This window comes from Centruroides vittatus, unplaced genomic scaffold (genome assembly GCF_030686945.1).
Source record: "Centruroides vittatus isolate TY-2023 unplaced genomic scaffold, ASM3068694v2 contig_152, whole genome shotgun sequence".
Lineage (NCBI taxonomy): Eukaryota > Metazoa > Arthropoda > Arachnida > Scorpiones > Buthidae > Centruroides > Centruroides vittatus.
This window is the reverse complement of record NW_027120940.1, coordinates 17601-89531: the sequence shown is the minus strand read 5'-3', so window position 1 is coordinate 89531 and position 71931 is coordinate 17601. Positions and strand designations below refer to the sequence as shown.

At 41.5% G+C, this 71931-nt stretch overlaps 3 protein-coding genes across 3 annotated transcripts; all 3 read right to left on the bottom strand.

Annotated features, from left to right (window-relative positions):
* Window positions 1-13925: 13925 nt before the first annotated feature.
* Window positions 13926-15929, bottom strand: LOC136968738 (uncharacterized). The gene has a single exon (XM_067262768.1). It carries the CDS (start codon window positions 15927-15929, stop codon window positions 13926-13928), a length of 2004 nt encoding a protein of 667 aa, XP_067118869.1.
* A 25766-nt stretch (window positions 15930-41695) lies between these two features.
* On the bottom strand, window positions 41696-43411 carry LOC136968737 (uncharacterized). The gene has a single exon (XM_067262766.1). The coding sequence runs from the start codon at window positions 43409-43411 to the stop codon at window positions 41696-41698; it is 1716 nt and encodes a 571-aa protein (XP_067118867.1).
* Window positions 43412-65001: 21590 nt separating this feature from the next.
* On the bottom strand, window positions 65002-67329 carry LOC136968736 (uncharacterized). Its single transcript, XM_067262765.1, has one exon. It carries the CDS (start codon window positions 67327-67329, stop codon window positions 65002-65004), a length of 2328 nt encoding a protein of 775 aa, XP_067118866.1.
* Window positions 67330-71931: the final 4602 nt, after the last annotated feature.

The following is a 71931-nucleotide window of genomic DNA, read 5'->3' as shown; positions in this document are numbered from 1 at the left end:
TTTTCTTTCCTCAGTTCTTAGATTTGTAGAGTATTTTTCTGGTAGGAGGTCCAAGATTTTCATGTAGTGTTGATTCGCTTCGTTGAGAATTGATTGATCAAGTGGGTTAATAACCACACAAGAAACAGGTATTACAGCTTCCGTAGAATTAGCAAGAGTATTCTCAGTCGACATTGTGTAGTAGTAAAAGAAGAGAACTAATGTGTGTAAAAGATGCCTTATGGCTAAAAACTCTAAGTAGACAAAGTCTAACTCAGACAGAGGGGAAAGCAAATAAGATAGGCAAAAGTAAAATGTACTCACCACTGATGGCCAGCAAGACAAATAAACATACCAGAATACACCAGAACTGAAAAAGCTTAGAAAACACGTAAAAACGCCGACCGGTTACACAAACGCCGATCGGCTAAAGAACAAAGAAACACGGTTTCTTTGTTTAACAGCAAAACTAAAACCGAAATAACTCCGTAAGTAACACAGATATTAACATGAAACTTTCGTCGGTGATAGATAGCCTTAATGGCCACAAAAAACCGTCAACAAAATAGCCCGATGACGAACCCGCGGGCCGAGGGAGCCCGAACAAGAACGAAAACTTTGTAAGCCCGTAACTTTTTAACAAATGGGCCGATTTTAAAAATTTTAACAATAAACGAAAGCTTACGGTTAGCGGAGTCGAATGGTGTACCACAGTCCTTGGATTGAAGGAAAATAACGCCGATGCGACGATCGAAAAACGGAGCCGATGTAGCCACAGCCTAACAGGATCGCGACTCGTCGCCCTCTCCATTCCTATAGACATGAGGAGCTAGGTACGGGCCGCACTCTTAGGTATAGCCCAAGATCGTGAAGAGGAAAGAAGAATTCAGTAGGGGTGAGAAGAGTTTAGAGGAAGGTGAAAAGAAGTATGATAGGAGAGAATAGGAGTGAAGGTGAGTTGTGGGGCCTCATGGGCGACTGCATCGCATTTATTTAAAAAAGTGAATACAATTATATACATGGACGAGTACAAAATTACAAAATAAGCAAACAATATAATAAACACGGCGCGATACATAGAATGAAATATAAGGTAAGGATACAATAAGTAAAAACAAAACATTTGTAGTTACATAAAAGAGGCAATGAACAGTTGATTTACAAAATATGAGATACTCGACAGAGTATAGGCAGTATAAATTAAAGGAACAGTAGTAACTAGAAGAGCTAGTCCAGAATGCTTATGCTTTTTGCAAAGTCCATAAAAGCATTGTAAATCCTTTTTTGGCTAGTGAAAGTTTGTAGGCTACAAGGCCAGAGTTCGTTTGCGCTGTTGGAGTTGATCAGCTTCTTTCTCTGTTCCCTGTATAGTGGGCAGTGGAAAATCACGTGTTCCGGGTCTTCGATGTCTGTGTTGTTGCACGTGCAGTAACCATCATCTTTGTGGAGGAACCTAAGTAGGTAGCTCCTAAAGTTCCCATGTCCAGTGATAAGTTGAGTTGTCTGAAACGATGGGTTGATAAACTTCTTGGTGTTGCGGAGCTGTACGTCTGGGATGTAATGGAAGGTCAGCCTCCCAGTGGAGCTATTTGTCCACCTATTTTGCCAGATGTGCCAGGTGTGATTCCTAATCTGCTGCTTAAGCCAGGAAATAGGAGCGTGCTTGAAGGAGTAGGATGTCGTCCGAGCAGGTGCTGTGCGTGCAAGCTGGTCAGCCTTATCATTCCCCTGGACGTTGGAGTGCCCCTTGATCCAGTGAAATTTGAGGAGAAGGCTGTTTCGATGGGTTTGAACCAGATTGATAGTGTCTTGAATTATTTTCAGCTTAGTGTTTTGATTTTTCAGCTGGAGAAGGGCAACCCTGCTGTCACTGTAAATGCTGATCCTTGATATGTTATATTCTTCTTTGTTATTAATGGTCCACTCTATAGCCTTGTAAATTGCGAATGACTCCGCCTGGTTCGCTGTACAGTGCTCAGCCAGCCTGAATTGAGCCTGGTAAATAGTTCTGTTATTATAAAGGACCACAAAAGCACAGCCAACACCCAAGTCTGACTTCGAGCCATCAGTGAAAACACATATGCCAGGAGAAATATCTGTTTCTTCAAGAGTAAATAGCTCGTCGATTGAAAAGCTGGGATGGAGATCATACTGCCGTGGGTAGTAGTCAAGGCTATGGGACATTAAGTGCTCTCTGATGGGGGTGGCAGTTGAATGAATCCCTAGATGCCTGGTGATTTGGTCGAATTTGGTAGTCGTGGTTCCTCCGATAGCCAGCTTCCGCTGATTATAGTACCATACTTGCTCTTTGACGATCAGGTCAATAGGGAGTAAGTTAGCTATGGTCAGAATGGCGTCGGTGGGCGCAGTCTTATATGCCCTGGTAATGGAAATAGCAGACAGCCTTTGGGCAGATAAGAGTTTCCTGCTGATGTGGACCTTCGTAACCGAAGATCCCCAGATCTCAGAGGCGTAGGTTAGCATCGGGCAGATTACCATAGTATAGAGTAGTTTTCTGGCCTTGCATTCGTACCCCCAATGGTTTCTGGCAAGGGAGCTCAGGGAGTGGAGCGTGGTGATGGCTTTTTCGTACACATAATGCACGTGATTTCTCCATGTCAACCTTTCATCCAGAATGACGCCTAAGTATTTGGTTTCTTTGCAGTTTTTAATTCTGTGCCCATCGAGCCTGACTGTTGGACCTTTGTGGAGCGGCGTTAGTTTAGGGAATACAATACATTTGCACTTGTCGTAGTTTATCACAAGTTTCATCTTTTTACTCCATTCGGAGATAGATTGGAGAATCCCGTTCATCCTGGCCTGAAGGATCTCTTGGTTCTGATGGGTGATGGCCACGATGGTGTCGTCAGCGTAGCCCTGTAAGATGCAGTTGAATTTCTTCGGGATGGTGGAATTTATTTCCAGTAGGCTGTTATAAACGATGTTCCAGAGCAGGGGTCCAGACCTCGAGCCCTGCGGGCAGCCCCTGTTGATGCGCTTTTTAAGATAGGTGTTATTATTACTGGTAATAATGATTTCCCTGTTATCAAGATAGCCCTTCACCAGGTTGTAGATATTGATGGGACAGTTGGTGTGCTTGATCGCCGTAAGGATTGCCGGCCACCATGCATGGTCGAAGGCACCCCTGAAATCAATTGTGACCAGCATGGTGTGGTGTCCCCTACTCTTCGCCTCGTGAATGTGGGATACGATGTTGTCCAGAGCAGTGATAGTGCTTCTGCCTCTCCTAAAGCCGAGTTGGTTCCTGTCTAGGTAGTTGTTATTCTCGCAGTAAAACTGGAGCCTATTGGCCATAAGGCCATCCAAGATTTTGCCTAATACTGGCAGAAGAGAGATGGGTCGATAATCCCTTGAGTTGGACGGGTTAGAGCATTTTGGGATTAGTTTAATGGAAGCGAGTTTCCAAACTGCCGGGAAGTAGCCAAGCTTGAAACACATGTTAAAAATGGTGGAGAAAGTGCAAGGGATGGCCTCATAAGCTAACTTAGCCATCTTTGGGCTGATGTTGTCTGGCCCCGGTGCCTTTTTTAAATTCATCTTTGTGAATTCCCTGTGGATTTCCTGACTAGAGAAGGGGGTATCCTCAGTGGTAGAAGGGCCGGTGAGATACTCAACTCTTGTAGAAGTGTGGCTGCGGTTATCAGTAGCTGGGTCATCCCATGGAAACAGGTCAGCCACAATATGGCTGTAAGTGTCTTGAATAGTAGTAGAATTCCTGGCGATATTCTGGATGGTGTTGGGGATGCGGGTGTTCTTGATTTTTCCAGTCACGATGTAGTAAGGGGTGGCCCAGGGGCCCTTGTTGCTGCCAATGTCTGAACAGAACTTTTTCCATGAATCTGTTTGGGCCTTGTTGATGTTAGTCTTATACGCTCTGAATGCTATTAGGTAGTTCTGTCGCATATTTTCCTTTCTAACGGGGTCTTGCTCCTTACGGAATTTCCTCCTGTCTCTTCTAAGAGAAGACCTTTGTGAGGAAAGTGCAGCCGTCCACCAGGGGGCGGATTGCTTGACTGTTCTGACATGCGTAGCAGAGTAGTAGGCATTGTGCATGATATCTTGTAGACGACTTATTACATGGTCAAGATTGGTGGTGTTTTCTAAGTCAGTGATAGGCGGGCAGTTCCAGTTCGTTTTAATTATGTTCTGATAGAGAACCCAGTCCGTGCATTGCCTGATGTGAAGTTTTTTAATTTCGCCAGGAGTGTGAATGACCGTCTTGATATAATTATGGTCACTGGCGGAGTGCTCGTCCAGAGTGTTACAGGAGATTGGTTGCTTGAGAAGGTGACTGTTAGCCATACATATGTCAACCCAACTTTCCCCTGTAGAGGAGGAGTAAGTTGGGAGAGGACTGGTGTTGAGAGACTGTAGGCCCAAACAATTGATGAGTTCGACAACCTTGTATCCTCTGGGGTCTTCTGTGGGGCTGAACCAGATGTGCGACTTAGCATTAAAATTGCCAGCAATTATAATTGGGAGGCTGTTCAGATGATGGATGGTGTCTTTGAGGTCCTCTAGAGGTTGCGTTATGTCCTCGGATGGTGAACAATAAAAGGAGATCATGATGAACTTTGTTTGATGTGTGTTGACAAGGATGGTGGTAAAGAAGTGGTTAGTGTGTTCATTCAGGAGCTGGACATCGATGTGCTTGTTTACAATAACAAAGCCAGAATGAGGAGTGTCCTGTTGATTTCTGTAGCTGAGAGTGTTAAGGCTTCCAAAGAGAGCAATTTTCCCATTTAGACAGTACGGTTCTTGAATTGCAAGGATGTCAGCCTCGTGAGTGTTGGCAACCTGCATAGCTTCGGTAGTAGCTGCCTTGGAACGTTGCAGGTTTATTTGTATCAGTATTAGGTTTTCTTTAGTAATGCTATTATCCATAATTTGTTTGTTTAATTAATTGTTCCTTGATTTTTAAAGTCTGGTGGCAATGTGGATCGTAAGCGTTGTGTTTTGTTGTAAATATCCTGTCAGGTGGGAGGTCCTTGTTAGCCATCTTGCAATTAACACAGCATGGCTGCTGTTCTAGTCTATTGCACTCAGTGTACCCATGATTTTTAGAGCAGTGGCTGCATTTTTGTTTAGCGTCACAGTCTTTAGCTATATGGTTATAACCGCAGCATCTATAACACCTGGTGATGTGTATGTAGTCATCCAACTGAATGTGTGCCCAGGAAATCGATACGTGTTTTTCTTTGATTAAGTGAGATCTTATGTTAGGAGTAGTAGAGAGAACTACGTGCCTGCAGTTCTCCCTGATGTTCCCTTTGGTAATGATGGTGCTAATTTTAGTCTGAGAGATGAAATCTTCTTTATTGATGTTGCTGAGCGTTCCATTTTGTTCGTAGATAGTTTTTATTATATGGTCATCTTTGACAGAAAGGGGGACGTTGCGGAGAATTAATCTGGGCCGCCTGCCTTCAGAAATCTTTGTTTTTACTTTCTCCCGCATCTCCGGAAGTTCGTTTACCGCTTGTTCGAGAATTTTGGCGTCATTACTATTAGCTGTTCTGAAGCAGATGCCATTTCCTTTTACAGGTTTGATTGCTGTAACCTTGATCTTGAGTCTGTCCGGTTTTATTTTTGTGGTTATGTCCTTATAAACTTTATCCATATTTATTTCCGTGTCCTCTTCAGTTTTTGGATAAACTATCAGCGCATAGCTACTGATGTTTCCTTCTTGCTTGATTTTATTATTCAGAGATCTTGTGATTGCTTTTGTAGTGGTGCTTTGGGTTATGCTGGATTTTACTATGGCCGAGTAAGTCACAGGCTTTGAGGTCTCCGATTGGCTCTGCTGTATAGGATCAGTAGTCGCTGCCTTGGCTGTACGAAGTTCAGTTAGTATACCAAACATTTGATTGATGGCGGCAAACATACGAGCTGCCCTGTCTTTAATTTCATTCCTTTCCTTCACGGTAGCTCCCGTCCTGGCGTTAGCAGGCAGAAGTTCTAGTATTCTTTTAAGGTGGCGGTTGGATTCTTGAAGTAAGGCACTCTCTGAAGTGCCCGTTGATGGACCAGCCGTGACACAATCTTGCGACGTTCCTGGAGACTGTGGAGTAGGAGGAGTAGGAGAATCTTCTAGTGGTTGAATTACAACCCGTGGACTTGCCATGGTGATCACAAAACCAATTTGATAAGTCTGTATTCCAACCAGGTGAGAATGGAGTGTTTTGTAAAGAGGAAAGGGGCCTATAGGCCAGCAACTCTGTTCCAGAAGACAAAGTCTAACTAGAACAGAGGGGAAAGAAACCTGGTTGGATTGGAACAGTAAACAATACTCACTACAGGGAAACTGTCCCTCGATGTAGGTATCTACTAATCCTTGGAGTTCGATGCACTTGTGTTCAGTCAATACCTTGAAGCACGCACCGGGATGCCGGAACAGTTGATGGGAGACTTCAAGGTGGGTGACTGGAGACTGCACTAGTCTGGTACCCAAGCCACACCAGAAGATCGAAGTTACGCTGCCTATAAGGGTCGGCTGGACTAGGATGACGGCCAAGCTAGCTTGGCCGGTGGAAACACTGGCTGGCTAGACTTGACTGTCTTCAGTCAAGCCAGACAGAACACTGTCTGGTCTGGATCGGGTGCAAAGTGTTGGTCGTGGCACCAACCAACACAGGCAGCCTTTCCAGACATGGGAGGACCGGACTGCTAGTTAGCGGGTCACCCCACCTAACCAAAAACAGACAAGGGTGCTTGTAAGCAACACACAGACACAACACTTGCTGAAGACACGTAATCCACTAGACGGTGACACACACATTGCACAACACGGTGACACACACATTGCACAACACGTAATCCAACTGGAGGTAACACTGAAGGTAAACACAGACGGTGACCCAAACAAAACACTGAAGACCACGTATCCAAGATGGCCGATGCTGCTGTCTTCTCACAAGGTCCTGGCTGGGGAAGCCAAGATGGCACACACAGAATCCAAAACTTTACCAAATAAATTTGGTGAAAAAGTTAGGCTTAGCAAAGCTAAGACTAACTGGACTCCTAACCCTAACTTAACCCTAAAACTCTATCTACTAACACAGCACACAGCTAGCTAGGCCTAAATTTAGGCTTAGGACACAAACTGACTAAAAATCACTGTCAGGAGCAAACTAACACAGGTCTTACCTCTGTGAAATCCAAACTCAGACTCCATTCCTATAGACATAGGTGATGAAAGGAAGGCTGAAGCAGAATGCGCATAGCCTGCCGGAAGGAGGGAGAGAGTAGGAGAAGGGGATGGGATAAGAAAGAGAAAGGGATCTATGAGGTCCTGCACAGGTTCCATTTATTAAAAGATAGAAAAGTTACAGAATATGGGTAACATACCAAAATACAATATGAATCCCGACAATTATCAGTTCTTTAAAAACAGTACATTAGGGTTAACATAGAACAGAAGGCCACTGGGACCAACAGTGGAGTAACAAACATGCAGTAAACAAAAGGTCCTAAAAAGTTTATACAGTGGGTGAGTAGAAGTCCAATGATGACAGCCAGTAAAATGTCCACAGGAAGGTTGAAACGGTATGAGGGACGCCTGCAGGGTGTCGACACAAACAGAATGGCGGGTTAGTGGACGAGACAGGTAGATGGTGGGTTGAACAATTCCTGGAGGAAGCGTTGCCCAACAGGTGGTAGGGAGGTAGCAACGAGGTTTAGCTGAGGATCTTGATTTTCTTGCTGAAGGTGACCAGCGCATTGAATAGGTTCTTGCAGCTAACAATCACTTCCGGTTTGCACGGCCATGCTATGTTCTCGTACAGGGCCGCAGTGATTAGTCCCCTCCTTGCGTCGTTGAAGTGGGGGCAGTGGAATAGAATATGCTCACTGTCCATCCAATCCGCGGATTGACAGGTGCAAAGGCCATCGCCCTTCTTAAGGAAACGGGTCAAGTAACTACCCAGGTTACCATGACCAGTCATGAGTTGAGTGAGTTCATAATGCGGGACGAAGTGATGATTCTTTCCCCTATCAATGATGGATGGAAAGAAGCTGTACACTGACCGACCGGTCTCGCTATTAGTCCACACTGATTGCCAGTGATCAATAGTGCAATTCTGAATATTCTTTTTGATCCAACAAATTGGGATCTTGGTGTAGGATAACCTATCCAGGTTGGTAACTGCTTTCTTTGCGAGCAAGTCGGCTTGGACGTTGCCCCTGATGCCTTTTTTTTTTTTTTAAACTCTTTCCGCCCTGTGGGCACTAAGAGGGCCTCTTTTAGAAGGCCCATTATGGGTTCGGCCAGGCCCACAATGGGGCGACCGGGTGGTGAGGGACGGGGCCCGACATATCCGAACGGACCACCCCCCGAAAAATTCCTGGGGATTATTCGACCCGTTCGGATTCGATCCCGGGTCCCCCAGAGCGGTAGGCTGCCACCTTGACCGCTCGGCCATCCGGCCGTCAACCCCTGATGCCTTAGTGTCCCCTGATCCAGTTGAAGACAATGGTGGAGTAGGGAGTATTATCCAATGCGACAACAATGTCATTAATAATTGGTAGCTTTGTACCAAATTGACAAAAGGATCACCATGTTACTCTGCTGTCGGTATTAATAATTATCCTCTGGTCCTTGAGATCTTCAAACTTGGCATTGATGTATTCCACCACTTTTAAGATGGCCAAGGACTCAGCTTGGTTATTGGAGCAATAATTAGCCAGCCTGAAGTAACACTGATGGATAGTCCTTTTTGTCGGTGAGTGAACAATGAAGGCGCCGTCTGTATAGATATTTATGCTGTTCTTATTGATATGAGCAGGGTGAGAGAAAGTGGGTTTAGTGCAGTCAATTCCCTTATCGCTCAGGATATTAGTTAGATTATTTAGTAGTCTAGCTTTCTTGAAAGGTGCAAGATTATGATCATAGAGTTTTTTATTAATTTCTTTAGCATCCAGCTTTTTCATGTTATGGGGAATGTAGCGCTCAGCTATAAATAGGTCAATTGGCTTGAGGTTGGCAATTACCAGGAGCCCATCAGTGGGAGCAGTCCTGTAGGCCCTGGTAATGTAAATGGCCGCCAACCTCTGGAAAGGAGTTTCCTCTTAGTATGCTTGATATCCACCCTCCATCCCCAGACTTTGCACCCATAAGCCACAATCTGCTGGGTGACAGCAATATAAGTAATCCTCCTTGCTTTGTAATTCAGACCCCATTTATTCCTGGCTATGGTAGCCAGGGCATAGGAGGTCTCCATCGCCTTGTCGTATGTGTTGTAGATGTGATCTTTCCACGTTAGTTTATGGTCTATTGTCAAGCCTAGGTATTTGATGGAGGTAGAATAGCGGATTCTCTGTCCCATGATATTAACGGCGGGTGGCTTAGTCAGGGGGTTACCTTTGGGGAATAGAGTACATTCACATTTTGTGATGTTGATTACGAGTTTGACCTTATTACTCCAATTGTAGACATCAGTCAGCAGGTCCTGCATTTCATGTTGTAGTTTCTCCTGATTGGGGTGAGACATCACAATGATCGTATCATCCGCGTAACCCTGGATCATTGTGTGCAGTGGCCTATTATTCTGAAGACTGAGGAGCTCATTGTACAGCAGGTTCCAAAGTAGCGGTCCCGACTTTGACCCTTGCGGACAGCCCCTGTTGACGTGCCTGGTGTATACTAACTTATCCCTGTGGTAGTAGTTCACTTTTCTGTCGCTGAGATAACTACTAACCATCCTATAAAGGTTGTCGGGACAGTTGGCCTTCCCAAGCTGGTTGAGGATCTCCGGCCACCATGCGTGGTCGAAGGCTCCCTTAAAATCCACGGCCACCAGGAGAGTATGACGGCCGTTCTTTTTAGCATTGTAAATGTAGTCCAGTAAATTATCCAGCGCACTAACAGTGTTTTTCCCCCTCCTAAAACCAAACTGGAGAGGGTGCATAAAGTTGGAACTGTCAAGGTGGTAGCTAATCCTGTTAGTTATAAGAGCATCTAAAACTTTACCAAAAAAGGAGAGGAGGGAAATGGGACGGAAGCCAGAGGGAGTCAGGTTACTATTTTGCTGATGTTTGGGTAATAACTTCACTGAGGCCTGTTTCCAGGGAGTGGGAAAGTGTCCCAGCTCAAGGCATTTATTGTAGATCACAAGGAAGGTAGTAGGTAACGCATTTATCGCCTCCTTGGCCGTTCTCCAGGTAATGAAATCAGGACCTGGGGCCTTATTCCTTTTGATGTTTTTAGTCTCCCTCCAGAGCTCAGCTGTTGTGAAAGGCCTATCGTTGTAGTTGCACTTATAATTTGAGACACGTTCTCTAACACTCTGGTGGTGTGTCGTGTCTTCCAGTGGGTCATCCTGAGGGAAAAGCACATTAAAAATATGGTGACAGGTGTCCTCCAAAGAAGTTGTAAAAGACCCATTACCATCCTCAATGGTGGGGGGGACACCACAGGCTCTGCCCTTCCTTCTCGCAATGTAGTAAGGGACAGACCAGGGGTTGCTACCACAGCTATTGGTACAGAATTCCCTCCACGAGTGTGTCCTGGAGGCATTTATTTGCATTTTATACCTTTTGTAGTGTTCCATGTATACCTTCATTTTATGTGCTTTCAAATCAGGGTCCTCCTCTCTCCTAAACTGCCTCTTATACTTCCTTACCTCCCTTCTCAACTTTTCCAGGTTGTTATCCCACCATGGGGCATTCACTCTCTTCACTTTTATAGTGGTGGAGCGGTAAGTAGCCATGTGGATAATCCTCGTGAGGTCGTTGATGGTATTATCTAGATCCTCCTTATCGTTGATTAGAGTAAGCGGGGGTGGGTTCCAGAGATTGGTAAGGTGTTCATGGAACAGATCCCAGTTGGTAATGTTGGTTATCCTGTAGTTCTTGGTTTCTTTGTTATCACTAATAATAGTCTGAATGTAGTTGTGGTCGCTAGCGGAGGTAATAACCACAGTACTACACTCAATACTGTACCTGAGGAGAATTGGGTTCCCAAGACAGATGTCCACCCAGCTCTTCCCATTGGTGGAGGAGAAGGTGGGAATAGGGCTGTCATTAAGAGAAGTTAAGTCATGCATAGCCATGAGTTCACAGACCAGGAAGCCCCTTGGGTCCTCCACTGGGCTATGCCATAGATGTGCTTTGGCGTTGAAATCGCCCAGTATAATGATAGGGTTGCCTTTGAGGCTACTGATGATCTCACTCAACAATTCGAGTGGGCGGCACAGGTCCTCTTCCGGGGAGCAGTAGAAAGAGATGATATACATTGGGCCGTTTGGGGTGTCAACATTGATCGTAGTGTAGTAATCATTGGTAAATTGCGTCATCAGTTGGGCCATGATAGTGGGATTATAGATGACCACCCCAGCCTTGATCACCTGGTCGTCGCTGGTGTGGGACAGAACCCGCCCAGGACCCAACAAAGCAACCCTACCGTTCACAACGTAGGGTTCCTGAATTGCCAGAATATCAATCCGACGATCCAATGCCATATGTAAGGCCTCTGACGACGCAGCCTTCGACCTTTGTAAGTTAATCTGAAGAATGTTGAGGCTGTCCAACAAAATGTGATTAGTATAGTCACCCATAGCTGGAGGATGTGCAGAAAGAGACTGTACAGGTGGTCTGTTACTCATATTGAGTAGATTTAATTAGGTTGACTTTATAACGTTGCAGTATGGGGCAATCCTTATCAAAGGCGTTGTGGTCTGTCGGCATAGCTTTATCTTCAGGGACGTTTCTGTTGTACTTTTTACAGTTAAAACATACTGGGTCTTTCTCTAGGTTGTTACATTCTCTGAACTTGTGTTTTTTAGTACAGTGTGTACATCTCTGCTTTTCTGTACATCTTTTGGAAGTATGGCCGAAGCCCGCACAATTATAACACCTGATTATGTCGATGTAATCATCTATGAAGACGGAGCTCCATCCTATGTAAAGTCTCCTGTGTTGCATTATAATGTTTCTTATGTCCGGCCTGACGCTAATAATGATGTGCCTCTGATCCTTGTTGTTCTTTGAGTTGAATCTGTGTGAGATTTTAGTGGTACAGATAAATTGCTCCTCGTTGATAGCTGTTTGTAAGAATGTGTTTTGGTCATATAAGTCCTTGATCAGTTCAGCTTCTACTATGTCATCTGGGACATTAAATAGTATTAATTTCGGAAAACGTTTCTTCTTTTCCTCGACCTTAATTTTGTCCACTAGGGCTTCTTCTGCCTGAACTGCCCTCTTTAGGGTACTTAGATCCTGCTCATCTTGTACCAGTATCTTGAGATCTCCCTCTGGTAATGGTCTTATTGCCTTGATTTTTATTCCTAGTCTTTTAGGGTTCACATGGCATTGTAACAGGTCAAGGGTTTCTTCAGGGATGGGTACTGGTTGATCTGGGTGTTTGATAGCCGAAACTATCAATTCATGGTTATTAGCACTTGTGTTTTTATTTCCCTCTAGAACCACTGACTTCTTAGCAATAAGTTTGGTAGTGCTGCTTACGTAACCTTGGTTACGCTTCACAGCCGTAGCGTAAGTAGCCATTCCCATTTGAACATTGGGGTTAGCCAGCGCTTTAACCCTTTCTCTTAGTTCTAAAACAACGCCAAAGATTTGATTGGCTGCTGCGTGCATTCTGACGGCAGCCTCTTTGATTGCTGCCCTTTCCTTTGATTTTACAGAAATGTTAGAATTGGCTGGTATGTTATTAAAAATAACTTCTAGTTGTGCATTTATAGTACTGATTAAATCCTCCTCAGCGAAACTTTCGTTCGGCTCAATACTTTCGTTATTAATTTCCGCCATTATAAAATATTGATAATACGATGATGTAGTAGGAACCAGGGAATTTTTGTGAGTTGAATGGTATATCAACCGCCAGCCTACTCCGCACGAAGCCCGAGAAACAAGCCGAAACAGTCACCGTATTAGGGTCCGATAGGATGAAGCCACGTGGTGAGGTCAACGACCTTTCACTCCTTTGTCTTGACAGAAAATAAGATCGGCCGTAGCGAGAAAACTATTACACAAACGACCACCAAATTTACACCGTAGAAAGCACTAGAGACACTAATTGATGTGCCCTAAAATCAAACCAATCGGAAGCCCGATCGGCCCGCACGACCACCCAAAAGTGAAAAACTTTCGGTCGCGGTAAAAGACGAACTAAGAGTCGTATCGAAAAACGGTAAACGGCGGAAAATAGCTCTCGATGGGCCGAAGAGAATGATGTAACACAATTACCGTTAGCCCCGAAGGCCGCCCAGAAAAAGTAGCCGGAAAAGCGGAAACTTCCGAAGCTCGTAATTTCCGAACCGCTATTCCGATTTAAATAAAACTGGCATTAAACGACAGCTTACCATTAGCTGATTCCAATGATATATATAAATCCACCGATTGAACAATATCTTCGCCGATGCGCCGATCGAAAAACGGAGCCGATGTACACACAGCTAACCACAGTCGCGACTCGACGCCCCTCCATTCCTATAGACAGCGTTAAGGAAGATATTGGCCGAACTCATAGGTATAGCCAAGTAGACACGAAATAGAAATTAAGGAAAAGTACTGAGGAAGGGTATGTGATTGAAGGGGAAGGAAAGCGATATAGGATAGAGGGAAATGTAGGGAACCATGGGCGTCAGCATCGCATTTATTAAAATAAAAACAGTTACAAAGTTAATACAAAATATAAAAAGTACATCTAGAATAAAGGTGGAATAATACGCGATATTTACATTACATGATGTTAATAGCCAGGTGAAATAACGCAGATTACATTAAGAAAACAGAGTGACTGTACAAAAAGCCAAGTTTGGCTTAAATCCCGGATAACAATAATAAAACATAATTCGCGAGATGGGGAGCACAACAATAAAGAGGCACAGAGATGGCCAGAGAAACAGCAGAAAACAGTCCGGTTGGCTGGAGGAGGCCACAATGTGAGGAGGTTGACAGCCACTTGAGGCAAATCAGTTTAGTTTTTTAATTGCAGTAGCAAAGTCACTAAGTGCACTAAAAATGTCCTTGTTACTTGTGAGAGTTCCAAGAGAGCAGGGCCACTGATGTCCAGAGGTACATACGGCACTGATGAGAGACCTTCGCTGAGATGTATATAGCGGGCAGAGGAAGATGTGGTAGGAATCCTCTTCTTCCTGCAAATTGCAGGAGCAAAGTCCGTTGGTCTTGTCTAGGAAGCGCTTTAAGTAGGTGTTAAGGTTTCCATGCCCTGTAAAAAGCTGTGTGAGCTGGAACGTGGTCCAGTTAGTAACATGGTCCGTGGGCGTAGGAAAGAAACTGTGCGTCAGTCTACCTGTAGTGCAGGAATCCCATCTGACTTTCCACATTTTAAGAACGATGTCGTGAACCAGCCTATTGAGATGGGTGGTACTGATTTTATCGTAGTAGGAAGTAGAGGTGTTGTTGGATGCTTTCTTGGCAAGAAGATCAGCCCTTTCGTTTCCCAAGTTCCCAGAGTGCCCCTTGACCCAATTGAAAGTGATGTTGATGTTGTTGCCGATGAGATCATGGAGCAAGATAATGCTCTCCCGAACGATAGGGAGGGTGGAGTTGGTCTTTATAATTTGCTGGATAGCAGTGCGGCTGTCACTAATAATATGGTAGTCATGGTTAGTCCAAAGTCTGTAATTTTCTTTAATCCATTTAATGGCGTTGAGAATAGCCAGCGACTCGGCCTGGTTATTAGTACAGTGTGGAGCTAATGCTCTGTTTATTTGATGGAGGCTTTGTCGGTCCTTATAGACGACGGTGGCACAGCCTACCCCAGTGCTTGTTTTAGAGCAATCCGTAAAGATAAGTATCTTGTGGCAGTCGTTTGTGTCTTGTTCGGTGTCATAAGTAATGGCAAAACTTGGATGTACTGGGTAGTAGGTGAGGTTTTTGTCAATACCATTCTTGTGAGCAAAGGTGGCAAGAGACTTCAGGTCCTCAAAGCAGTCAGTCTTGGCAAAAGTGGTGCAGAATTGGTCCATATTAATTTGATTGTTTACTAATTTGGTGAGGTTGTATCTGATATAAATCTGTTTAATTTTAAGGTCAATAGGTAGAATGTGATCAATCACCAGGAGAGCCTCTGTGGGAGCAGTCCTGTAAGCTTTTGCTATACTAATTGCTAGTATGCGTTGAATTGACAGTAATTTCCTTTTAATATGGATTCTTGACACCGAGGAGCCCCAGACCTCAGCTCCGTAAGTGATGAGAGGTTCAAGAGCAGCAGAGTAAAGTGTCCTAGTAGTAGAGGGCCCGTAGCCCCAACGGTTTCTGCTAATAGTTTTAAGGGCTTGAGCAGTTTTGACCGCCTTTTCATAGATGTGGTGAACATGCTCAGTCCAGTTGAGTTTCTGGTCTAGGACGATGCCAAGATATTTGACTGAAGTAGCGTTTTTAATCTTTGTGTTGTTTATCCTGATACTTGGACCCTTCTTAAGGGGATTCGCCTTAGGGAAGACCACCACCCTACATTTATTATAGTTTATGTTCAGTTTAACATTCTGACACCATTCCGATATCTTGAGGAGAACGTTATTCGCTCTATCTTGTAGAGTTTCTTGGTTAACGTGGCTAAGGAGGAGGACTGTATCGTCCGCATAGCCTTGTATGTGTACTTCATAGTCAGTAGAGAGATTATCTGTAAGCCTTAGAAGATTATTATACAGTATATTCCAGAGGTAGGGGCCAGATTTTGAGCCCTGTGGGCAGCCCCTATTTATCCCCTTTTGAATATAAGTGTTGTTTCCTGTCTCAACCAGGATAGAACGGTCCTTGAGATAGCTAGCTGTGAGTCTGTAGATATTAGTTGGGCACTTGTTATTCTTCAAGTCAGTAAGAATAGCTGGCCACCACGCATGGTCAAACGCCCCCTTGAAATCAATGGTGACCATGAGGCTGTGTTTATTTTCAGCACGGGCTTGGAGAATTCTAGATTTAATGTTGTCTATAGCCTTGATAGTGTTCATGTTCCTACGGAAACCATACTGCCTATCACTTATAATATTATTCTTCTCATAATGATGAATGATGCGATTCACAAGGAGAGCATCGAGGACCTTCCCGATGGTGGAGAGTAAGGAGATTGGCCTAAAATCAGACGCAACCAAAGGAGTACTGTCATTGTCCTTAGGAATGAGTTTAATCGAGGCCTTTTTTTAGACTTTTGGAAAGTAACTGATGTCTAGGCATTTATTCATTAGGATATGAAAGGTCGTGGGAATGGCTTGAAACGCAATTCTCGCCATCTTGGAAGTGATCTTGTCTGGCCCTGGGGCCTTCTTAAGCTTCAGCTTTTGGAATTCTCTGTTGATCTCTAAGAAGGTAAAGGAGGAGTCATCACTAGTGTTATAGCTTTCATCTAAGTTGGCTCTGATTAAGCTATGGAATTGGCTGTCAGTAGTAGTGGGGTCATCAGGAAAAAGTTCATTAATGATGTGCTGATATGTCTCAGTGATTGAAGTGGTATATTCAGTGCTGTTAATTTGGATGGAGGGTGGGATTACAAGCTTCTTCTTTTTCTTGGTGACCAGATAGAAGGGTGTAGACCAAGGGCTGTCCTTACCAACCATTGAACAGTAGTCTCTCCAGGCCTGTGATCTAGCTTTGTTAATTGAAGTTTTATAGCTATTGAAGAGAGAAATGTACCTTGTCCTGATTTCTAGCTTTTTGGTGGGATCAGCTTCCTTCCTGAGTTCCTTTTTAGTCCTTCTTAGGGTCTTCCTTTGGTTGTTTAGCTCAGAGTTCCACCATGGAGAGGAGTATTTTACTGTTTTTGTGGAAGTAGCCTGTAAATAGGCAGCATGCAGAACATCGTTAAGGCTTTCCAATGTATTGTCAATTTCAGTTGAATTAGTGATGCTAAGAATATCACCAGGGTTCCAATTGAGCTGAATCTGTTGATAGTATAAGTCCCAATTGGTCTTCTGTGAGATGCGAAAATTAGGAGTGAGAGTGCCAAGATCAATACCAGTGACTATATAGTTATGGTCACTGGCAGAATGGATGTCCAAGGTGTTACAGGATGTAATCTTATTGATGAAGTTGCTTGAACAAAGACAGATGTCGACCCAGCTGTCGCCGTTTGTAGAGGAGAAGGTGGGCAGTGTGCTAGTGTTCAGAGAGGTAAGATGATGTTCAGTCATGAATTCCTCCACTAAGTACCCGCGTGGATCCTCCACTGGGCTATGCCAAGTGTGGGATTTAGCATTAAAATCCCCTGTGATTAAGATTGGGTAATCCTGTAGCTGGTTGATGGTAGAAGCAAGAAGTTCCAGAGGCTGAGCAAGTTCGTCCGATGGGGGACAGTAAAATGACACAAAGATGTACATTTTACCATGCAAGTTAAGGCTCACTGTCGTGAAGTAGTTGTTACTATGATGGGAAAGGAGTTGGATGTCTAGTTTATCATTAATTATAACAAAGCCAGTTTTTGGATAATTGTTATGGTCCTGGATTTGAATAGTACGGTGATTGCCAAACATGGCAATGTTGTTTTGGAAGCAGTAAGGTTCTTGGATAAACATTACATCAACAAGCCATTAATAGTAATATTGAAGTGCCTCAGTAGTAGCCGCTTTACATTTCTGGAGGTTGATTTGGATAAGCCTCAGATTCTTAGTTTTTTGTCTAAATTCCATAATTGGTTTGTCTAATTGTTTGTGCCTTCATTTGTATTGTGAGTGGACAGTTTGGATTAAAGGCATTGTGTTCCGTGTCGTGTTTCTCATAATCCGGTAGGTCTTTATTGACCATTTTACAGTTATAACAGCAGGGTGCATTGTCCAGTTTGCGGCATTCACTAAATCTATGTGCCTTCCCGCAGTGACTGCAGGTTTGTCTGTTTGGGCAGTTTGTGGATAAGTGATTATATCCACAGCACTGGTAACACCTTACCAGTGGTATGAAATCATTAGTGAGTATCTTGGCCCATTGTATAGCTAAGTATTTAGTTCTCACCAGGACATCTCTTATTCTAGGTGAAGTAGAGATTACTATGTGCCTACAGTTCTCCTTGGCATTGTTACGGAATAGTATGGTGCTGATCCTTGTTGAGGCAGTGAATTCTTCTTTGGTCATGTTATGTAGGATTTCATTTTGTTCGTAAATAATGGGTATGACATCATTTTCGTCAACAGATATTGGCACATTTGTTAGTATTACACGGGGCCTTCTACCCTCTGAGATTCTGCTCTGTACTTTGTTTGAAATATCTGGAAGCTGCTTAATGGCATCAGATAGAGTCTCGGCCTCTTTCTGGCTGTCCATTCTAAAGCAAATGCCATCACCTTTGACCTGCCTCACCGATTTTACTTTCACTTTTAACTGATGCGGTTGGATGTTTCTTTTAATTTCATTCCCTATTTGTCTCATGTCTGTGGTGAATCCTTCCTCATTTGTTTTTGGATACAGAAGTAGAGCAACACTGCCACCCGTCCCTTCACTATTTATTTTCTTTTTTATTGACCTGTTGATTGCCATAGTTGTAGCACTGGGTTTACTGTTGATCTTTGTAACTTCGGCATATGTAGGAGCCTGAGAATTAGAGGTTATAAGGGATGAATCAGCAACTGGGAAACGATTGGACCTAACTTCTTTGAGGATTCCTTGAAATTGTCCAAGGCAGGAGTACAGACGAGTAACACAGTCTCTTACTTTTTTTCGTTCTTCTATTTTTATGTTGGTAGTGTACTTTTCTGGTAGAAGGTCAAGAATTTTTAGTAAATGTTGGTTGGCTTCATTCAATATTTTATCCTCTAGAGAGCTTACCACCACCCTGACATTGGACGAAGTGGCTTCCAGAAGCTGTTGCTGATTAGATTCAGTCGACATGGCAATGATAAGTGTAAAAATTCCAACCAGAGAAGTGTAGTGTAACCTGACAGAAAAGTTGCCGATTGGCTAGCAGACTCTGTCCCAGTAGACTTAGTCTAGCAAGAACAGAGGGGAAAACTGGTTGGAAAGTAATATGAAACAGTACTTACCCCTGTAGAAAACCAGGGAGCTAAGAGACTTGAGATAGGCCGTGCAGTTTGGAAAGTGCCGATGGGCTGGAGAACACAAACCTGGAGAGCGCACCGGGATGGTTGAACAGTTGATACGTAACTTTAAGGTGGGAGACTGGACACCGCACTAGTCTGGTGCCCAAGTCACACCAGAAGAGCTAAGAACCACTGCCTATAATGGTCGGCAGAACATAGTGGCTGGTGCTGGCTGGCTGGCTGGAGACCGGTCTGCTCTGATAGCGGGTCTCCCCTTAACCAAAAGCAGACGAGATCACTTACCACACAAATAACAAAGTCCAAGAAGGGGAACAAGATGGCGGCGTTGCTGTCTTCTTGATACTCCTTGGCTGGGGAAGCCAATATGGTGGAAGCAGTTCCAACAAACTTTGCCAATTAAAGTTGGCAAAAAACTTAGGCTTAGAAAAGCTAAGCCTAACCAACTAGCTAACCCTAACTTAGGACTAACTAGGTATACCTAAGCACTACACTGGGCTAGCTAAGCCTAAAATTAGTCCTAACACTTAAAACTTAGAAAAATCCTGGTCAGGAGCAAGAGAGCACACAACTTACCTCTTCGAAAGCTGGAACCAGAATCCATTCCTATAGACATCTCTAAAAAGTAAAGTAGAAAGCTGTCCGTCTTCTTAGCGACGGACTTAGCTTTTGGAAGTAGGAAAGAAGAGAAAGCATGAGGTTTGAAGTGTGAAAAGAAAGGGAGATAGGAAAGTGTGAAATAAGGCATGGGACTCAGAGGGCGCCTCGCATCGGCATTTATTAAAGCAAAAATTGTTATACAAATTGTCGGACATAGCCGACTAATGGAATTACAATAAATAGATTAGTCCCGACAATAAAACCAATTTTACGAAACATTTGCAATATTACAGAACCTTTATTCACATAACAATTGCATTGTGGTCAACACCTTGTTGTCCACAATGACGCAGCAGAATCCAATAAGTGCAAAGAGAATTGACTGAACTTCCTGTCAGTCGTTTATAAATCAATTCAGTCAATCGCTGAAGCTGTTATTACTTGAATTTGTCGAGTCATTTTCTGATGATTCACTTTCTTCTTCGGTTTCACTTCCAATTTTACTATCTTGTTTTTTGAAATCAAATAGTGTTTTGGTTTCGTTAACAAAATTGCTCAGTGCCTTGAAGAGTGCTTTTTCTTTCACCAGTTGATTATCTTTTGGGGGCCAATTGTATCCCGCTTTTAAACAATCATATAAGAACTTTTCTCTTTGTGTTTTATTTTTGGTGCAGTCATAAAGGAAGTGATGTACATTATCTTCCTGGTTGTGGTCTATATCACAATATTTGTTGTCAGTTTTATGAAACCTATATAAATAGGCCTGAAAGTTTCCATGTGCCGTAAGACACTGTGTTATCCCAAATGAAGTTTTGAAGTGCTTATAATTTTTTCTATCCTTTATGGATGGTAAGAAACTGTAGCAGTGTCTTCCTGTCGGTGATAAATTCCAATCTTCCTGCCATAATTCATTAGTAATATTTCTTATCTTGTTCCTCAACTCATTTTTGGGAATCCTGTTATACATCAGTGGCATGTCATATTTTGTGGCTCGTTTAGCAAGCATATCTGCTTTTTCATTATTTTCATAACCTTTATGACTGGGAATCCAATGGAATCTCAATTTGTTTTCCTTGTTCGTTTTTTCAGCTATGTTTATTAGTTCATTCGTTATCTTGTCTTTTCTAATTTTATTTTTAAGAATACTTAAAGTAGCTCTACTATCCGTGTAAAGTTGGATATTCTCTCTTTGTTGTTGATTATTTTCATTAATAATTTTCAGGGCCTTATAAATTGCAAACATCTCTGACTGCATTATTGTGCAGTGGTTTGCAATGCGGATCGAAGCTTGATATTTTGTTTTGCCATTTTTGTTCAGAATTACTATACCACAGCCAACACCATCGCCTGTACGAGATCCGTCGGTGTATATTTTAATTCCGTTATTTCCCTTATTCTTTCCATCATATTCCATTTCAACACTGTATGTGTCGATTTCCGCAGGATCGACTAAGATTGTTGACTTATCAATCTCCTCTGTTTCAGTGTCTTTAATCAATTTTATAAGTGTTATGTTATTGGGAAGGTTGCCCATCTTTATTTCATGCTCTATTTCTTTTTTCGTTTTATTTTTAACGTTATCATGTTTAAGATTATTCTCCCAAATTATATCCTTCGCTACCCAATTAATAGGCTTTAAGTTTGCTAGCACTAAAAGTGCGTCGGTGGGGGCTGTTCTGTAAGCTTTACATATTCGGATTGCCGCTCCCCTTTGTATTGATAGTAATCTCTTTTTATTATGTATTTTATCAGCTGCCTCGCCCCATATTTGAATGCCATATAGTATCGCCGGTTCTATGGCCCCTTTATAAATTAATTTGGTATTTCTTTCATTCATTCCCCAGGTTTTACGACTTATGTGGTGTAACAAATTTACTCTTTCCATAACTTTTCTGTGTGCTTCGATAATATGCGTTTTCCAATTAAGCCTTCTATCGAAGATTATACCTAGATACTTTAGATGTTGAACATTCTTTATGTTTTTGCCGTTTATTTTGATACCTATTGCCTTTTTTAATTGATCCCTTTTATTTTTCCTTGTACATACTATTGTTTCGCATTTTTCCTGGTTTATGGGCTGATAGTTGTTGATGCTCCATTCATTGATTTTGTCCAGCACCTTGTTCGTTTCATCTCTCAAGCGGTCACAGTTTTTGTTGGCTACCATTAATAAAGCGTCATCTGCGAATGCCTGTAGTCTGATTTGCTCCGTTTCCGGAATTTCATTTAATAAGTTGTCAAAAGCTAAGTTCCATAAACCAGGCCCACTACGTGAGCCTTGTGGGCATCCTCTATTAATTTTTTTAACAACATGTAATGTTTTCGAATGGTAGCCAACTTTTCTTTCTTCTAGATAGTGTTGGATTATTTTCTTAAGGTTTTTTGGGCATTCTATGTCATTGAGCCTGTTTAATATTCCTGGCCACCATAAATTATCAAATGCTTTTTGAAAGTCTATTTTGACTATAATTGCATGTTGATCCTTTTTCCACGCAGAATGTATAAATTCCTTAACTTTCATGGCTGCATCCATTGTCGATCTTCCCTTCCTAAATCCATACTGCCTGTTGTTCATATGATTGTTTTTATATTGGTGCCAGTTTATTCTATTTATCAATAAGCCATCCAACACTTTGCCTAATACCGGCAATAGGCTAATGGGCCTGTAATGCTTTGGTAAAGTTGGATTCTCTGTTTTAGGTATGAATTTTATGTTTGCATGTTTCCATGCCGTAGGAAAATATTCTTTTTTAAGGCATTCATTGTATAAATGAACCAATGCAATTGGAATATAATTGTAAATATTTTTGACCGTTTCCGCAGTAATTTGATCCAGCCCTGGTGCCTTATTGTTTGCCAGAGTCTGAACAGCCTTTTGTATCTCCTTAAATGTAAAGAGCTTGTCAATCTTGTTAGATGATTGCTGAAGTGCCTGATCCCTTATCTTTTTATGATTTTCTTTGTCCTTTGTTATATCATCCTCTGGAAAATGAAAACTTAATATTTCCTGTATATTCTTTTTAATATCATCTATATTATTATCTAGCATGTCCGGAATATGCGTTTTTTGTTTTCTTTTGAATACCACATTGTAAGGTATAGACCATGGGTCCTTTTTGTTTATCTGTCCGCAAAATTTTCTCCATGCAGAGTTTCTCTGTTTATTAATTTGTTTTTTATAGTTTTTTATAGCTCTGGTATATTCCTTTTTGTCTTGATCATTATTATTTGTATTATTATTTTTTATTAGCTTTCTTCTTAATCTTCTTACCTCCTTTTTGAGCATTGTTAATTCTTGGGTCCACCATTTTGTTTCATTATATTTGGTGGTTCTGTTGTATGTAGCCATTGAAGTTGCTCTATTGATCGCATTGGTGAAAAATTCCACGTACTCATCTAAATCTTTACCATTTTTGATTTGGGTAAAGTCATAAGTTCTCCAAATCTCAGCAAACTTTTCATTGAACCAATCCCAGTTAATACATTTTTTAGTGTACCACTTTTCTATCTGCTTTTCCTGTTTCGTTTGAATGTCCGCTAAAATATAACGATGATCACTACCCGATGTTTTTTGCAGTGTTTCACAATTAAGGATTTTGTGAGAGATATTGCTAGTATTGATGAAGATGTCTGTCCATCCCTCTGCAAATTCCGTAAAGAAGGTCGGCAAAGTGCTCATGTTTGAGGATACCATATCCATCTCATCCATCAAACTTTCAATCATCCTACCTCTTTCATCTTCTTTTGGATGAAACCATATTGCCGACTTGGCATTGGTGTCTCCTGTAAGGATTATGTTTTTACCTTTAAGTTGTTTTAACACTTTATCCAGTTCATTAACACATTCCCTGTCTTCTTTGTACGGTGATAAATAAGCGCTTACAATGAAAATTGGTTGATTTTGATTTATAATAGCTGTAGTCACAATTTCGTTACTAAGTCGTGGTATTAATGCTATATCAATATTTCCCTTACGAACAATTATTCCGCTTTTCGGTTTCTTGTTATTACTATTAGTTATAATTCTCCAATTGTTATAGCGAACAATTTTATTGTTTATGGTATGGGGTTCCTGTATAGTAATAATGTCTATGTCTAAGTCATTCGCGGTCTTTATTAGTAAGGAGCTAGCAGCTTTACTCCTTTGCACGTTAATCTGCAATAATCTAATACTGTTGTTCTCTGTGTTCTCACCCATAATTGTTGTCAGTTTATAATCCTTTGTACGCTTATAATCCGTAATCTGTTCTTTTAATTGTTGCTTCTTTAATTCTTTTATTAATTGGGCAATTTTGGCTAAAAGCTCCATGATTTGTCGGTTGTTTTTTGGAGTTTGGTAACTCTCTGTTGTTTGCGTGACAATTGACGCAACACGGAGGTTCGTGTCTTCTGTCACAATCCGCAAACTTATGATTCTTCCCACAATGACTACACTGTTGTACCCCCGTACAGTTTTTCGCCATGTGCCCTGTACCACAGCATCGGAAGCATTTAAGTATTGACACATAGTCATCCACTCTAATTGTAGACCAATCTAATGAGATATATTTCTCCTTAATTAATATGTTGCGTATTATTGGTGTTACTGACATTATCACATGTCTGCAATTTTCCACCATTCTTCCTTTTGTAATGACTGAACTTATCTTACATTCTTCTGTAAATGTGTTCATATCTATGTTGTTCCAAACTTCATTTTGTTCATATATAAATTTCAATATTTTTTCTTCTGGAATGTAACGTGGCACATTTAATAGTATTACTTTCGGTTTCCACCCTTCCGAACGTCTGCATTTAACTTTGTTCTGCAACTCCGGTAATTCCTTAATGGCAGTTTCCAGTGTCTGACATTGTTCACGGTTTCCTACCCGTATACATATCCCTTTCTCTCTTATCTCTCTTACTCCTTTAATTTTGACTTTTAGTCTGTTCGGTTCAATTTTTTGTTTTATTTCTTCACTAACTTTTTTCATGTCCACATTGGAGCCATCTTCCTGCTCTTTGGGGTAGATCAAAACTGCGTGAGATCCCCCCAAGCCTTCTGTGTTTAATTTTTGGTGTAACGACTTTTCTATATCTTTTGTAGTCGCACTTGGTTTAAGATTCCTCTGTGTGACTTGGCTGTAAGTTGGTTGGCTGAAATTTGGTTGTTGAATATCCTGATGTATTGGTCTATTTTTCCTTGTCTCTTTCACAATAGCATGCATTTCATGTATATAACCAAACATCTTCGTCACATTCTCTCTTATTTTGATCCTTTCTTTTTGTTTTATATTAGTATTAGTATGTTCTGGGCATAACTCTAAGATTATGCCCAGCATTCTATTCGCTTCCTTTAACAAGGTATTTTCGATATTGTCATCCTTTTCCTTGTCATTTGTCATCATTATTGTTTGATCGGCTTCAGAATTATTGTCTTCTAATTCCTCTATTTGTGTGAGCGTAATCCTAGGTTCTTTGTTTTGCACTTCCATCATTTAATTAGATAAACACACACAATAACAACCAAAGAAAAGAGTTCCCAAGTGTATTTGTTGTGTACCTAAGCCAACCCCAAACTGAAGATCTGTATAAAGGTGAACCTTGTTCCAGCAACTTTGGACCACCAAGCAAAACTTAATTGCCCAAAGTGAAAAGATAGCTTAATCTACTTAAAACAACCTATAAACTACTTAATCCTAATTACATACAATGACCTGAGTTTACAAATTTGTTTGTGCTGCATTGTGAATTGTAATCATCACTATTTTAGACACCAATTGCAGTAAAATTGTGTCAATAAACGATGACGTCAGTTTGTTTATTTAACGGCGACCGTTAAATTCCGTTAGAATTTCCGTTGAAGTCGGTTAAGATTATCTTTGCAGTAGAAGGTCATTGACCTTTACCATAGAAACGAGTGCTTCTGTTCAGTGAAGAAATCCGATAATTTTTCAACTCGCCGTAACTTATTAAATATTTGAACTATGACCTCCAAACTTCGAGGAAACCTTGCTGAGAGCCTTCTGTCTCCAATAATGTAAAACTTTCCACAGATTGATGAGCCCACAGCCCGATGCGGGCCGATGAAACTTTATCGAAAAGTGGGTATAACTTAAAAACTAAAGGTCACAGGACCCCCAAAATTTGTACAAGTACTCACTGTGGGTCGGCAAAAATGATCCCGTCGACAATTCCGCAAAACCGATCTCCCTGTCCGGAAAATCGGACCCCGAAAAAACGAAGTTTTCGGCCGGTCCTAACTCCCGAAATTTTCGTCGCAGATCAAAAATTCCGACACCTTCGTGGTCCACTCACCAAGACGAATCCGACGATATGAAATTTATTCCTGTGCGCACAAAATTAACTGAAAAAACACAACTTTTCCAAGAGCTGATTTTGACACAACTTAACCAGGAAGCTACTCGACGCCCTCTCCATTCCTATAGACAGCGTTAAGAAAGAAATGGCTGGACTCATAGGTATAGCCATCTAGACTAGAAACGGAAGAAGAGGTAAGTAGCGAAGAGGATGTAGAGTGAAGTGTAGAGATAGTGATATAGGAAAGGGTGAGGGAAGCAACCATGGGAGTCCCATGAGGTCGAGCATCGCATTTATTGAAATAAACCATAAGCATACATAATGAGAGTAAAAAACAGGATAATACATAGGTTACATATTAGGAACGCGACAATGTTGAAAGATATGTACATAATTTGAGAACAATATTTTAAAATAGGCGGGTACAATTGTTACAATAAAACAAAAAGAGACGTGAAACTATTTACATTAAAGGCACCTGCCTGAAACACATGATACAGAACGTACCAGAAGACGATATAACAAAATTTGGTGAAATTTACAAACTAGTTAAATTTATTAATATCAGTAGCAAAATTTTTTAAGGCCTGGAAAATGTCTTTTTCACTGCAGAAGATGTGCAGGTCACAGGGCCAATGGTGACCCTTGTTGTAGACAGTGTCCCTGAGTTTCTTCCGTGGGATGAGATGAAGAGGACATCTGAAGATTATATGGTCTACGTCTTCTTCCTCCTGTAGGCTGCACTTGCACAAGCCATCCGACTTGTTGAGAAACCTGAGCAGGTAAGTGTTTAGATTGCCGTGGCCTGTCAGAAGTTGAGTCAGTTGAAAATTGGTGTTTATTTTTCCATGAGTCCGGTCGGAGGGAAGAGGAAGGAAACGATGTGTGAGTCTGCCAGTGTCGATGCTATCCCACCTGTGCTTCCAAGTGTTGAGGATGATGGTGTGGAGCCTTTTATTAAGGTGAGTACTACTGATCTTGTTGTAGGAGATATTAGAAGTCAGTGTAGGGGCCTTGGAGGCAAGGAGGTCAGCTCTCTCGTTACCCTCAATACCTGAGTGCCCCTTAACCCAGTTTAAAGCAATGCTGATGTTGTTGTGACTGAGATAGAGAAGGCGGTCTATGCTGTCCCTGACGATGGGAAGAGTGGTGTTGTACTTGAAGATTTGAAGCATAGCAGTCCGGCTGTCAGTGAAGATGTTGTAATTGTGATGCTTGAACCGGTGGGTGTTGTCGGAAATCCAGGTTAAGGCGTTAAGTATCGCCAGGGACTCAGCCTGGTTATTCGTACAATGGTCGGCAAGTTTCCTTGCCTGCTGCTGTAAACACTGGGGGCCTTTGTTAACAACGTAAGCACACCCGACACCAAGCTCTGATTTCGAGCCATCAGTGAAGATGTTAATACAGTTATTATCTGTTGGTTCGAAGGTAGAGTCTTTAATGACAGAGAGACAGGGATGGATATAGTGGTAATCCTGAGTTTTGTCGAGGCCATTGTTGATTACCAACATTGCGAGCTGATTTAACTCGTTGCTATATTTTTCTTTGTTCGATAATGCGCAAAAGGTATCATAGTTAATATCCTGATTAGCAAGTTTATTAAGGTGGTACCTATAGAACACTTCCCTGACCTTTAGGTCGATAGGAATAGTATTATTGATGACCAATAAAGCCTCGGTGGGGGCCGTCTTGTAGGCCTTAGCAGTAGTAATGGCGGACAGCCTCTGAATAGAAAGGAGCTTCCTTTTAACATGGACCCTTGAGACTGCTGATCCCCATATCTCTGCACCGTACATAATGATTGGCTCCACCGCTGCAGTGTATAAGGTCCTGCTGGCCGAGGGTCCGTACCCCCAATTGTTCCTAGAGATAGATTTTAGAGCTTGCGCCACCTTTGTGGCCTTCTCATAAATATAATGTATGTGATCAGTCCAATTCAACTTTTGATCTAGGATGATGCCGAGATATTTGATGGCCGTAGTATTTTTAATCTTCTGATTGTTAATCTTAACACTGGGCCCTTTTTTGAGAGGGTTCCCTTTCGGGAAGACAATGGCACTGCATTTGGAAAGGTTGATGTTAAGTTTGACTTCTTTACTCCAACTGTAAATTTTTGCCAGGATTTGGTTGGTCCTCTCTTGGAGAATCTCCAGGTTAGCGTGGGTAAGAAGAAGGGCAGTGTCATCTGCATACCCTTGCAGATGTGCGTTGTAGTCCTTAGGAAAGTAATTTTGTAAGTCTAGAAGCCCATTATACAAAATGTTCCAAAGAAAGGGTTCCGATTTGGAGCCCTGGGGACACCCCCTATGAATGCTTTTACACAGAACTGTAGAGTTTCCAGTATCCACGACAATCTGTCGATCTTGGAGATAACTCCTAACTAAGTGGTAAATATTCCTGGGGCAGTTGTTGATCCTCAAGTTGTTAAGGATGACCGGCCACCAAGCGTGGTCAAATGCACCCCGAAAATCGATCGTGACCATAAGAGTGTGCATACCATTTTGCTGGGCATTCTTGATGTGAGTTTTGATAGTGTCGATGGCGTCAATAGTTTGCTTGCCCTTCCTAAAGCCGAATTGCTTGATGTCTAAGAGCGAGTGCTTCTCAAAATGATAAGTGATTCGGTTAACCATAAGAGCGTCCAAAACCTTTCCTATGATAGGGAGGAGCGAGATTGGCCTGAAGCTTGAGGGTTTAAGGGCTGTGCCGTCGTTCGATTTCGGAATGAGTTTTATGGATGCAGATTTCCAGGCGGTGGGAAAGTGACCCAGCTCCAGACACTTATTCATAATGAGGCTGAACGTCGTCGGGATCATCTTAGAGGCAAGTTTTGCCAAGCTTGCTGTGATATGGTCAGGACCTGGGGCTTTCTTAGGCTTTAACTTGTCAAACTCATTGGCTATCTCCAGAAAAGTAAAAGGGGTATCATCCTGAGAGTGGTAGGTCCCTAGAATACGAGATCTGATGTTGGTATGGCAAGGTTGGTCAGTAGAAAAGTCATCAGCCGGAAAGAGTTCGTTGATGATGTAAGAATAGGTATCTGAAATGGAGTTTGTAAATTCGTTGTCGTTGATTTGTATCGAAGGGGGAATCAAAAGTTTCTTCTTCTTTTTGACTGCAATGTAGAAGGGAGCGGACCATGGGTTTGTTTCTCCAGCTTTGGTGCAGAAGGCCCTCCAGGATTGAGACCTTGCTGTGTTGATGTCTGTCTTATATATATGAAAGAGGTCGATGTAATGTTTTTTCAGCTCCTCCTTCCGGGCAGGATCAGTTTCTCTCCTCAACCTTTTCTTTTCTCTCCTGAGGATAGTTCTTTGGTTTTTTAAGTCTGCATTCCACCAGGGCGCAGAGATTTTGACTGTCTTAACAGAGGTAGCCTGGAAGTATGCCTTATGTATGATTTCCTGAAGGCGATGAACAGTAATGTCTAGGTCCTTAGCGTTGTTAATAGTGGAGATGTTTCCAGGAATCCAATAGTGTTGAATGAGAAGAGAATAATAGTCCCAGTTAGTCCTTTGGGAGAGGCAGTACCGTGGGAGAGGAGTGGACTGATCAATGAGAGTCTCTATAAAATTATGGTCACTGACAGCATGATAGTCAAGGGTGCTACAGGTGATGTTGTGCTGCTGAAGAGTTGTAGAGCCCAAACAAATATCAATCCAGCTTTCTCCGTTTGTGGAGGAGAAAGTGGGGAGAGGGCTGGAGTTGAGAGAAGTGAGTTGTAGTTGATTCATCAATTCCTCAACTTGGTAGCCCCTAGGGTCTTCCACCGGACTATGCCATGAGTGGGATTTGGCATTGAAGTCCCCTAGGATGAGAATAGGCTGATCATTAAGCTGCTGTACAGTAGAGGATAGCGTATCTAAAGGATGATTGAGGTCTTCGGAGGGAGGACAATAAAAAGAGATAAGAATGAAGTTTTTGTTGTCCAGACAGAGGTTGATGGTAGTAAAATAACTATTGGAGTGCTGCGAGATAAGCTGTACGTCTAGATTGTCGTTGAAAATAATGAAACCGGATTTCGGAGGAGTATTGCTGCTGTCCATTCCTATAGACATGGATTAAAGCTTAGAGGGCTGTCTTTCGACTTAGCTCATTTATAAGAAAGGAAAGAAGGAGGGGTAAAGAGGATGGGAGGAAAGATCTAGAAAAGTGTGAAGGAAGAAAGGTTGGGGGGGATCTCATGAGTGGCTTGCATCGCATTTATTTAGAGAATAACTGGTTACAATATATACATTGATGAATGGTCGTTTTGGACCTGTACAATTTGTTCAATATAAAGGAATATACAGTGTTTACAGAGTACAAATAAAAGTTATACAATAAATGGTATATAGTACAAGATTAAAGGGGGGAGCTGTTTGCTCTTTACAAAATTCGTAGCTTATTCGAAAATATACATTGATTACAAACATGTAGTATATACATAGTACAAAATATGTAGAGGTAATTGATAACATACAATAAGCCAATATATATTGAGTAATGTAATAATAAGTAACACAAAGAAGACAAAATGAATGCTTATAAAAGTAGTAATGGTAGATAACAATACAGTAAAATTAAAGTTCTAAAAGTTAGGAATTAACTAAAAGGGTACAAAGTAAAGAAAATATTTACACTTATTTACATGGTGCACATAGGCGATGGTCATTACTAGATGTTAGTCTTCTGTGTCATCTGTGTCTTCGTGTCTGCTGTGGGACGTGAAGTCATTATGGAAAGCACTGCAAGAGTTCACAAAGTTCGTGAAGTGGCTGTAGCTTTCCTTATTCTCACAGAAAAAGTCCAGGCTGGGCGGCCACGAATGGCCATGTGACACACAGAAGGTTCTTAGATCGAGTCTGTTCGCACTATAGGTCGGACAGTCCAATAGGATGTGAAAGACATCGCCTTCAGAGGAGTTGTCGCAGAAGCAATTCGGAGTGTCTCTTTTTCCAATCCTGTGAAGGTAGGACGGGATGTTCCCGTGTCCTGTTAGGCATTGAGTAAGGAAGAAGGTTGGAGTGATGTAGTTGTAGCGTTGACGCTTCTGAATCGACGGCAAAAATGTAAAAGTCGTTCTGCCGGTCGTGCTGTTGTTCCAAGTAGTTTCCCATAGCACTAAGCTTTTATTGTGGACATGCTTGTGAACGTAGGTGAGCGGGATAAGGCTGAAGGATGTGTTCATAAGAAGTTCAGCGGCCCGTTTGGCTAATCTGTCGGCATGCTCGTTTCCTGGTATGTTGTGGTGGCCGGGAACCCAGTTGAAGGAAATGTTCCTGTGTTTATTAAGGTTTATAGCGAGGTAGTTCACTTTAATTCCGGTGGCAGTCATCTTGTGCGTGCCTTTGAGTACACTTAGCACGTACCTACTGTCTGTATAGAATTTTATCTCACCTTTGAACCTGCGGAGCTGTTTGGTGATTGTGGTAAGAGCTTTGAACATGGCCCACAGCTCCGCTTGATTGTTGGAGCAGTGGGTGCAGAGCTTGTAGTATTCTTCGTTGATGATTCTGCCAGTTGAAGCTTCGTAGATTACAAACGCTGAACCAGTGCCCAAGTCATTTTTTGCGCCGTCGGTATAGACTTGCCATACCGCCGAACTATCGGCAGGGTCATAGTCTGTGTTGACGAGGTTGATGGTGGAGATGGCAGGATGGAAAAGTGTAGTAAAATCGGTGTAGTACTTGTCGATGTTGTAGAAGTTGATTTTGTTTGCAATTTCAACAGAAGGTATGTGGCCACTTGCAACAAGATGTTGAACTTCGTCAGTGGGGAGGTCTTGGTAGTTGTTCTGCAGTAGGCTCCATTTCCAAACTTTGGTCTTGATTTTAATGTTGATTGGAGTAAGGTTGGCTATTGTTAGGAGGGCGTTGGTCGGTGCAGTTCGATATGCCTTACATATGCGAATGGCAAATCCTCTTTGTATGGAAAGTAATTTTCTTTTATTATGAACTATTTCGGCCCGTCTACCCCAAATTTCAGCTGCGTAGAGAAGCGCGGGCTCGATTGCTCCACTGTAGATGAGGCTGGTGTGTTTGGGAGAAAGGCCCCAGGTATTTCTAGCCAAATGGTGAATCAGATTTGCTTTCTGCTTGATTTTGTGGCAGATAGTATCGATGTGTTGGTTCCAACTTAAAGTTGGGTCGAGGTAAACACCCAGGTATTTCATGTACGGTTTTATTTTAATCTTTTTCTTGTTTATGTAGATACAGAGGGGCCGTTGCAGCTGTTTACGGCGCGATCTCTTTGTACAAACCAGTCCTTCGCATTTCTCATAATTCAGTGGGAGTTTATTGTTAACACTCCATTCATAGATAGTTGTAAGAATGTCATTCGCTTTCTGTTGAAGGGTGTCGCAGTTTTGGTGGCGTATCATTAGGATGGTATCATCAGCAAATCCTTGAATTTGGGTGTCCTCAGTGTTGCTGATTGTCTTGAGAAGTTCGTCATAAACAATGGTCCAGAGTCCTGGTCCGCATCGAGAACCCTGGGGGCAACCGCGGTTTACTTTCTTAGTAATGTTCATGCTGCCAGAAAAGAAACCAACTTTCCTGTCTGTGAGATAGTTGACCAGAAGGTGAAAAATATTGTCAGGACACTGTGTGTCCCTTAGCTTTTTCAAGATGGCGGGCCACCATAAGTGATCAAAGGCTTTCTTGAAGTCTACACTCACCAGTAGTGCATGATTGTTTTGACTCCAAGCTTTTTCGATGAATTGTACAACGTTGTTAATTGCAGTAATAGTAGAATAACCGGGTCTAAAGCCATACTGGTTGTCGCTTAGGACTTTTTTGCTAGCGAGGTGCCAGTTGATGCGGCCAATGATTAGGCCGTCGAGAACTTTGCCTAATGAAGAGAGGAGGCTGATGGGGCGGTAGTCACTTTCAGAAGTAGGAGTGCTGACCTTGGGAATGAAGATAATCTTTGCAATTTTCCAATCGCGAGGGAAGTAATTATTTGTGAGGCAGGCGTTAAACAGGAGTACAAAAGCTATGGGGATTTCTTGGAAGGCGTGTTTAACGGATTCGGCTGTTATGTTATCTATCCCAGGGGCCTTCTTGTTGGCCATGGTGTTGATAGCTTTCCAGACTTCATGAAAGGTGAACAAGCAGTCCTTGTAACTTGTGTAGGTTTCCTTGGTAGTGTTCCTTACTTGATGGTGATATTCTGAGTCGTCACTGGTATTGTCTTAAGGAAAGTGGTAATGTAATAGATTTTTAATGTTGTCTTCAATGTTGTAAGTGCCGTCCGGATCATTGTTGCTAAGAATATGTGGAATGGTCGCTCTATTTGAGCTTTTGAATACGACTTTGTAGCATTTACCCCAGGGATCTTTGTTGTCCTCGCTGCAGAATTTTCGCCAAGCAGTTGTTCTATCCTTGTTAATATTATTTTTATAAGTCTTTAAGCAGTCAAAGTACTCTTTGCGTAGGCTTTCTCTTGCGTCATGGTCTTGTGTTTTCAGCCAACGTTTCCTCAGTTTGCGGACTTTCCGCTTTTCGTTCTCAAGGTCTTGATTCCACCAATGGGTACGGTTTGTTTTGGCATTTTTAATTGTGGAGGAGAGATGTGCAGCCACATTTATGGAGGTAGTTAGATGTGCAACATACTTATCTATTTCGTTGGTGGTTACCAATGGTTGGAAAGAATGCATCCTCCAGTTTGCAGCAAATAGGTTTTTGAATTGGTCCCAGTTCGTTTTACAGTGTTGGTAAGTCAAGTCAGAGTTTGTGCTTTGCCCGGTGCTGTCAAGGATGGTAAATATATATTTATGGTCACTAGCCGAGATGGTAGTAAGGGTTTCGCATTTGACAATTTTGTTGCCTAGGGAGGTAGGAGCAAGACAAACGTCTGTCCAGCCCTTGGCCCTACATGTTTCAAAGGTAGGGATATCAGAGGAGTTTAACGAAATGCCATCGATTTCATTTAACAAATCATGCACCAGTCGACCACGATTATCTTCTTCTTCGTTATACCAAAGTGCCGACTTGGCATTAATGTCACCAGCAATTATATAATTTTTATTACCAAGTTTGCGGAGAATGTCGTGTAATTCACCAATGCACTCATTGTCATCGTCGTCTGGTGAAAAATAGACGTTTACTATGAAGTCTGTTGGTTCGTTGTGGACAGCGGCAGTGGTAATTCTGTAGGAGCTTAATTCAGGAATTAGCGTGATGTTAATGTTCTTGTTCCTCACAATAATGCCGCATTTCGGCCTTTCGTCATCATTATTTCTGTTTAGGATTTGCCAGCTGCCATATCTAACAATTTTATTATGTATTGTATACGGCTCCTGGACCAATAGGAGATCAGCATCCAGATCATTGGCAGTTTTGAGAGCAAGAGAACTAGCGGCCTTGCTGCGCTGAGTGTTTATTTGGAGAATTTTTAGAGTCGATAAATAGTAGCTATTATTATTGGTAGTTGTCTGGTTAGAGGTACTGTTTGAGTTAAGGGCCATAATTGGTTTGCCTGATAATTTGCTGTCTTATTGATTGAGCTGCAGGGCATTGGGGGCTGTAGGCGTTATGGTCGGTTCTGAGTTTTCGGCCTGTTGGTAAGTTGTTGTTTTCATTTGTGCAATTGACACATTTGGGTTTGCTGGTCTTAGCACAGTCTTGGTATTTGTGTTCGTCTCCGCAGTGACTGCAAGATTGTTTTTTGTTGCAATCCTTAGCCAAATGCTGAAATCCACAGCATTTGTAGCAGCGGATCAAGAGGTAGAAAGTCATCGACCTTAATTTGGGCCCATGATATGGCCACATACTTTAGATTTAGTAATTCTTTTCTTATTTCAGGAGATACGTTGATTACCAAGTGTCGGCAGTTTTCTTTAATTTTTCCTCTGACATTTATCTGGGTTAATTTACAGTTGGATTTAAATTCGTTTTTGTTAAACTTTTCAAGAGCGGGGTTTTGGTCATACAAAATGTTTAAAACACTGTCAGATTCAACAGAGTTGGGGACGTTTACCAATATAATTTTAGGGTTTCTTCCTTCAGAAACTTTACAACGGACATTCGGTTCAATATCCTTAATTTCTTTTATAGCTTTCTCAAGCTTTTCCCCTTCCTGCTTGCTCCCCACACGAAAGCAGACTCCATCCCCTTTAACATGGCGGATTGCCTTGACATTTACCTTCAGCTTATGTGGTTCTACTTTTTCTATAATTTGTTTTGTGACAGTTTTCATATTGACTCTTTCGCCTTCCATAGGGTTCGGGTAAATGATAAGGGCATGACTACCTCCGGTCCCTTCCCTATTAGCAAGTGATTTGTTAATTGTTTTCGTAGTTTGGCTAGAATTGCGAGCAAGTCTAGCTATGTCAGCATATGTAGGCTGTGTAGGTGCCATGATACTTTGGCACTGCTGCTGTTGGTTAGCAGTGTTGACAACCCTGTTTGATCTCAACTCCTTAATCATGCCGTAGATCTGGTGCACAGCCCCGTAAAGCTGTGTGACCCGGTCTTTAATTTCTTTGTGTTCGTCAGCTCGGATGTTCGACTTGTAAGAGTCAGGAAGTAGATCCAAAATTCGTTTGAGTTGAACGCTAGCATTTTGAATAATGTCATTTTCATTAGAGTTGGCTGCAGTCTCGTTACTCCTTTCTTCCATAGGAAGAACAAGGGAGCCAACCTGAGAGGGATCCTCCTGGGGTGACTCGCACGTAACACAAGAGTCATCCATTATAAATAATCAATGTTAAAGACTAAAACTAACAATCTAATTAACACTAAGAAACAGTTAAATAAAAGCAAGTGAAAATACACTAATAAATGATTACAAGCTAGTAATATTGTGAAAATAAAATAAAAAGCAGAAAAAACCGACTGGAAATACTAATTTAATTAAATTCTAATAATATTACTCAAAAAACATTAAAATTATCATTAAAGTAAAGAAAAAACCGTTATAACAATGAATTAACAACAATGGGATTACAACAATGGAAAGAAAATTTTTTTTTTTTTTTTTTTTTTAAAAAAATTAATTGAACACCTGCAGCTGTCAATCAAAAAGAACGACGGTTAGAAAAGACCGTTAGAACCGTTAAAGACCGTTGGAAAGGCGGGAAAAACCGTTACAAAAATTGTTATAATTTAAATTTCTCCATTGAAATAACATACAAAATTTAACCCGCTGTAATTTAATAAATACTTTACCCAGAGTTACCAAAATTACACCCTATACTAACTTAGATACCCTTAATAAAACCCCAAATTCCTGCCCCCCTAACCTGCTTTCCCCACCCGCTAGAACGATCCGAAATCCCAACCTATTAAGCCCCTCTAACTCCCCCCCTAATTAAGTGAGATAAGAAAAATTGGTATCAAACGAACCGTCTCGACGAGTCCTTTCCAACGGTGTATTGTAATCCAAGCTGATGTAAAAACTTCCGCACAAAAATCCAGATATATCCAGAGAAAAACTTTGTACAACCTTACTCTATGAGCGAAGAAGAAAAGCTGGCTGCCTTCCGATATAAACAAGTTCTGAAATTATTTATCTGAACCATCATATCGCTGCTCCTATTACCTTTTTTGGCTGAACCTGCCTGCTGTGCCTGTGGTTGCTCTCATAGTCGTGGATCTGCATGAGTTTTGTCTTGTTTTGTGGGCTTGGTATTCTGTCTATTGCTGTTTGTTCTCTGCATGTTTGTTTTGTGTCATTCTGTGTTCTTGCTTGTTTGGCCCCTTGTGCACCTGCACCTCTCCCTCTTGCTTGGTGTTATTTCTGCTTGTTCGCTCTGTTTGTTCTTGCTGTTCTGGTCTGCTTTGTTTGCTTGATCTGTTTCACTGTTCCCTGTCTTGTTTTGTTTCACTCCAATCTGGTTTCTGTTTTGTATAATCCCTCATCCTACTTTGTTTTAATTTGTCTTGCTTTGTTTTGTTTTGTTTTGTTTTATTTCCTCTTGATTAATTTGTTTTATTTATTTTATTTGTTTTATTTATTTACTTTATTTATTCTTTTTCTCTTTTTCCTTTTCTTTCTTTTCTCTTTTCTCTTTTCTCCTTTTTCTTTTCCTTTCCTTCTCTTTTTGTTTGTTTTATCTTATTTTATTTTATTTTATTTTGTTCTATCTTATCTTATTTTATTTTAGTTTGCTTTATCTTATTTATTTACTCTATTTTATTTTATTTTATTATATTTTATTTTATTTTATTTAATTCATTATATTTTACTTTATTTATTTTATTTTACTTTATTTGTTTTATTTTACTGTACTTTGTTTCACTTTATTGGTTATATTTACTTATTTTATTTTATTTTATCTTGTTTTACTTTAGTTTACTTTGTTCTGTTCCATTTTATTTATTTATTTATCTTAATTTATTTTATTTTATCTTAATTAATTAATTTTTACTTTTATTTTGTTTTTTTGTTCTGCCTGGGTTTTGTCAATTCTGTTTGCTCTATTATTTTCCCTTTTTAACTCGTTCTGCTTTATTTTACTTTGTTTTCTATTATCTTATTTTTGTTTTGCTTTTGTTTGCTTATTTTTGTTTTATTTGTTTTGTTCTGTTTCGTTTGCTAGTCTTACTTCGCTAGTTTATTCATTCTATTACGCACTTTGTTTGTTTGGGTTTATTTTGTTTTATTTTGTTTTATTTTATATTATTCCATTTTATATCATTCTATCCCACTTTGTTCTGTTCTGTTTTGCTTCGGGATATTTTGTTTTGTTCTGTTTTGTTCTGTTCAGTCTTGTTTTGTCTTGTTCTGTTTTGTTCCCTTTGTTCTGCTTGTGGCTTTTGTTGTTATTCTTCTTGATTTGGGATTTGTTGTGTTGTGGTTTGTCTGGCTGGCGGTCTTTTTTGTTTCTCCCTCTTTTGTTTTTTGTTTTGTTTTGCCCTGCTTTGCTTTTCTTTGTTTTGTGCTTTGTTTGTTCTGTTTGATTCCTTGCTCTTTGCTTGTTCAGTCGGTTTGTCTGGTTTTCTGGTGTTTTGTTTTGTGCTGTTCTGGTTTGTTTGGGTGTGTCTTACGCTGCCTTGTTTGTCTTGCCTTTTTTTGTTTTCTTGCACTGTTCTGCTTTGGTGTCTTTTGTCTTGTTTTGCTGCATTTTGCTCTATCCTATTTGATCTTGTCTGACTTTGTTTTTTGTTTTTGTTTCATTATTTACTCATTTGTTGTTTGTTTTGTTTGTTTCTATGTATATATATATATTTATATTTCTATTTGTTCCTTTCTTCTTCATTCTTCTTCTTTTTATATATATATTTTTACTTTTTTATTTATTATATATATATTTTTTTTTCTATATTTATTAATTTATTTTATTTTATTTTATTTTATTTTATTCTATTTTATCTTGTTTATTTATTTACTTATCTTATTTTATAAACAATAGCCAAACCTTGCTTTACTTTGTACATTTGAAAAACTCTCTTTCCTATGTGTGTATGCTTGCCCTCTTCTGGTTCTTGAATGGCCAGTTGCCCGCTTTTGTGTTTTGGGATTGTTGGTCTGTGATTTCAGGCTTCAGACTTAGGTCAAATACCAAATAAAATGGAATGGATTAAAATTGAGAATTAAGCCAAATGAAGATTTGGATTTTCATATACCATTTGACTTAATCAGGAGATGGATAAGGTGCTTAATCAATGTCATCTTCTCCCTCGTGACCATTGTCTCCTTCAAGAGCCGGCATGTCCTCAAGTTCCTCAGGTGCTGGTAGTGCAGGAATATTTCTTTGGACACCAGGTCTTTCTAAATGTCCACGGCCATATATCTCCACCTGCAGAGCATTACCAGTAATACCTGCCGCATATTCATACGGAGATTTTTTGGTTAGCAGCAACTGGTGGAGGAGATGACAGCTTTTGAATATATTATTACCCTCTCCGAGGTTTGCTATCTCCTCCACCATGAAGAGGTCAGTTACAATGCGTAAAGTTTCCTCCACTTCGATTCTCATGTTTATACTGTTACGCCAACTGGCTGACTGTCTTGTAACAGTAGCTTCGTAGTTTGTCACGCAGATACTTCCCAGGACAGGGATCATATCATCAAACCGTGAGTAAGTGCACACGAATGGAGGTGTATATATGTTAGTCACTAGGGTCGTAAATTCTGTAAAATGTCTGATTAGTTCGCTTCTGCTTCTTCGCACTAATTCGGCTCGTTTGTCTGTACCTATGGGTGCTAGTCCGATTTGGTACAGAAACTTGTTGACCACTTTGAAGCCATTTCGGCTATTAACTCCTAGTTTGCGCACCCAGTAGTATGAATTAAAAATTATGTCCGACGCTGCTATCTGTTGTTGGAACAGACTTGGTTCTTGACCCTCAAGCCCTTCAATAAGCAGTCTAGCTTCTTGTACTGCTGTTTGTACTATGGGGTCCTGGACTGCTGCAGCTGTGTTTATAAAGTTTGGATCTACTTTCTGTGTTTGATAAGCAATTGCTGTTGCAATAAGTAGAAATCCTCTGTTATTAAAATTCCTGTCGTCTTCCCCAGGATAGCGAACAGCTTGTGCGTGATGAGTGGCTTGGCGTCGATCAAATGGGACTCTACCTAGATAATCTTCAGTAGGATTACCTATCCAATCAAGAAATTCGTCAACGTAGGTTGGTTTAGGCCTTCGGACATTGCCTCCGACCGCAAGCCTTTCAGCGCGCTGGTCTCTCATGACTGTGAGCATTCGTACGAGAGTTGTAAGCACAGCTTGGCCCACTCTAAGCTCTGCGGTAGTCCTACCAGCTATAGCGAAAAATTCCGGATGGTTGAGCTCCAGCTGCAAGTTGTTTCTAAATTGATGCACTGAGTTTCTATAGACTCTAAGCGACTCCTCTGTCCCCGGCTGACCGTGCGTGAAGTTTTCGTAAATCCGATCTAAGGGTGCCATTATTTCATCAGTCATCGCTGTCAGTGCGGCATTGAAGAATTTGCGACTATGCAACCACAGCATCCCTGCCATGGGTGCAGCATTACCGGAAGCGTCGTTAAAAAATTGTCCAAGGATTGCGCACTTCTCTCTATAGGTCCGCCCCTGCATTCTTTGGATGAACGGTCCTCCTCGTGATACAGTCATTAATAATGAGGGATAGAAAGTAACGTTGTCAGCGGCGCCATGTCTTCTTGCTTCCCGGACTGCCTCTTCGTAGCTATGCACTGGCGAGTCTCTGTCGACCATATTAAACCAATTGTTAAGGCACTCGTAAAGTTTTAAAAATATGATAGTTAGAGTGATGATCTTGGCGGATTGCTGATTTAATTCTAAAAATACTCTAGTGTTTAGCTGCTTATAATTGCCTTGTTAAATGTTCTTTGTAAAATATTGATAAGTTCGGTTGGCAGCCTGTGTTTCTTCGAGGTTGCTATATCCATTCCTATAGACATTGATACTAAAGTTGGTAGAGGGCTGTCTGATTACCGCTTCAGACTTGTGCCCTATGTGAAAATGAAAGAAGATAAAGCCAGTGTTTTCAAGTGTGAAAAACAGGAAGATAGGAAAGTGGGAAAGGAAGGCATGGGACCAGAGAGCGCCTGCACCGGTCGTTTATTAAAGCAAAACAAAATTACACAGATTGTATACATAACATATTTGATACAAAATAAATTACAGAACGTAATAGATACAAAATAATTTACATATAAGGTTATATGAATAACAAAACATAGGCAACATTGTGTACATAGCAGGCGTACTGGCCGCTTTGACAAATAAGCTGCGTACATAATTAATTGCTCCTTAAAAACAAAGACACGAGAAATAGTGTTCAAAAAGTTAGGAGCGCAGAGAGTAACAGCGTTAAGGTGACCCAACAGCGCGGTTCCCATTTCTCATCCTGCCCCATGGTGATACCGCAGCCTGGTGCAAAGCTTTGGGCGCCGACGGTATCAGGGCTTAATCCCACCTAAGATGGAAAGGAATGGAACATGGGCCACCGCAAGGCCAACAGAGAACCCCAAACGTAGTCTGAACTGTGCTCAGTGCAGGGTAGAAAACCGTTGCATATTGATTCTCTACGAGTCTTCATCTTCTGTTGATTCTTCGGACGTATCCCTATCTGAGCTTTGTTCGTTGTCTCTAATGTTGTCGCTATTGGTGTAATTTTCTTTTAATGCTTTTGTTTTTTCAATAAAATCTTCGAATTTTTTCCATGTTTCTTTGTCCTGAAAAATCTTATTTGCCTCTGGTGGCCAACTATAGTTTCTTTGGAGATATTTGCGCTCTAGTTCAGCTCGTTGGTCTTTATATTTCACTCCTATAGACATCCTCGACTGGATAGAGGGCCGCACTCATAGGTATAGCCCAATGAAAAGGAAGGAGAAGGGGAGGAAAGGGTATGAAGAGGTGTGAAGGTGAAGGTGAAATATAGTGTGATAGGAAAGAAAAAAGTTAGAAAGAACCAGGGGGCCTCGCATGGGACCCCACGAGCGTCCGTGTCGGCATTTATTGACAAAACAAGATTACAGACTGAAAATACAGATACATACAGAAAACCCGACAATTAGTGGCAACTTGCCACTAGACAAGAGTTGCAAATAACAGTTGGGTGACACAAAACAATAAACAGATTGAGTACATAAATGAGCAATATGCAAGCAGCGATGACATATCAGTGAGCACAGCTTGTGCATAAACAGAAAATAACTAATACCACGTCTTGTGGTTAACAAGAAAAATTTGAACAGAGAAACGGCTTGCCACCCACTGGGTGTTCACAAAGTTGCAGACGCCTGCCGTAAGTAACCGGAGAGGGAATATTTACAATGGGAGACCTCCCGAACAATAGAACATGAATCCGTACTGGAACTGAAATTTGTAGCAGAAACCGGCCATAGCTTTGGCTGAGTATAACCCAGACCGCACACGATATGCAGTTTGAGACATCGTTGAGGGATTAGTTGAGAATCGTAATACTGGTAGCAAAGTCTTTAAAGGCTTTGAAGATTCTTTTGTTGTTGATGAGTGTTTTCATCTGGCATGGCCAAAGTTCGTTCTCCTTGCGAATTGTGTCGATCAGAGTTTTTCGCTGGTTGCGGTGATTTGGGCACTCGTAGATGACGTGGCTTGGTGTATCTTCCTCGTTTAACTGGCACTGGCAAAGACCGTCTGTCTTGCGCAGGAACCTGCGGAGGTAGCAACGCAGGTTCCCGTGCCCTGTAAGAAGTTGGGTAAGAGGGAAAGTGGTGACGAAGTGCTTGCAGTTGTTGCGTTGGTGAACGTCAGGTATGAACTCGTGTGTAGTCCTCCCTGTGGTGCCGTCGTCCCATCTCTTTTGCCATGTGTCTTTGATGAAGCCCCGGATATTCTGTTTGACCCAGGATAACGGAGTATTGTCGAAGGAGCAATTACTGATCCAGCTAGGAGCTGAGCGGGCCAGAAGGTCCGCTCTCTCGTTGCCCTTGATGTTGCTGTGTCCCTTTACCCAGGCTAGCTTGATGCTGATGTATTCCTGAAGTTCCAGGAGTATCTTTACGGTGCTGTTTATGATGTTTAGTTTTGTGTTCATTTTCTTTATCTGCTGCAGGGCGACTCTGCTGTCGCTAAGGACGGTGACACTCTTGATATTGAGGGATAGCCGTTTGTCTTTTATCCAGGAGAGGGCTTTATATATAGCATAAGATTCCGCCTGATTGGCTGTGCAGTGGTCAGCCAACCGGTAGCGGGCTTGATGTAAAGTGTTGTTGGCGTTCATTGCAACAAAAGCACACCCCACGCCCTCGTCAGACTTCGAACCGTCCGTAAAAAGACAGAGGCTGTTGTGATCGGCTGACGTGTTGGTGTTAAAAAGATCTAATATGGAGACGGCTGGGTGGTAAGCATGGTGATGGGGGGTGTGGTCCAGCTTGTTTATGCTCAAATGTTCGGCGATGTTTTTCGCAGTAGGGTAGACACCCATCTGTTTGGTGTGCCGCGTGAATGATTCGATGGTGATGCTTTCGTCAACTAGTTTCAGTTGCAAGTAGTTCCATACTTTTTCTTTTATAACCAGGTCGATAGGTATTAAGTTAGCTATTATTAATAAAGCTTCTGTCGGTGCCGTCTTGTATGCCTTAGTGGCCGTAATGGCCGAGAGTCTCTGTGCCGAGAGCAACTTGCGTTTAATGTATGTTTTTTCCACTTCGGTACCCCAGATCTCCGACCCGTAAGAAAGTATCGGCTCAATGACGGCTGTGTACAGTAGCCTGGATGATCTGCTGCCATATCCCCAACGGTTTCTTGCTATTGAATTGAGGGCGTGCATTGCAGTGATTGCCTTTTCGTAAATGTAATGGGTGTTTTCTTTCCAGGTAAGGCTTTCGTCCAGGATCACCCCGAGGTATTTCACGCTCTTTGTGTTCTTAATTCTTTTCCCGTTCATTTTGATTATGGGTCCCTTGTTAAGTGGAGTTTTCTTCGGGAATACAATGCACGAGCATTTGTCAAAGTTTATTTTTAATTTTCTGTCCTCGCTCCATTTGAAGATCTTGTCAAGTATTTCATTGGCCCTAACCTGTAACGTTTCCTGGTTTTTGTGTGTGATGGCCAGAATTGTGTCGTCTGCGTATGCCTGCAGTTTACAGTTGTATTCTGGAGGTAAGTCATTGCTGAGATCCAGGAGGCTATCATACATCAGATTCCACAAATACGGGCCTGATCTTGATCCTTGAGGGCAGCCCCTTGTGATTTTCTTTACCAGGTATTGGTTATTATTGGTTTTAAGTAAGACAGTTCTGTTGTTTAAATAACTCTTGTAAAGAGAGTAAAGGTTGCTGGGGCACCCCGTTTGTTTGAGTGCATTGAGGATTGCTGGTCACCAGGCATGATCGAATGCCCCTTTGTAGTCAATGGTGACCAGCATTGTGTGATCCCCTCTTTCTTTCGCTTCTTGTATGTAGCTGACAATTGAATTCAGGGCTGTAATTGTGTTCCTTCCTTTTCTGAAACCATGTTGGTTGTTGTTGAGTTTTCCTTCCCTCTCGCAGTAGAATTGCACTCTTTGAATCATCAGCCCATCCAGGATCTTCCCAATCACCGGAAGAAGCGATATTGGGCGGTAGTCTGTTGTAGCAGTTGGATGAGTGTTATGGATGCCTGTTTCCACTCGTCCGGGAAGTAGCCTAGACTTAAGCATTTGTTGAAAAGTGTGTAAAAAGTAGCTGGAATGGCCTCGTGCGCCATTTTTGCCAGCTTAGGGGAGATGCCGTCCGGACCTGGGGCTTTCCTAAGCTTTAGTTGCTGAAATTCTCTGTCAATTTCACGTGGGGCAAAGTCTACAGCCTCCAGCGTAACAGGACTGCAAGAGGTGTGTTGCCGAAGCTGCGTTTGGAAGCTGTTGTCACTGCTTGGCTCATCAACCGGAAATAAGTCATTGACTATTGTGTTGTACGTTTTCCGTATTGCAGAACTTGAATCGCCAATGTTGTCTAGGTGGTTGTCTGGAATCCTGGTAGTGCGGGTTTTGTTCCTGGCAATGTAAAAGGGGGTGGACCATGTGTTGGAGTTTCCCCAATGCGTGCAGTAATCCCGCCAGGACTGTGAACGGGTTTTGTTAATTTCTGTCTTATATTCTCTGAAGAGAGTGAGGTACCTCTGCCTCAGCTGTTCCTTTTGCTGTTGATCTGTTTCCCTCCTGAAGCTGTTTCGAGCTTTCCTTAAACGGTTTCTGTGAGTTGATAGTGCATGGTTCCACCAGGGGGCTGACAGTTTTTTCGTTTTGATTTTAGTGGCTGCCTGGTATGCCCAATGAATTGCATCCTGTAGCCCCTTAACAACCGCAGACAACCCGGATTCGTCAGTGATGTCCGCGATGGGGGCGCAGGCCCAGGATTCTTTCAGAAGTTCTTTAAACTGCTCCCAGTTGGTCTTACGCACTATGCGTACATTCTTTTTAATGCCTGGAATGTTTTGTGTTGTTTTAATAAAAGCGTGATCGCTTGCAGAATGCTCGGAAAGAGTTTGGCAGGAAAGTTGGTAGGCGGCCATGACCCTATTCGCCAGGCACAGGTCAACCCAGCTCTCCCCCGTGGTAGAGGAGTATGTCGGGAGTGGACTGGAGTTCAACGAGGTCAGGTTGAGTGCGTTCATAAGCTCGGTGACTTTGTACCCCCTAGGATCCTCGTAGGGGCTGCTCCAGATGGGGGACTTCGCGTTGAAATCCCCCGCAATGAGAACTGGGTGGTTGTTGAACTGGCAGATTGTAGTTTGGAGGCTGTTTAGAGCTGAAGTGATATCTTCGGATGGGGCACAATAGAAAGAGATGATGATGTGCGGAGTCCCATTTATGTTTATTAGAATCGTGGTGTAGTTGTCATTGCTGTATTGTTTGAGAAACTGAGCGTCAATACTGTTGTTAAGAATTACAATCCCGGTTTGTGGGTTATCCTGCCCGTTGTAGAAGCTTAGAACGTTGTGAGTACCAAATAAAGCTATTTTCTTGTCTCTGCAGTAAGGCTCTTGAATGATTAAAAGGTCCACTTGATGTTGGAGGGCTGTGTGTAAAGCTTCGGAAGTTGCTGCCTTTGCTTTCTGTAAGTTAATCTGCATCAGTGTGATATTATCTTTATTGGGCCTAGAATCCATAATTCGTCTGTTTGATTTGTTGTTTCTTTAGTATTTGAAGTAGTGGACAGTATTGTGAATAAGCATTGTGGTTTGTTGGATTACGTTTGCCCGGTGGTAAGTTCCTGTTATTTTCTATGCAGTTAGTGCAACACGCAGGCTGATCCTGATGGGTGCAGTCCCTGTAGCAATGGTCCTTGGAACAGTGACTGCATATCTGTTGTTTTTTGCAGTCTTTGGCTATGTGGTAAAATCCACAACAGTTATAACATCTTGTAATGTTTAAAAAGTCATCGATTTTGACGTGTGTCCAAGAGACTGCTAGAAGATGTAGTCGTAACATATCCTTTCGTAGTTCAGGGGTAGTGGAAATGACAACATGCTTACAGTTATGTTTGACTTTTCCTCTAGTAATTGTTGTGCTGACTCTGGTGTTGGCTAGGAATGAGTCCTTTGGGGTGTTGTTCAGGGCCGTGTTTTGCTCATATATCATTTCGCAAATTTCTTTGTCTTCTATATTGTGGGGTACATTCAGAAGAATGACCCTTGGCCTTCTTCCCTCCGTGATTTTTGCCCTGACCTTACTACTAATTTCTGGGATGGCATCTATTGCCCTTTCCAGGGTCTCCGCCTCCTGGTGGCTGCCTGTCCGGAAGCAGATTCCCTGCCCCTTCACTTTTTTAATACCTGTCACCTTGATTTGTAACTTGTTTGGCTTTATTTGCGTAGTTATGTCTGTTAGCACCTCGTCCATTAAGGTAGCTGTGTTAGTGTTGTCTTCTTGCCTTGGGTAAATGATTAGCGCATGACTGCTTCCGCTTCCGTCGTTTTTAATTTTCTCGTGAATTGATTTAACTATCGTTTTGGTTGCTGTGCTCTGCTGTGGGCTTGACCTAACCACTTCCGAATAAAGTGGAGCAGAGTGAATTGGTCCTGTGCCCTGTGTCATATTAGTGTTGGAATTACCTTCTGATGCAAATCTGATCTGTTGCAAAATGCCGTACATCTGTTGGATTGTGGCAAACATCTTTGTTGCCCTATCCTTAACTTCTTTTCTGTCCTTCGTGGATAGGTTCGTCCTGTACGACTTTGGCAGTAAGTCCGTAATACGCCGTATATGTTGTCCTGCTTCCTGCAGGAGTTTCCCTTCTGGGGAGCAGAAGGCCTGTTCTGCTGTAGAACTTCCCTGTGGAGTGCTTGGCGTTGACACGTTGGCACAGTCGTCAATAGGGTCTAGAACCACCCTAAGATCTGCCATGACGAGAAAAGCTGAAGCAAAACGAGATCCCTAAGCGCAAAGGTTGGAAAGGCCTTGCAGGAATGTAAGCTGATGTTGTGTTGTGTGGGCTTTAGTGAAAGAGTGGAAAAGATGGGTTTGCCACCCCGACAGGTTCCGCACTGAGAAGTTGCCACTTGACAGTGCGGACGGAAAAGACAGAATAAGAACAGACCCACCTCTTAACAGCCTGAAGAATTCCTGCACTGAAGGCTCTGCCGCTGAGGAACAGCCTGCAACCTGTAAAACTCCAAAAGAAAATTTTTTAAAATGAGCTGTAGCAAAACTGCCCAAAATAAAAAGGGGGGGGACCCCCAACGAGATTAATGAAGCAGCGATGTGTGCCCTGCTAGGCCCAGACACAATACCGGACAGCCAGGAGACCGCTGAACAAAGCCGCTCAGCAAAGGAAAAGATCGCGCCCGAATTAGGGTCGATTAGAGTGTGACTACTCCAAGGCGATCCTTCCCGACGAAAACCCTCAATAACTCGAAAACCCCGATAGCCAAAAAAGCGAAACTTGGCCAAAGCAAGCCCCGAAGTACCCGGAGAAGGCTGCCTAAAAAAGAAAGAAAAAGACCAAGCGTGCGGCCCGCCGCTGCCCCTCAAAAGCGAGAAACAATAAATCGAATAACAGCCCAATTTGAGTAATGGGCGCAGCCAACTTTGGGAGAAATGATGGGGCAATGATGCTAAGTACCCAGGAAAAAACGTGGTAGAAAAACTCAAACGGGGAGCCCGGAAAACCAACTTTCCGTTGACCGTGTTAGGGTCGGTTAGGGCAGGTCATTGACCTTAACGGCCGTTCCCGACGAAAAGGTGCCGTATCTCCAAAAGCGCTAGAGATACGAAGCTGAAAATTTAGGAGAATAAACTCGGCCTAACAGTAAGAGGACCACCCAAATTTAAGCCCGATAAAATAAGGCATAAGCCCGCTACAGGCCCGCGAGTGGCCAAAATTCGAAGGCTCGCCAACGGCCGCAAAATTGGCCAGCGGGTGGATTCTAAACGGATATAAGATCCTAGTAACCACCAGAACAAACGACCAAAAGGAAAAAACCCTAGAGCTGACCGAAAAAGAGATATCGCTAAATAAAATTTAAAAACGACCGTTATAACTGCCAAGCGATGGCGATGGAAAAACGGCGATAACTCCGGAACTAATGGACCAATTTAAACAAAACAAACGATACCTTGTACCGGAAGACTTCAGGAATCAGATGTAATCCACAGAATTAATCCAAAAGCTGTCCAGAATAAAATATCGTCGAAAATTGCAGAGCTGCAAGAACCACCACTCAACAGATCAACGACTCGACGCCACCATTCCTATAGACATTTACGAACCAAAAGGGGATGAAAACTCGGGACTACTCATAGGTATTGCCCGAGTGTGAAAAGGGGATAGGAAAGTAGTAAGGAGTGAGAAGAGGTTAAGGGGAAATGAAAATGTGATAGGAAAGGGGATGAGGGGAAGACTCAAGGGCGTCTTGTCGGCTTTATTTACAAAAGGTATACAATTGATACATAGAAGAAAACAGAAGCAGCTCACCCATCTTGGGTGCAGCTGTTACAAAAGCATCGCGGAACAATGACTGGTGCAGGCTCGCACAGACAGACAAAATGACAAATGGACAGGAAGTACATTGTGGTTAACAGATGCAGCTCACCCACTTTGGGTGCAGCTGATACAGGAGCGACACGGAACAAAAATGGTGCAGACTCGCACTGACAAAATGACATAATTACAAACTGTACACAGATGATTACAGTTGCAGCTCACCCAACTTGGGTGTAGCTGTCGCTGAAACTTGACAAAACAGAGAAGGTGCCGACATGCCAAAACACCCAAACTGGTGTCAGCAAGAAGAGACTAAGTTGATGTGGTCCTCACGTCGAGAACGCCGGTGTTTTTAATAAAATGGTGCAATTCCTTAAAAAGACTTTTGTGCTGCATAAGAACCGCAGGCGAACATGGCCAGCAGTGGCCTTCCCTAAGCACCGTGCGAATGAGCTTCATCCGTTGGAGTTCAAAGGACTGACAATCGAAGATTAGGTGCAAGTTGTCTTGATCTGTAGAGTTGTCGCAAGTACACACAGTGGTGGAACTATGATGAAACCGATGCAGATAGGCCAGGAAATTACCATGGCCTGTCACAAATTGACTTGTAATATAGTCGAGAATCAAGTGCTTGTAATTCAGTCTGGAGGGAATGTCTGGAATAAACTTAAAAGTGACACGGCCTGTTGGGTCTGTCTCCCAGCTGCGCTGCCATAGGAGAGTGGCGGTTTCCGTTACAAGATGTTTCGTTACTGTCATCGGAATTTCGCAGTAGCATGGACCCATCTGTGAAGATGGTGTGCTGGGAACCAAAGCAGGTATTGTGTGAGTTGAGGTCAATATTAAAGTCTTTGCCAGGGTGCCGTATAGGGGGAACAGAGTTCCAGACGTCAGTGTACGGGTTAAGATTAAAAAGCTCATCGACTTCTAAGTTTGGAAGGCACCCGATGTTGATGTAATTGAAGAGATCTTTCTTCCTGTTTGGGGGCATGTCCATGTTGGACAGCCACCATTGAGCCCAACTGGCCTTCGCTTTGATGTGTATAGGCATAATCCCAGAAAGGGCTTGCAAAGCAGCAGTCGGAGTGGTCCTGTAGGCCCCAGTTATATGTAGAAGATTAATCCTTTGGACTTTAAGGAGTTTCCTCCTAATGTGAACCTTATTTGCAGCCTTACCCCACACCGATGCCCCGTATAGAAGAATCGGTTCGATAGCTTGATGATATATCGTGGCCAGATTTGTGCTGTTGAGACCCCAATTTTTCCTTGCCACAAAGCCAATGAGATTGGACAGAGTGGCAGCACGCTTGCATACGTAATCAACATGTGCGTTCCATTTCAAACCTTGATCAAACAAGACCCCGAGGTAACGTAGCTCCGTGGTATATGGGATTCTGATTCCTTCTATTTTAACCGATGGTGGCTTTTTGAGTTGTGCGCCCTTGGACATTAACATACAGGCAGATTTGCTTATGTTAATTGTTAGTTTATGCAGTTTACTCCAATCATATATATTCTGCAACAGCTTGTTGGCTTGTTGTTGTAGCCTTTCACTATTCTTGCCTGCGAGCATTACAAGCGTATCATCTGCGTAAGCCTGAATACCCCAATGGGCTTCGATGTTGTTGATGTTAAGTTTCAGCAGGCCATCATGCAAGATATTCCATAGCCCCGGGCCGGAGCATGAGCCCTGAGGGCAACCCCTCGTCATGGGGTGAATCAATGGGATATGGAGATCATAAATCCCAACTGTCCTGTTTTTTAGGTAGTCCCTTAGCAGTAGAAATAGGTTCTTGGGGCAATTAAAATTTTTCAGCTGGTAGAGTAAGGCTGGCCACCACACGGAGTTAAACGCATTTTGATAATCTATCGACACCAGTAACACATGGTGGGACTTTTCCCAGGCTTTATGGATAAATTGGGTGACACTTGAAAGGGCATGGCTGGTTGATTTATTACGAACGAACCCATATTGCTTGCTATGGAGGAGTTGCTTATTGAACAAATAAAAATTGATTCTGTTAATGACAAGCCGGTCCAAAATCTTCCCAAGAGAGGACAAAAGGCTAATAGGGCGAAAGTCAGTGGCAGAGACATACTTGTCTTTTCCAGATTTAGGTATGAATTTTACAGCAGCAACCTTCCAAGCCTTGGGAAACCGGCCCTGCTCCAAGCACCTATTGTATGTGAAGATGAAGGCAATGGGGACCGCACTGTGTGCCTCTTTAACCATTTTTGCTGTAATTAAATCAATGCCCGGTGCCTTCTTGTTCCGTTGATTGCCAATAACAGCGGCAACCTCCTTGAAGGAAAAGGGATGATCGTTATCAGTGTCGGGCGGAGTAGTGATGCTATTTCTAATTTGGGTTTGATCATCGGCTTCGTTGTTGGACTCATCCGCAGGAAAATGTATGTCCAGAAAATGCTGGTAAGTCTCTTGAAGATTAAGAGTCTCACGCCCATCAGGTTTGTTAACCCGGGCCGGAATGTGTACACAAGACCTTGGTTTCATGACAATTCGGTAAGGATCGCTCCAAGTGTGGTTATTCCCGACTCTGGTACAAAAAGTCCTCCAGGCTGTGGTCCTAGCAGTATTGATATTCGTCTTATAGCTATTAAATTGACGGAGGTATTCCCTCTTTTTGGCTTCTTTAATAACGCTGTCGTTTTCACGTTGGTACGCTCTAAACAGCCTACGGACAGTGATCCTTTGCTTGGCCAGAGAAGAATTCCACCAAGGGGCATTAGTATGCTTCTTTTGCCTAATCGTGGTAGACTGTTGAAAGGCGGTGGTTATTGAAAATGTCAGATGATCGGCCAGTAGCTCCGCATTCATGCTCCCAATGGACATGCAGGAGTTTGGCCTTGCCCAATATTGCTTAAAGCGATCACGAAAAAGCCCCCAATCAGTGTTTTTATACATTATGTCAGTTTCCTTAAGAGACGAATCGTAGTTCTTGACAATCGTCCTGATGTATCGGTGATCACTACCGCCGTTTTCAGTGATAGTGGTACAAGCTTCTATGAGGTTAATTGCCTTTGAGTTAGCCAGCACAAGGTCCACCCAGCTCTCACCCCTCATGCAACTGTAAGTGGCTAACAAACTAGTATTGCAAGATGCCAATTGGTTGGCAAAAATGAAATCACAGACTTTATGCCCTCTTTCATCGTCCACCGGACTATGCCATATGGCTGACTTCGCATTAAAGTCTCCACAAATGATCCATTGTTTATCACCTATCTTATTGTTGATAAGTTGAAGACTGTCCAGAAGGTCCTCTATGTCCTGGAAAGGGGAGCAGTAGACCGATGAGAGAAAGATGTCTTCATTGTTAATAGTCAAGAGCACGGTGGTAACGAGGTCGGCACTTAGATCATTACAAAAGTTGACTTTGATATTAGGGTTTTTGACCAGGATGCCTGCTTTAATGATAGGGCAGAAGTTCTGATTCGGAAAGACTTTCCACCTGCTAAAGCGGACTATTTTGTTATTGATCAAATACGGCTCTTGAGTGCAAATAATATCTGCCCCCTGTTCCTCCGCTATCCTGATTACCATCGAGGAAGCTGCCTTCGACCTTTGAGTATTAATGTCTAGCAGGACCAGGTTGAAGTTGGTATTGCTGTTGACAGGGCTGGAAGACACTGTGGTTTGACTTAGCTGATTAAACGAGGACTGCGTGCTGTGGATTGTAGAGTTACAGGCCATAATCTGTCAACTGAACTGTGTGTGTCTTAATTCTCTGTAAGATGGTACATTGACCACTGAAGGCATTGTGATTAGTGGGAATTTTTTTGTTCGGTGGCTGATTCTTGTTGTGTCTGCTGCAATTTATACAGTAAGGAGGGCTATCTTTCTGTGGGCATTCGTTAAACTTATGATTCTCCGCACATTGGCTGCAGTGTTCCTCCTCAACGCAATCCTTTGCAAGGTGTGAAAAGCCGCAGCAGCGGTAGCAACGCAGGACAGGTATAAAGTCATCTGCAACGATGTTAGCCCACGATAATGATAAGTGCCTGTGTTTGACAATTAAAGCCCTGATTTGCGGGGTTACGGATAAGACTATATGTCGGCAATTTGGCCTGATTCTTCCTTTTGTGATCACCGTGCTGATGCGACACGCACCTCTGAAGGCCTCTTTGTTAATGTTACTAAACATATCGTTTTGCCTATAAAGCATGTCGATCAGTTTGTCGTCCTCTACAGAGTTTGGCACCTGCAGGAGAATTACCCTGGGCTGCCTGCCATTGGTGGTGCGACACTTGACCTTATCTCTTATACTGGTGATAGATTCAATAGCTTCCTGAAGAGCTTCTCCTGATTTGAGATTCTGGACCCTAATACAAATCCCGTCGCCTCTGATTTTTCTAAAGCCCTTGATGCTGACACCCAACTCTTGTGGGCGGATTTCTTTTTTAATGGTGTTAGCTATGTCATCCACGTTGTAGGTTTTATTGGGACTTTCCTCACAAGGGTAAATTAACACTGCACAGTTGCCTGCTGAGCCCTCGTTTAGTAGTTTAGTTGAGAGAGAATCATGGATAGTTTTGGTTGTTTTACTTATTGCCTCTGTGTTAGAGACTGCCTCAGCATATGATTTAGGTCTCGGCTGTGAGAAAGAAATTGAAGGTTGCCGTTCTTCCTCCATGTGCTCACCCCTTTCGGACTGGCTAAGTAAGCCGGCATTAGAGTCTGCAGTGTTGGAACGCATAGCTGTAAGGACTCCATACATTTGATGGATCGCCGCAAAGATAATTGTGACTCTTTCTTTGAGTTCTTTTCGTTCCTCAGATTTAAGATTAGATCTGTATGAATCTGGCAAGAGGTCCATAATTCGTCTCATCTGCGTTTTGGCATTATTAAGGATCTTTTTCTCAACTGTATTAGCCTCTGGATCAAGAGTGATAGACGCTAACTGTGTAGAATCACTGTCCTGTGTATTGTCCACTAGAGTATTGTCATTAATGTTCCCTGTTTCATCCATGATAGTGTGAATTAGTGTTAAAAGCCCGACAGCCAGGAAGAGTGTGTGGAAGTGAAAAGAAAAAGAATGCCTCTGGCCACCAAAACTCTGCCCAAGTTATAGCTAACTAGTGCAGAGCCGAAAATAAGACTGGCTGCCTGGAAAAAGCACTAACCTCGAAAATGAAGAATGCTGGTCTTCACTTCCTTGTGCTGCTGTCAAATAGTTCCTCCGCAGATTGTAGGGCTAAGTAAATTTTGTCCTAAGTAAAATGGTTGAAGCAAACGACTGAGAAATCCGTTGAAACGATGCAATTACGCTGAACGGCGAAATGACGTCACACGCCGATCGGCTCGAGCAAACGACCGTTAAAAACCGTTGAACCTGGTGAAGTGAGAAAATTATAAAATGTTTAAAATTGCGATATTTTAAAAACTATTGGACCTAGGAACATGAAACTTTGCTGAAAGGTAAAGTCGATGGTCCTTCCTCGAACAATGCCCGCAAACCCGGCGGATGGCAAGGATTCGGCCCGATGCGGCCCGCCGAAGCTCCCACGAAAAAGACGATTAATTTAAGAACGGGTGGGCCAAATTGCCCAAAAATTGGAGAGAGTACTCACGGTTGGTGTCCCCAAAAGTGGCAGTGACCAAAATTAGGAAAGCGGGCCCCACTGGCCGACACGGCGGGCCGAAAATTCCCGAAGTTCAAACGGTCGCCAAAAATTCCAGGGTGGGCCAAAGTTCAAAAGTGTGGTATCAATCGATTCCTCTCCTTTTGTAGATTCCAACGGTATAACACACGTGGCACTGGCACAAAAACTCCGCGAGAAATCGCGACGAAAACACGAGCACAAAAAACCACAACCTGCTCAGTCAACTACTAAGAAAAGCTGGCTGCCTACCGATTTAAAGATGTTTTAATTCAAAAGATACTAAACCGGTCTATTGGTGTGCAGAGAAAGGGTCTGTTTCTTTGAGTTAGTCTTGTGTGTTTTTTGCTTCCTGTTCTGTTGCCCGCGTGTTGTTTTTGCCTCTGTTTCCGACGTGTTTTCTGTTGGTGGTCTGTCCTTTGCCCTGATGGGTTTTGTTGACTGTGGTTTACCTGTGCTTTTTCTGCTGTGCATTTTTCGGTTCTTGTCGGGTTGCCTGTTCTTGTGACATTTGGATTATGTTGTGGACTATTGTTTGTCTTGATCTTTGTGCTGCGCTGGCTTGGGCTATATTCAGGTGTGCTGTAGTTCTTTGCTGACTTTGGCTCGGTCCTTGCTGGGTTGTTTGGCATACTTTACTGAACTCAGTTGACTTTTGAATGAATTCTTGGATGAACACGAATCTGTTGGTTTTGGATGGGTTTACTTCTGCTCTGTTTTGCTTTGCTTGTTTGCAGTTGGTTGTGATTGCTCTTTCGCTGTTGCTTTGCTTTAATTGTGTTGTTTACTTGTCTATCTGTCTTAACTTATTTGTTTCCTATTCTACTGGCTTTGTTTGTCTTCTATTGTCTAATTCTTGTGTTGTTCTGTCCCTTATCGTGGGTTTTATCTATATTTATTTTATTTACTCTATTTGAATTTTATGTAAACTAGTTAATTTTACTTTTATTTTAATTTACATTTTATATTTCATACTTCTGTAACTTTATATCTTTCATATATTTACACCCATATTCCACATTCCTATATATAATTTTGTATTTTATAATTTAACTTTAATTTATTAATTTATTTATTTGTTTATTTTTATATCATATATTCTATACAATATACTTTATATTCATATGTTTTCACATTTTATATATTATGATTTTATATTCTTGTTCTATTTATTTTATTTTATTCTATTCATTTCATTTTATTTTATATTGTCTGATTTCATGTTCTTATATTTGTGTACTTGTATTTTCCCTTTTTCTTTTTTTCATTTTATTTTATCTTATTTCATTTAGTCATTTTACTTTATTTATTTGTTTATTTATTTATTTGTTTGTGTTTATCCTTTGTTTTCATTTTGTTTCGTTTTATTTTGTTTTCTGTTGTTTTGTGTGTATTCTGCATTGTTGTTTCCATTTTGTCTTAATTGATATATCAGTATATGTATGTTTATATGTATATATTTGTTTTGTTTGTGATGTATATGATTTTATACACTGATACATGTACTTATTTTTTATATATATTTGTTTTGTTTTTTTCTTCTCTTTTGTGTGTATAAATATATATATATATATATGTATATATGTTCTGTTATCTGTTTTATTTCTGTGGGTTTTGTTTGGTTTCCTCGTTTTTTTCTGCTTTGTCATTGTTTTAGTTTAGTGATTTTGTTTTGTCTTTGCCTTTGGTTACTCTTTTATCGTGCTATCTAGATCCTTGTCTGTTTCATTGTTTCTCGGTTTGTCGGTTGTGTTTGTTGTTCGGTCACTTTGCTTTGTGCATTTTCTTTGCCTTTCTTTATTTTGTCTTGTTTAACTTTGCTTCTTCAACTTGTAAAAGTTCGGTTTGATGTTCGCAGTTGTGTTCTGAGTTATGTGTTGTTGGATTTAATGCAGATTGTGTCTATTCTAATTTTCAGATTGTTCTTTGTCTTTAGTCCTTTGGCTCTATGTCTGTCATTTTATCTTGTCATGGCTTTCTTTGTCATGGCCTCTCCCTGCTCGCCTCTTGCTTGCTTTGTTTGTTTATTTATTTATACTATTATATATGTTTTATATATAATTTTATTATATCATTATTATGTATATTTTTATCATTATTATTATTATTTTTTATTTTATTTATTGTTATTACCATTCCTCTTTGGTTTTCCTTTTCTTTCTTTTCCTTTTCCCTTTTCTTTTCCTTGCTTTCTTTATTTGCCATTATTTACATATATACTTTTCTTCTCTCTTTTTTCCTTTTTTCCTTCCTCTTTTTACTCTTTTTATTTATTTTATTTTATTTTCCTTCTTCTTTTTTCTTTCCCCTTAAATTCTCCTTTGTGCTTTTGGTTTCTTCCTTTTTCTCTCCTTTTTGTCTTATTGTTTGTTCTCTTCTTGCTGTTGCTGTTTGGTTATCAGTCTTGTTTTGCTTGATCTTTGTCTTGCTGGGTGATATCTCCTTTAGCTACGGTTATGAATTGAAATGCCCTTTGACCCCCGTCTCTGTCATAGATAGTGAATATGATGTAGCGGACAGTCTGCTTGCGATGGATTGGAACAAATTGAAACAATTTGAAGTGATTTAAAATAATTTAAAACAATTTAATTTAAAATAATTTAAAGTAAGGTTAAATACAATGTTTTAATTTAAAACAGTGAAATTGGACAATTCAAATGAATTTAATACTTGCAGTTCTATTTAGAACTAAGAATTAAATTTGAACTTAGCATTTAAAACTATATATATAAAAACATTAAATATTATCAATTAATTCAATTCAGTTTAATCTAACTTAAGATAAAATTTAAAATTGAGATACAAGTCAAGAATGAATTTAGATTATACTAGCTGTTGACTTGTATGGTGCAACGGGGGACTCATTCGACTTCATCTTCCCCTTCCTGATTGTTGTCTCCTTCAAGGGGTGGCATGTCTTCGTGCTGTTCAAGAGCTGGTAAGGCTGGGAGATTTCTTTGGATACCAGGTCTCTCTATGTGTCCACGGCCATATATCTCTACTTGTAGGGCATTTCCAGTGACTCCCGCCGCATACTCATATGGAGACTTTTTTGTAAGTAGAAGTTGGTGGAGGAGATGACAACTTTTATATATGTTGTTTCCTTCCCCTAGGTTGGCAATCTCCTCCACCATGAAGAGGTCGGTTACAATGCGCAATGTTTCTTCTGCTTCTATCCGCATGTTTATACTATTGCGCCAACTGGCTGACTGCCTGGTAACAGTGGCCTCGTAATTTGTCACACAGACACTACCCAATACAGGGACCATATCGTCGAAACGAGAATATGTACATATGAAGGGCGGAGTGTAGATGTTGGTGGCGATGGTGGTAAATTCAGCAAAGTGTCTGATTAACTCACTCCTGCTCCTCCGTACCAGTTCTGCTCGCTTCTCAGTTCCTATAGGAGCCAGTCCAATTTGATATAAGAATTTATTGATGACCTTGAATCCGTTTCTGCTGTTAACTCCTAATTTGCGAGCCCAGTAGTAGGAATTGAAGATTATATCAGAAGCAGCTATCTGCTGTTGAAACAAGCTGGGCTCTTGGCCTTCGAGTCCAGCAATAAGTAGTCTTGCCTCCTGTACTGCAACCTGAACAATTGGATCTTGGATTGTTGCTACGGTGTTTATGAAATTGGGATCAACCTTTTGTGTCTGGTAAGCAATCGCAGTTGCGAGTAGTAAGAATCCCTTGTTGTTAAAATTTCTCTCCTCTTCTCCCGGATAGCGAATAGCTTGGGCTTGATGTGTGGCCTGACGTCTGTCAAAAGGGACCCTGCCAAGATAATCTTCAGTAGGATTTTCAAGCCATTCTACAAACTCATCAACATAACCTGGTTTAGGTCTGCGAATGTTCCCTCCGGCTGCTAGCCTTTCGGCCCTTTGATCCCTCATTACTGTTAGCATTCTTACTAGGGTGGTGAGTACTGCTTGGCCCACTCTTAGTTCTGCTGTGGTCCTACCGGCTATTGCAAAGAATTCAGGATGATTAAGCTCTTGTCTTAAGGTGTTTCTAAATTGCTGCACTGAATTCCTGTAGATTCTGAGCGATTCCTCTGTCCCCGGCTGGCCATGAGTAAAATTCTCATAAATTCTATCAAGGGGGGCCATTATGTCGTCTGTCATGGCTGTTAGTGCGGCGTTAAAGAATTCACGGCTATGCAACCATAGCATTCCTGCCATGGGTGCCGCGTTACCTGACGCATCATTAAAAAACTGTCCAAGGATGGCGCACTTTTCCCTGTAAGTGCGACCTTGCATCCTTTGGACGAAAGGTCCACCCCTTGGAACAGCCATCAACAATGAGGGATAAAATGTTATGTTATCCGCAGCCCCATGTCTTCTCGCCTCCCGGACTGCCTCCTCATAACTATGGACGGGTGAGTCCCTATCAACCATTGTGATCCAGTTATTCAAGTATTCGTACAACTTTAAAAATAAGATCGTTAGAGTAATGATCTTGACAGGCTGCTAAAAAAGGAATGTATAAAAAGTAAATGTCTAATATTATATGAATGATCTAAAAGGATATTTCCAAAAAGTGATAAGAATGGTTGGCAGCCTGTGTTTCTTCGAGAGTTGCTATCCATTCCTATAGACACGGGAAGTGGATATGGGCCGCACTCATTGGTATAGCCCAAGAACTGGAAAATGAAAGAAGGATGAAAGTAGGGTGTGAAGAGTATAGGGCGAAGGTGAAAATAAAGATGATAGGAGAGGTTGGAAGTAGGTAAGTGAGATGGGGCCTCGAGGGCGTCTGCATCGCATTTATTTAAGAGAGATAAAACAAAAATACAAATGACAACTTAGATGATTACAAAAAGACAATTATATACAAAGACAAATGGTCGCGTCACAAAGGAAGGTATACAGGTTTAACATACAATGAACAGAACTAATATATAATAGAGTACAGTGCTAAACAGTGAAAATAATATATACAGACAATAATATAATGCATAATAAGATACATAAATACAAGAGCCACAGCGGATACCATGCGCAATCCCGTCCCATGATGATGCTGCAGCCAGAGGGAATGGCAGCACCGACGGCACCGGGGCCCAACTCCATTGTGGAGGAGGAGTTTACCACAGGATCGAGCACGGGCTTCCGCTGAGGGTACACAATAACCAGTACAATAAGCGGTGAACAAGATTAGAAAATATACACAAATAATAATAATTACGGAAGAGCTAGTCCAAAATCTTGATGTTTATTGCAAAGTTGGTGAAAGCCTTGTAGACCTGCTTGTTGCTGGTAAAAGTCCTGTAGTGGCATGGCCAAAGTCCATTTGCCTTCTGGATGGAGTCAATAATCCTCTTCCTCTGCTCCCTGAAAAGCGGGCAGCGGAAGATCACGTGATCTGGGTCGTCCACTTCACCGCTGTCGCAGGCACAAAGACCATCAGTTTTTTGGAGAAACCTCAGGATGTAGCTTCTGAAGTTCCCGTGGCCAGTGAATAGCTGGGTCGTCTGGAACGTCGGGTTGATGTAATTGAGATTATTCCGTAGCTGCACATCTGGGAAGAATTGAAAGGTGAGCCTCCCTGTCGTGCTATTTGCCCACCTTTCCTGCCAGGTGGTCCAGGTGGTCTTCTTGATCTGCTGCCTGAGCCAGGTGACTGGAGTGTGATTAAAGGAGATGGTAGCCGTGCGGTCTGGGGCTGTGCGAGCCAGCTGGTCGGCTTTATCATTGCCCTGAATATTGGAATGTCCTTTGATCCAATGTAGTTTTAATTGAAGATCCTTGCAGTGGGTCTGGATTAGTTGAATGGTGTCTTTTATGATTTTAAGCTTGGTATTCAGGTTCTTAATTTGGAGAAGGGCGACTCTGCTATCGCTGAAAATATTGGAGCTGATGATGTTGTGAGTCTCCTTGTTGGAAGTGATCCACTCTATAGCTTTAAAGATAGCAAAGGACTCTGCCTGGTTAACCGTGCAGTGCCCAGCCAGCCTGAATTGTGCTTGATAGATGGTGATATTCTTGTTTAATACAACGAAAGCACACCCAACCCCGTTTTCCGACTTTGAGCCATCTGTGTAAACACTAAAACCAGAGGGAATTTCAGTCCTTTCCAGATTGAACATCTCTTCTATTGAGAAGCTGGGGTGAAAGTTGCTTAGTCGAGGGTCGTGATCCAGGCTATAAGTTTGGATGTGATCTCTGATGTGGGTGGCAGCAGAATGTATGCCCAGAGTCTTGATGATGATGTTGAATTTGCTGGTAGTGTTGCCTCCCGTGGCAAGCTTGTGTTGATGAAAGTACCAGACCTGTTCCTTGATGTATAAGTCGATGGGGATAAGATTGGCGATCGTAAGAATGGCGTCGGTGGGCGCTGTTTTGTACGCCCTGGTAATTGAGATGGCTGACAACCTTTGAGCAGATAGAAGCTTCCGGCTAATGTGAACTTTGGTAACGGAAGTTCCCCAGATTTCCGACGCATAAGTGAGCATGGGGCAGATCACCATGGTGTATAAGAGCTTCCTGGACTTGGTGTCATAGCCCCACTGATTCCTGGCGATAGAGTTTAGGTAGTGCAATGTTGTAACCGCCTTTTCATACACATAGTGTATGTGGTTTTTCCAGGTGAGCCTTTCGTCGAGGATGACGCCGAGGTATTTAACCTCTCTGCAGTTTTTGACTTTATGCCCATCAAGCCTGACAGTAGGGCCCTTATGGAGTGGTGTCAGCTTGGGAAAGACAATGCATTTGCATTTGTCATAATTAAATTCTAGTTTCATTTTATTGGACCATTGAGAGATAGATTGGAGTATGTTGTTCATTCTAGCTTGTAATACCTCCTGGTTTTGGTGTGTAATTGCAACTATGGTGTCGTCCGCATACCCTTGCAATAAACAGTTGTACTCTTTAGGGATGGTTGAATTTAACTCCAGAAGACTGTTGTACACAATATTCCAAAGCAGGGGCCCGGACCTAGAGCCCTGCGGACAACCCCTGTTTGTGCTCTTACTGATATAAGTATTACTATTACTACTGATGAGGATGTTCCTGTTGTTTAAATAGCTTTTCACCATGTTGTAAATGTTTACTGGGCAATTCGAATTCTTGATGGCTGTGAGGATAGCCGGCCACCATGCATGGTCAAAAGCTCCCCTGAAGTCTATTGTGACCAGCATGGTGTGGTGACCTTTGCTTTTAGCTTCCTGAATATGCGAAACAAGGTTATCTAAGGCAGTGATGGTACTTCTACCCTTCCGGAAGCCAAATTGGTTGATGTGTAGTTGGTTGTTACGCTCGTAGTGAGAGAGGAGCCTATTGGCCATGAGCCCATCCAGGACTTTGCCAATTACTGGCAAAAGCGAGATGGGCCGATAGTCTCTTGATGTAGACGGAGTCGTACATTTAGGAATTAACTTTATAGACGCAATTTTCCAAGGAGCTGGGAAGTAACCCAGGTTGAGGCACCTGTTAAGTATGATGGAGAATGTAGTCGGGATGGCTTCGTACGCAAGCTTGGCCATCTTTGGGCTGATGCTGTCAGGCCCCGGAGCTTTCTTAATCTTCATCCTGGTAAATTCCCTGTGAATTTCTATGCTGGTGAAAGCACTGTCTTCCGGAGTAGATGGGCCGGTGAGATAGTCTGTTCTTATTGATGTATGGCTGGGGTTGTCCGTGGTGGGATCATCTGTGGGGAAGAGGTCGGTGATGATTTGATTGTAGGTGTCCTGGATGGTATTGCTGTTGCTGGTGTTGTTCTGAAAAGTGCTAGGGATGCGAGATTTCTTGACCTTCCCAGTGACAATATAGTAAGGAGTTGCCCAGGGCCCCTTTTTGCTGCTTATGTCTGAGCAAAACTTCCTCCAAGCCTCAGTGCGGGCCTTGTTAATGCTAGTCTTGTAATTCCTAAATGCTGTCAGGTAATTTTGGCGCAAGACTTCCCGCCTCCCAGGGTCCTGTTCCTTTCGGAATTTCCTCCTGTCCCTTCTGAGAGATTTTCTTTGGAAAGCTAGCTCAGCAGTCCACCATGGAGCAGATTGTTTGACAGACTTGACTTGAGTAGACAAGTAGTAGGCAGTGTGAATAGTGTCCTGTAAACGATGAATTGTTAGATCAAGGTGAGTAGTATCAACCATGTCAGATATAGGTGGGCAGGTCCAGTTCTTCTTTATGATGTCTTGATAAAGTGACCAATCGGTGTGTTGCCTTATGTGTAGGTTTTTAATCTCGCCAGGAATGCCAATGACAGTCTTGATGTAATTGTGGTCACTGGCAGAGTGCTCATCTAATGTATAGCAGGATATGTTGTTCTTTAATAGGTGGCCATTAGCCATACAGATGTCCACCCAACTCTCCCCAGTGGACGAGGAGTAGGTTGGGAGGGGACTGGAATTAAGGGACTGTAGGTTTAGTCCATTTAAAAGTTCCACAACCTTGTAGCCCCTGGGGTCCTCCGTGGGGCTATGCCAAATGTGTGATTTGGCATTAAAATCGCCAGCTATGATCGTCGGAAAGCTGTTCAGTTGTTGGATTGAGTTGCTAAGGTCCTCCAGCGGCTGTGTAATGTCCTCTGAGGGTGAGCAATAAAAAGAAAACATAATCAGCTTGGTATGCTGCGTGGTGACAAGAATAGTGGTGTAATAATAGTTGGTATGTTCTGTCAAAAGCTGGACGTCTAGGTTCTTGTTGATAATTACGAAGCCAGAGTGAGGATTGTCATGAGGATTTTTGTGGTTTAAAATGTTCAGACTACCAAAAAGAGCAATTTTCCCATTTAGGCAGTAGGGCTCTTGAATTGCCAGGATGTCAACCTCGTGGGTGTTGGCAACCTGCGTAGCTTCCGTTGTAGCAGCCTTAGAACGCTGGAGATTAATTTGCATCAGTGTTAGTTTGTTTTTAGTTGACTTAGTATCCATAGTTAGTTTGTTTAATTAATAGTTCTTTAATTTTCTGAGTTTGGTGGCATTGTGGGTCGTAAGCATTATGACTAGTGTTAAATCTTCTGTCTGGTGGGAGGTCCTTGTTGGCTATTTTACAGTTTATGCAACATGGCTGCTGTTCCTGTCTGTTGCATTCTGAGTAAGTGTGGTTTTTTGAGCAGTGACTGCACTTTTGTTTAGCTCCGCAATCTTTTGCTATATGGTTATACCCACAGCATCTGTAACACCTGGTTATGTGAATATAATCATCCAGCTGTATGTTCGCCCAGGAAATAGATATATGTTTTGCTTTAATAAGTTGGGATCTGATGTTCGGTGTCGTCGAAAGAACTACATGCCTACAGTTCTCCTTAATGTTTCCTTTTGTGATAGTAGTGCTGATTTTAGTTTGGGATAAAAATTCCTCTTTTTCAATACTGCTAATGGTGTCGTTTTGCTCGTATATGGTTCTTACTATACTTTCATCCTTTACTGAGTGAGGGACATTTCGAAGAATTAATCTGGGCCGTCTGCCCTCTGAGATTTTTGTTTTTACTTTTTTGCTGATTTCTTGAAGATCATTGACTGCTTTTTCAAGTACTTTGGCGTCCTTGTCATTTGCAGTGCGGAAGCAAATTCCGTTACCTTTTACTGGTTTAATAGCTGTCACTTTAATTTTAAGTTTGTCCGGTTTGATTTTGGTAGTTATTTCTTTGTACACCTTGTCCATGTCTATCTCATTATCTTCTTCTGTTTTTGGGTACACAATCATTGCATAGCTACTGGTGTTCCCTTCTTGTTTAATTTTATTATTAAGGGATCTCGTTATTGCTTTCGTGGTAGTGCTTTGAGCAATGTTGGATTTAACTATAGCCGAGTAAGTTGCTGGCTTGCTGATTTCAGGCTGGCTTTGCTGTTGAGAATCATTTGTAGGTGCTTTAGCTGTTCGCAGTTCTGTCAAAATCCCAAACATCTGGTTTATAGCAGCAAACATCCGAGCTGCCCTATCCTTGATTTCGTTTCTTTCCTTGACTGTTGCTCCAGTCCTGGCGTTGGCCGGCAGAAGCTCAAGTATTCGCTTCAAGTGGCGGTTAGATTCTTGGAGGAGGGCACTTTCTGAAGTGCCTGGTAGTGTCCCGGTTGAACATCCTTCTTGAGAAGTGCCTGGAGACTGTGGAGTAGGAGGAGTAGGAGGATCTTCCAATTGTTCAATGACTACACGTGGACTAGCCATGGTGAACACAGTTTGCAAAGTGGGGAGTCTGTATTCCAACCAGGGGAGAATGAAGTGTATTGTCCAGAGTAAAGGGGCCTGAAGGCCAAAAAACTCTGTTCCAGAGGACTGAGTCCAGCAAGAACAGAGGGGAAAGAAACCTGGTTGGGTTGGAGCAGTAAGCAGTACTCACCTAGAATGTTGCGAGTGGCTCTTGATCACAGTCCAGAATCCTGGAGCACGCACCGGGATGCCAGAACCGTTGTTGGGTAACTTTAAGGTGGGTGACTGGAGACCGCACTAGTCTGGTATCCAAGTCACACCAGAAGAGTGAAGAACTGCTGCCTATAAGGGTCGGCTGTTCTAAGATGTCGGCCAAGCTAGCTTGGCCGGTGTAGAATCTGGCTGGCTGGCTGGCTGGAGACTGGTCTGCTCTGATAGCGGGTCTCCCCTAAACCAAAAGCAGACAAGTACTTACCACAGCAAAGATGGCAATGTCCAGTAGAGGAAAACAAAATGGCGGCCTTGCTGTCTTCTTAACTCTCACCGGCTGGGGAAGCCAAGATGGCTGTAGCTGGGCCAAGAAACTTTGCCAATTAAAATTGGCAAAAAAGTTAGGCTTAGCAAAGCTAGGACTAACACACCAGCTAACCCTAACTTAGCCCTAACCACCTATACCTAAGCACAGAGGACAGCTAGCTAAGCCTAAAACTAGGCTTAATGCCTAAAACTGACTACTAAACACTGGCTGGAGCTAAGTGATACAGGTCTTGCCTCTTCGACTTCCAAGCTCAGAATCCATTCCTATAGACATTGATACTAAAGATGGTAGAGGGCTGTCTGATTACTGCTTCAGACTTGTGCCCTATGTGAAAATGAAAGAAGATAAAGCCAGTGTTTTGAAGTGTGAAAAACAGGAAGATAGGAAAGTGGGAAAGGAAGGCATGGGACCAGAGAGCGCCTGCACCGGGCCGTTTATTAAAAGTAAATACAAGTATACAAAAGATTGGTAACATAAAATTTACAAAGTAAAACGACAATTAAATCAATAAAAGGTGTTATAAACTAAAAATACAGAATTGCCCGGCAAACAACTGGTCGCTTTGACAAGTTAATTATGTACAATAAAATAACGCTCCCGTTAACAGAGTACACAAAAGAAAATTATTTCTTAACAATGTTGGTGGGAGCAGGTAAAGAGTTTTAGCAACTGGACAACTCGTCCTGCGACGTGTCGTTGTCTGTGCTCTCTTCCTCGTAGGTGTCGTCATTAGTCGTTTCCTCACTTTCGTTGTCCTGTTCTTGGTCAATGTCATATTCCACGAGGGCACTCGTTTTGGAAATGTACTTTCCTCAAACGCTTTCCACAGACTTTTGTCCTCGAAGATTTTACTTGGCGTTGGGGGCCATCTTGGATGCTTCGATAAGTACTTAGTCATTAGATTGTTTCTGTACGTATCAAAGTTGGGACAGAAGAATGCAAAATGTGTTGCGTCGCCGATTTCAGACTCCGAACACGTGCACTTATCACTGTCACTGATCTTAAATCTATTGAGATAAGCGGGAAAGTTCCCGTGCCCTGTGATTACTTGAGTGGTAAATTTATTTGGAGTGTAATGTGTGGCCTTTTGACGGGCCTGAATAGAGGGGATAAACTGGAAGCAATTCCTTCCCGTATCACTTGTTTCCCATTCCTTTTGCCATATGTTATCTATTATCGATAACAGGTGCCTTTTAAAAGTGACCTCAGAGATGTCGGAGAAGGAAGGTTTTATATCGGTCCTAGCCCCCAGTTTGGCCAACTTATCCGCGGTGTCGTTCCCTTTGTTACCGCTATGGCCACGAACCCACGTTAAATTTATTTTTATATTCGGGTATAAATTGTTGATTTCATCTATTACTTTCTTTGCTAATACCGTAGGATGTCTTATCGTACTCAAGCTATAAAGGGATGTCTTACTGTCAGTTATTATAAAGCCGGTCCCTTTTAATTTCTCCTTATTATTACTGATGTACTGGGTAGCTTTGAGGATTGCAAACAGCTCAGCTTGATTGTTTGTACAGTGCTTCTCTAATTTATAGTAACTTTGATAGATCGTTCTATTATTGGAGTTTTTTACGGTGAAGCCTGCTCCGGTGCCTTTTTCATTCTTAGCGCCGTCCGTGTAGACTTTCCAGGTTGATTTTATTTCTTTTCCCTCCTTTTCCTCCCAATGAATTTTGTATTTTAATTCCTCAGCTGGGTGTGTTGAATACTCGTTCTTTTTTAATTTTCGATCTATGCCATAATTTTGTTTTTTTAGGTTTACCATTGTGTTATCTTCATTAAGCTCTTTATAAATATCATCTTCTTCCGGTATGTGATGACCTATTTGCTCCTTTGTTGTTGTCAGATGCCACTTCCATATTAGATACTTAGCCTTTAAATGTATTGGGAGTAAGCCAGCCATTATTTGCAGAGCGCTGGTAGGTGCTGTATTATATGCTTTGTTAATCTTCAGCGCGAATTTCCTTTGAATTGATGTTAGTTTCTGCTTCATATGAATATTATTGAGTCCTTCTTTCCATACTTGTACGGCGTATAGCATTGCTGGCTCCACAGCTGCTTCGTATATAAATTTTGTATTTGTAAAATTTATCCCCCAGGTCTTTGCTGTTATCCAGTTGATCGCGTTTACTTTTTGCTCCATTTTTTTGCATACGTTGCGAATATGCGAGTGCCAATTCATCTTGTCGTCAAACAATATACCCAGGTAGGTAATTTCTTGTTCAATCTTAATTTTGTTATTCCCTATAAATATTCTGGGTGGCCGTTGTAAGCGGTTCCGCTTATTTTTTCTAGTACATATCATTCCGGTTGTTTTTCCATGATTTATCGGCAGTTTATTTTCTTTACTCCATTCGAGAATTTTTTCCATTTGTTTGTTTGTCATTCTTTCCAGTTTATCTACGTTTTGGTTTGCCACCATTAGCAGGAGATCATCAGCAAAGGCCTGCGTTGTTACGTCCTTGTTATTGTCCATTAAATTCAGTAATTCATCGCACACTATGTTCCATAGCCCAGGGCCGCTTCGCGAACCCTGTGGGCAGCCTCTGTTGGTAGTTCTGGTAATTGTAAAGGTGTTAGCATTGTATTGTATTTTCCTGTTCTTTAGATAGTCGTTTGCGAGATTGTAGATATTTTCTGGACAATTGGTTTCCTGTAGACGATTCAATATGCTCGGCCACCACAAGTTGTCGAACGCTTTATGGAAGTCTATTTTTATTAATATGATGTGCTTATTTTCTTTCCATGCTTCTTGAATTCTTTTTTTGACTCGTAGTGCAGCCTCCACTGTAGATTTACCCGCTTTAAACCCAAATTGGTTGAGATTTGCTTGTTTGGTTTTTGTCAGATGCCAGTTTATTCTGTCCATAATGAGCCCGTCTAAAAGTTTACCCATTGTGGGCAACAGGCTGATTGGCCTGTAATTCTCCGGCCCTTTTGGGTTATCCGTCTTTGGAATTAGCTTTATATCAGCTATTTTTCACGCCTTGGGGAAAAAGCCCGTGCTGAGACTTGTGTTCATTATGTGTACGAATGCAATTGGCACCTCTTTGAACGCCTCTTTGAGCATCTCTGCAGTTATGTGGTCTATGCCTGGTGCCCTCTTTTTGGCCATACTTTTTATCGCTCTCTCAATCTCCTTAAAGGTAAACATTCTATCATTGGTATTGTGGTACGGTTCTTGTATTTTCACTCTGATGTTCTTTTGCCTTACTGTATCGCTGTACTGTTCATCCATCGGAAAGTGATAATTTAAGATTTGGTTGATGTTATTTTTTAAATTAATATTTGTATCAGGATTGTTATTTGATTCAGTGATGACCGGGAGAAAGGCAATTTTTTGCTTATTTAATATCATGCTATACGGAATGTCCCATGGGCCATTTTTGTTCGAGTCAGTACAGAATTTTCTCCAGGAATTCGTTCTAGTTTTGTTTATGAGTTTTTTATACTGCTTTAAGATTTCTTTGTATTTTATTTTATATTCTTCCTCGTCGTTGGTGCCTTTTGCCCTGTTATATTTCTTTCTGAGTCTGTTTACTTCCCGTTTTTTACGATTTAGTGAGTCATCCCACCATTTCGTTTTCCTCGGTGGTAGCCTTTTGTATTTGAGGGCTTTTTCTCCTGCTAGTCTTAACGCTTCCGTGAAAGATTCCGCATATTTGTCCATATCCTCGTGACTATTGATGTCAGGGAATTCATACTTCCGCCAATTCTTGGCAAATTCCTGTCTAAACAGTTCCCAATTTGTTTGCTTTGTTTGGAAGGAAGTCTGACTTGTATTATTTGTGTTGTAGTTTTGCCAAATCTGCATCAATATAAACCTATGATCACTTGCTGTTGGGATAAGCAGGGTTTCACAATTTTCGACTTCGTGTGCGATGTTGTTCGTAACCAGGCAGACATCCGTCCACCCTTCCGCAAAGGGGGTGAAGAATGTCGGGTACGTCGTCATGTTGGTGGATATCATATTGAATTCATCCATCATTTCGTTTATTTTCCTACCTCTCTTGTCTTCTTTAGGGTGAAACCACACAGGTGATTTCCCGTTCAAGTCACCCATTATTATTATTTTTTTGTCTTGAATTTTGCGAATTACCTCAGAGAGTTCCCTGACACATTCCTCATCGTCATCGTCAGGTGGGAAGTATGCACTGATTATGATGATTGGTTCGTTGAGTTGTAGCGCAATAGTTGTAAGCCTGTCCGAGCATAGTTGCGAGATCTTAGCTATGTCAAGATATGAGTTACAACAAATAATTCCATTTTTAGGTCTTGATGTTTCACTCCCTGTAATAACCCTCCACCTTCCAAACCGCACAATTTTATTGTTTATATGGTATGGCTCCTGTATTGTAATTAAGTCAATCTTCTTTTTGTTTGCTGTTTGAATCAACTGTGAGCAAGCCGCCTTGCTCCGTTGCGTGTTGATTTGCAATAGGTTTATCATTAAGTTGTGCATTTGCTGTTGCTGAGTTGATTCTATTGACTTAGTAGTTATTTCTGTATTTTTACATTCCATAATCTGTCCTTTTTATAGCTATTTCTTTTAATCTTTTTGTCATTGGGCATTTGGGGTGTAGTGCCCCATGATTCGTTGGCTGCTTTTTATTATTTGGTAGTTCTTTGTTATTTCGATGACAGTTCACACAACAGGGCGGCTCGTTGAGTCTGTCACATTGTGAATATTTGTGGTTTTTCCCACAATGTGAGCAGTGTTGTTCTTTGTCGCATGTTTTAGATATATTGCCAATACCGCAACAGCGGTAGCACCTTGTGATTGGCACATAGTCGTCTGCTTTTATAGTGGCCCAGCTTATTGAGATGTGTTTTTCTCTTATCAGTATATTGCGTATGGTTGGTGAGACTGAAAGAACAATGTGTCTACAATTCTCGGCATGTTTTCCTTTGGTCAGAACTGTACTTATTTTACATTCATTGTTGAATGTATCTTCCTCCATTTCTCCCCATATGTTGTTTTGTTTAAAGATATACGTTGTAACGTTTTCTTCCGGAACTGATTGAGGCACATTGAGTATTATTACTCTTGGTCTTTTTCCTTCTGATCGCTTGCATATGACTTTATTTTTTAGTTCATGAATTCCATTGATTGCCTTCTCTAGTGCCATACTCTGTTCCCTGTCTCCCACCCTTATACATATTCCATTTTGTTTTATTTCCTTAACTGCTTTTATTTGTACTTTTAATTTGTGTGGTTCAATTTTCTGCTTAAGCTTTTCAGTCACCTCTTTCATGTCTACTTTTTCCTCTTCCTCGTCCTGGTCCCTAGGATATATTAGAACCGCATGTGATCCCCCTGTTCTTTCCAGATTTATTTTCTGGTCCAGGGATTTTTGTATATTTTTTGTCGTGATGCTTGGTTTTATATTTTTTCTGAGGATTTCACTGTATGTTGGTTGTTTAGGTCCTTGTTGACTAACTTGCTGTGTTTGATAAATGTTTCCGTTGTCCCTTTGCTTTCTAGCCTCCTTTACTATGGCCAACATTTCGTGAAGGTATCCATACATCTTAGCTGCATATTCTCTTATTTTTAATCTTTGTTTTTGCTTTACAGTATTATTGGTGTGCTCAGGACATCAGTCTAATATTTTACCAAGCATTTTGTTTGCATGTTTAATTAGGGTGTCTTCTGTCTCCTCCTGTCTCTTTTCTGTCCCTGTTTCTTCCGCGATGTCATTATCATTCGTGTGTACTGAGGTTTGACTTATTTCGTCTGTCTCCTCCTCCAGTTGGGTAAGGTTGACCCTTGGTACTAGATTTGTTGGATCCATTATTACCAAAATGAAAGCCAATAACCTTGATAAAGCCCCAGTGTGTATTTGTGTGTACCTATCCAAAACCCTGCTGAAGGGAAGTATGAAAAGATGAACTTTGTTCCAACTACTCTGGATAAATAAGCGAAAACTTAATTACCCAGAGCGAAAAGATAGCTTAAAATTATTTATTTCTATCTTATATTACTACTTAAATCTATTCAAGGTAATGAAAAGCAATTGATATTATTCAAGTTGATCAAACAATTTCCCGATTACACTCCAAAAGAAACTCTGTTGTTGCAAAACAATGATGTCATTTCAGATGTTTATCAACAAACGTAGACGTTAACGGCCGTTACAATTTCCGTTGAAGTCCGTTTGGAAAACCGTTGAGGACTGCGAGGTCATTGACCGTTGCTATAGTAACGGATATCTCTGTTCAGTGAGGAATTTTCTTCTATTTTCAACTCGTCGTAATTTAAAAACTATTTGTCCTGGGTGGGCCAAATTTTGGTGGAACGTTGCAAATACCCTTCTCACTCGAATGGTGCAATCGATTTTTGCGGATGTCTATTTTAAAGCCCGATGCGGGCCGATCGAGCGATTTCTAAAATATGTAATAACTCCTAAAATACTGGTCCTAGGACCCTAAAATTTGGTCACAGTACTTACAGTTAGGTCTTCTAAGAGATCCCGTGGAGACTTCCGGAAAATCGGCGTCGAATTTCGCACTTTTTAAACCTCCATAACTCCCAAAAAAATGGTCCTATTTTGTTAAAATTTATATCAACGGCTTCCACTTGACTTCCTGAATCCAAATATGTAGCACAACACACCAAAACCAGAAATAACGCGACAATTTCAAGTTGAACAGGAGCCCAAGTTGACACAACCTTCTCCAGAAAAGCTGACTGCCTACCGATTTAACAATTTGTTGAGTAAATAACTAAATGAAGTACATGTTTTGAGACCGCGTTTGGAGCTTCTTGCTTTCCTGTGCCGTTGGGGTTTCTTCGTGTTCTGTGCCCCAGTTGTTTCCCTGTTGAGAAAAATGACCCTTTTCCTGTTCGGTAGTTTATGTATCTATCTGTTTGTTTACCCATTTGTTTGTATGCCGTTGTTGTCTGTCTTTCCATCCGTTTACCCAGTTGTTCTTTTATTATATTCTACCTGCTCATTCACTTATTCACTTATTTATTTATTTATTTTTAATCTGATTTATTTTGTTTTGTCAACTTTATTAATTTTATCAGCTCGTTTATTTGGTATATTGTTTTCATTGAGTTGTTTTGTTCACCCTTTTACTTACTTGTTAATTTACTTGTTTAGTTGCTTATTCATCTATTTGTATATATATGTATATTCTTCCCATTCTTCTCTTCTCTTCTTATATATGATCATTTTATATTTCTGCATTTTATACAGTTTTGCATTGTTGTATTTATATAAACACTTACACACATATCAATACATTTATAATTCATTTTATTTATTATTTTATTATTTTTATTATTATTTATTTTATTTATTTTTTGTGTTTTTTTGTTTTACATATACATATATATATATATATATATATATATTTACGTATTTGTTTACTTCACATATTTTGTTTTTTGTCTGTTTATTTTATTGTATCTGTTTTATTTTATTTTATTTTGCTTTATTTATTTATCTATTTACTTTATTTTATTTTATTTGTCTTATTTTATTTTATTTTG

What these genes read in the sequence shown, in the direction of transcription:
- LOC136968738 (XM_067262768.1), bottom strand. Translation starts at nt 15,929, where the DNA reads ATGAACACTATCAAGGCTATAGACAACATTAAATCTAGAATTCTCCAA.
- LOC136968737 (XM_067262766.1), bottom strand. Translation starts at nt 43,411, where the DNA reads ATGTATGATAGCCTCCTGGATCTCAGCAATGACTTACCTCCAGAATAC.
- LOC136968736 (XM_067262765.1), bottom strand. Translation starts at nt 67,329, where the DNA reads ATGGGTAAACTTTTAGACGGGCTCATTATGGACAGAATAAACTGGCAT.